A 72,089-nucleotide genomic window follows, 5' to 3' on the forward strand; every position below is an offset into this window, starting at 1 on the left:
GGATGGATGGGTGGATGGAAGGATGGGAGGATGGATGGATGGATGGATGGAAGGATGGGAGGATGGATGGAAGGATGGGAGGATGGATGGATGGATGATGGAAGGATGGGAGGATGGATGGAAGGATGGGAGGATGGAAGGATGGGAGGATGGATGGATGGATGGATGGAAGGATGGGAGGATGGATGGATGGGTGGATGGAATTCTGGGAGGATGGATGGATGGGAGGATGGATGGATGGATGGATGGATGGAATTCTGGATTCTTCTTGCTAGATTCTGGGTCTCATCCCCTACATTCATCTGTTCAGCCAGTTGGTCAAACTTGATTAAGTTGCTCTTTTCACTTTAATTCAATGTATTGCTTATTGGGACCTACCGCAAGCCAGGCCCTAGCTGGCTCCTGGGGACACAAAGATGGCAGAACCGTGGTCCCTGACCTGAAGGAGACCCAGTCTAGCAGAGGGGAAAGGGCTAACACACATTCCTTCAGCCAACAAACTTTTATGGAGTGCCCCCTCTGACACAGAGTGATGCTAGGGAAACGGAGATGGACCAGAGTGCTTCCTGCCCTTGAAGGGCTCAGACAGTCCAAGAGGGATGTCAGTGATTAACATGTAAATGACAGTGTGATGTAAGTGGCTCAGAGCATGGGCTCTGGGATCAGGTTACCTAGGTTTTAATCCCAGCTCAGCCACTTACTAGGTGAGTGACCCTGAACAATTCACTTTCCCTCTCTGTGCCTCAGTTTCCTTGTCTATAAAATGGGGATAAATATATTACTTGCCTCTGGTTGTTTGGAGGAGTAAACAATGAGATTACACTGTCCTTCAGTAGTCATGAGCTGATCTCAGTGGCTTATCTACTGCCCTGGAGGGTGGCCCATCTCTGGGACAAGGACCAAGATTCATTCATCTTTGACATAGGACTTGGCCCTCAGGAAGAGCCAATAAACAGTTATCAAATGGATGAGTGGTCCCAGCACAAAACTATTAACATTTGTTAAATGAATGAATGAATGAAGGGATAGATAGATGGATGAGGGGCCCAGCTCACTTTAGCAGGAAGGATCTGGAAGATGACACAGGGTGAAGACAGACAAGAGATCAAATTCTGGGAGGTCAGCTAAGACTAGGGAGGGATTCAGAGCTCACTCATGTCAATAGGCTGCTGCCTCATTCTTTGGCCCATTCATTCATTCAGACAGTCAGCCAATGCCAGTTAGCCAAGCTAGGTCCTGTGCTGGTCACTGGGACCTCGGAGCTGATGCAATCCCTCACCTCAGAGATCTGATCTCATTGGACATAGTTGACCTCCCTTTCCCAACCCCTCTCTTTCTTCTTTCCTCCTTCCTTTCCTCCCTTCCCCCCTCTTCCCATCCTCTCTCCCTTCTTCCCTCCCACAAACATCATTTGATTCCTACTCTAATCAGATCTTGCTCTGAGGGACCCAAGGTGAAGAAAGATAAGGTGTCCAGACTTCAAGGGACTCAGGGAAGGAGCCAGACCTGCTGAACATTCTTTTCAACTGTGTGCTGAATCTCCTCTGGGAGATTTGGGCAAAGTGTTCAGGGGACATTTCATGGAGCAGGAGGAAGAAGACCTGAACCTGGGAGGGGTGTGGGACGAGCCCGCCTGTCCGTCGGTCAGTCCATGAGAAGTAGTTCTTCATTTTCTAGGGGCCGGCACCTGGGGGAGCTGTTTAACCCAATAGGTGATCCAGACACAGAGCCCAGGGCTTGGGGAAATGTTTGCAAGCTGAAAAAAACAAAATGTGTCACCTTCAAAATCAGAAAAATGTCAAAATCTTGAAGTTTAAATTAAAGGTCTTCAGACTGTAACATTAAAACAACTTTGTTAATTGTTATATTTAGCAGTCATGAAAATGACAATATGTTTGAAAACAGTTGTTACTTTGATCTTTTCCTATTTGGCAAGAATTCCCGAGGAAGCGATTCAAGTCTGAGAAATGCGAGCCTATTATAAGTTGGATGAATTATTCCTGCCTGACTGATTTCTAGAGCAAAATGACAATTCTTTCAGCTTTCTTTATAGCAACATGAAGAAATTACATTCGGTGGGTGGGACGTGGGTGCCCTTCCATATGTCTGCCATTGTGAGGGAAGTGGTCGGGGAGGGGAGCCCGTGGGCAGAACCTGGGGGCTGAGTGGGAGCGCGGAGACTCAGCCAGCCCTGCCCCTGCCTCTGTGCAACCTCAGCCACACCCACGTCCTCTCTGATCTCAGTAGCCTGGACGACCTCCTAGGACCTTTGTCGACTCGGGGCTGAGCCGTGGTTGGAAAGAGATACCAGCTCGGAGCTTAAGGGCTGAGTCAGTGGGACCAGGAAGCTGCCATGGTAGAGGATTAGCAGTCACGCGGTGAGTAGGATGTCCTAGTCCTGGGAAGGCTAACCCTTAATGCCTCGCTGAAGATTTTCAATAAGAAATTCATCTCACGACCCTCGTGGCTGGGACCTTTGTCCCTGAAAGACAAATACCTTCGGTGCAAGGAGCTGTCATCACTTCTCTTTCCGGGATGACCTGGACCAGCCTGTCTGGACCTCAGATGTCCTCAGAAGGTACCAACCTCCCTACCCACCGCCAGCACGCTTTGCGTGCCCCCCCATACCCAGGCCCTGCAGGGTCTGGAGAGTGTCTGGGCGGGAAGGGGCACTGATGCACCCCGAGTTGTGCCCACCCGACTGTCATCCTCTTGTTGCAAGTCACAGACGGCTGGAGAAGCACTCAGCCTGACATTAGCGCCCAGAGCAGAGGAACAACAGGCTCAGAGGGGCCCACAGCTGAGGGGAGAAGCCCCCGGCCAACAAAGCCCACGCTCTCAGCCACTACACAGACCTGGGGTCACCATAACATGGAGGGGCCTGAGAGAAAGGAGCAATGGGTCGTAATGCAGCAAACGTGCCAAGTGTCTGGGGAGAGGCAGATGTGCAAGCAAAGTACTTGAAAACAGAGCAACCATGGCTCTCCCTCAGGAAGTCACCCATGGGCAAGGCCCCTGATCTGTGTATTATAACAACACAACAACAATGACAAGTCAGGGAACATGTATTCAACAGCTACAATTACAGGACATTGTTATGGCACTGGGGACGCATCGGGGAACAAAACAGACAAAATCCCTGCCTCATGGGGCCCCCATTCCAGTGGAAGAGCAAGAGGAGCACATCTTTAGAGACTGTGTCCAGGTTTATACATGTTAACTTGTGTACCCTTCAGACTGGCTCAGTGAGGTAGGTAGACCCATTGTGCCCACTTTACAGGTGTGTAAGCTGAGTCTCTGAGAGGGAAAGGTCACAAAGCTAGTAAGTGGCAGAGTCAGGATTTGAACCCAGGCCTAGCGTGCTTTTGAGAACTGCGCACACTGCCCCTTGTCACCCTCCTGTTTTCCTGGGCTCCTAAATGCTGTGATAGGTCACCACTCACTACTATTTATTGTAATAATAGTAATGATGATGATCGCAATTATTCATGGAACACCTTCAGCAGCCAGGGCTGGGCTGGGCTCTCTACTGACATTTCCTCATTTAGTTCCCCCAGCAGCTCTTCTAAGGTAGAGGACATTCTCGTTCTCATTTTATGGTTAAAAACCCCAGACCTCAGAGAGGTTAGGGTACTTGGCTGCTGTCACACAGCCAACCAGGGAAAAGTCCGGGAGGCACAGCCAGGGCTGACACTAAGAGCAAACTTATTGCACTGTTATAAATAAAATGCATGAATTTTAAAATGTGTATATTTTAATTAATCAGCAATAAAGAAAAATGCTTCTGCAGACTGTAATAAATATTTATTGAACATCTACTGTGTGTCAGGCCCTGGGGATGATGCCCTGTGGTCCTGGCCCTCATGGCCTCAGAGCAGGGACGATTATCACTGTGCCCTAGGAGCTGGTGGGATTCCTGCTCAGAGCAAGGGTGTGGGGTGCTCCAGCTGGTGGGAGTGTAGCAAGTAGCCCCCAGATGTTCCTGACCACCTCTCAGAGTCCTGAGAGCTCAGCTGTCTAGCAGGGAACCTCTGCTCATTTTGTAGTTAGAGGAAACGGAGACCCTAGGAGGAAATGAGTGTCTTGCTCCAGGTCACAAAGCAGGTTATTAACAGAGAGACTGGAACCCAGATCGGGGTCTCCTCCTCCATACCCCAGCACCAGGCAGGTCCCAGAGTCCCACCCTCCATGAACATGTGGTGTCAATGTGCCCATCACTAGCTGGAGGGACCTTTAGAGATGACCTGGTCCCGCACCGCCAAATGTGCGGTTGCTCCACTCTCCCCTGCTGAACTTGTGGCAGACATTACTAATCAATGATGCCCTCTCAGCCCAGGAGCTGCCTGGGAGGGCTTCTCAGCAGAACGCTCCCTCCAGTCCCTACAATCAATCAGACTTGTAATTGAGAACATAGTCCTTAGAGTTCCCTTACTTGGCCCCGGAAGGGACACGGAGGCTCAGTGAGGAATGACACCTGCCAAGGGCTATACACCGGCACCTAAGGGAGTCAGAATTTCCAGACACTGGTATACTGGAGGCCTGAGACCATTTCAGCTCATCTGGTCTTTACTGAACACAAAAAGAAGAAATGCTGTTGCCGTTGATTAAGCATGAAGCATACCGGATGCTTAATCTTCTCCATAACCCTGTGGGGCGGGGCCACATACACATGGGAGACCTGAGTTGGAGGGGAGTGAAGTGACCAGAAGCCAGCAATAATTATAATCATCATCACCACTGTTGTCACCATGTATCGGGGGCCTACCACACGTTATCCCACCGCATCCTCACAATACGCCTGGGAGGAGAGTCCCATCATTAGTCCCATTTCACAGGTAGGGGAACCTGAGGCTCAGGGTGATGAAGCCCCTTGTCCAGGCAGCACAGCCAGCTACAGGCAACGAGAGAGGATTCGATCCCAGCCTGCCCAACTCCAGAGCCGGGGTCTGACTACCACCCCCTCGGTACCCGTTTAATTTCCATTTTGCAACCTGGATCCAGGCGCGGGGGGTGTTTACCCATTTTACGATGAGACAACTAAGGCCTGGGGTGAACACCGGGTCTGAGTCACTACATCACACTTGGCCCCCTGGGTTGCGTTTCTGAGGCGGGACAAACTCTCTTCACAAGATTTCAGCACAGCCCTCAGCTCTGTGCCCACAACCAGGGCAAGAGGAACCTCATGTGTTTGCAGAACTGGGCACAGACAGCCAGGGAGGGGCGTCTGCTGATCGGCCCAAGGCTCTGCTGGATGGCATCTTCCACGTCCCAGTCCCAGGCTTGGGCACCTGGGCTGCCACCTTCTCCCTGCTCTGTGCTCTGATGGTGGGACCACAGTCAGCGTGAGGAAAACTAGCTCCCGAAGCCTCCAGCCCTACCCCTACTTTCCTCTGGACGCGTTCATGTGGAGGAACAGGCTTACAGGTCCCTACTGAGCTGCAGGTGGGTGACCGGAGGAGATGGACACTGGGTGACCTGGAGCTCCCTGCTGGTGCTCCCAGCCTGATGCCAAGTGGGCACTCATCTGTGCTTCCTGGACCATATTCCAGGTTGACACAGGCCCAATGCACCAGGCATTACAACCAACTCAAACAGCAGAGGCTGAGGAATAAACAGGATATTCTAGCCCAAGGACTCTCCCGCTCCACCAGCTGGCCTCAAGTGACATGGTAGAAAGGTCCTTCCCTGGGGACCCAAATTCCTGTCCTTGTGAGTCCTGGGCGAGCCACCTCCCTTCCCTGAACCTGTTTCCTCAACTGGAAAATGGCGCTTTCCAAACCTCCTCACGGGGTTGTCGTGGGCACCAATGGTGAAAGTGGACCTGCAGTAAGAAGCACAGGGCCAGGCACTGACCCGCACCTACTGGGTGCTGGGCACTGGGGCCAAAGAATGCGACTCGCTGCTGCCCCCAGAGGCTGCGAGCTGGAACAGCTGATCTCAATGGGAGAGGATGCAGAACTGCGTGCACTCTCCAGCCTTGCCCTTTCCCATCTGTGTGGCCTTGAGCAAGTCATCCTCCGCTTCTGAGCCTCACACTCCTTAGCTGGGAAATGGGGGCAGTAACACCCCCTGCGTGGTTGCTGAGGGGATGAAACAAGATGAAGCAGGATAAGCACCTAGGGTTGTGAGGGTCATGTCTGGGCTGAGCTGGGGCTCCAGAGGATGGGGTGGAGGTCACAGCTCATAGAATTCAGGTAGAAAGTACCTTTCAGCCATCTAGTCCAGTTGTTTCCATTTCTAGCCAGCCATCCCCAGGCAGCTCCATCCCGGAGCCCCTGACCCTAAGTATCTAGGGAGGGCATCAGGCATCTATGGTTTAAACAAACTTATTAGGTGATTTTGTTTAATCTTTTTTTAAAAGGCTATTGCCCAGAGTAGAAAATTTCAACAAACCTAAAAGACATGAAATGAAAGAGGAAAATAAGTGGGGTTCAAGTCACTGGGTAGCCTTGGATGAGTCCTTCTCCTTCTCTGGGGCACAGCCTCCACAGACTTCCCAGAAAGGAGGTTAAATTGATGAACTCTAAGCTCTCCTGTGGCTTTGATGTCTGTTATGTTTCCAATGTGGTCATGTGACCCTTGAGTAGTCATCAGAAGGGAGGAAGCAGATGTGTATCTACAAATGTGTTAAGTCAGGATTTACTGTGGGTTTGAATGGCATGATCCAACTCACACTGGCTTCAACAAATATAAAAGAGGAAGGGAGACATGTGTTTGAACTGGAAAGTCCCGGGCATAGAGGACTTCAGGCACAGCTGAATCCAGGCACTAAAAGGATACATTTTCTCATTCCCTTAATATGGCTTCATTCTCTAGTGAGACTTGTCAGATAATTGTATCTAAATTTTTTAAGGACAAAAACAGACCCAGGCAATCTGTGCAGACCCAAAGCCCCCTTTGCTGGTAGTGAGCTCTTTTATCCAGAACAGTAGTTACATGGTCTCCGTGATACTGTAAATGTACCCCTTGTGTAGGGACGGAAATGTATGTGTTTTCTTCATATGAGTCTAGCTTATGCTGTCTTGTTCTTGCATGTGTGCATACATGCATGTGGGAATGTGCACATGTTCACATGTGTAAGTATGTATGTGCTTGTTCAAGAGTCCCACACACACTGTTGGGATTAGGATCCAGAGGACCTCAGAAAAAAGGGGGGGCATGGTTTCTCTCCACTTTGGTAGATTTAGTCTAGTGTACATCAGACTTGGTATACACTAAGCCTTTAGCAGAAGGGGGCCCTTGAGGGTGTGGTGAAGTCCTATCCTCATGTGGGTTGGAGCCAGTGAACCTGCAGAGGAGTGAGCGACCCTGAGAATATGGCTCTGAGAAAGCAGAACCTTTGAGGTGCATGCATGCCCACCTCCAGGCCCGCCCCCAGGGGACAAGAGTGTCTAGTTAATTTCACCTCAAAGCTCAGCCATGAGAGGCGGCTGACATCTGTGGGAGAAGCTGGCTTTGTCCTGGGTGTGGTCCATGATGAGAAACAGCACCCACAGCAGCCACTGTGACCCCAGGAGGCCACGGTCAGGTGGAGGTGGGGTCTTGGGAGGAGGGAAGGTGAGAAAAGGAAAGAGGCAGGAAGCCTGAGGGAACCATATCCCCATGAGGCAGCCAGACTCAGGTAGAAAGAAAATCTGGGGGAAGACTCATACAAACGTGCAACAATGGTCTTTGAACAACAGACTGAGGAAATTTAGAATGACGCACACTCACAGTCACATGAAGTCACACAGGACCTTAGCAGTCATCTGATCAAATTCTTGAGCATCTCTGGTGATGGGGCCTTCGCCACCTTCCCACGTAGTAGGTGGCCTTATAGGATGCCCCAGAGAGAGGCTTGGAGCATTCTACAGACAGGTCAGGGTCTAGGGGACCCATGTGAGAGGAAAGCCCCAGAGTGAGTGTGGTAACAACTGGCTGAGGGCAGAGAACAAAGGAAAAAAGTCAAATTATGATGATTTGCCATAAAAGAAGCCAGCAAGGAGCTGAGATCGGGGAAGGAGGGGAGGGACCACCTCAGGCAGGCAGTCACGGAAGTTCTGGGGTGATGTCGAGAGCCAGAGACAGCTGGGGAGGAAAGTTCTGGGAAGAGGAAATGGTCTGTGCAAAGGCCCAAGGCAGCAAAGAGGCTGTCATCTTTCTGGAACAGAAGGAAGACAGTAGGGGCCAGGGAGGGAGGGGTAGATGAGTTTGGAGAGGCAGTGAGCAGATGACGCAGGCTCTTGTGGGCCGTGGTGAGCACTTTGGGTTTAAGATGAGAGACCCCTCTGGCTGCTGCATTGAAGGTAGAGGGGTTGGGGGCAAGTGTGCAGAGGGAGACCGAATATTGGGGGTTAATATGGAGGCAGATTTTGTTCACTTCCAGGAGGAACGCTACTGAATAAATGGAGTAGGCAGGCTTGGGGGGATCGTAGTGAGCAACCCGTCATTGCAAACACTTGCCCGGAGGCTGGCTCCACCGTGAGGGATGTTGTGGAGAGCACTCAGACACCAGAGGAAGGCTGGGAAGAATGACCCCACTGGTCTCTGACCCTGACTCTATGGGTCACAATTCTAGCCCCATCTCTGTCCCTGTCTTACTGGGTGACCTCAAGCTGGTTGCTTTCCCTCTCTGTGCCTGAGTTTCCAAATGAAGACAGAATTAGGCTGGATGATCCCTGTGGGTCCTCCTGCCAGAACAGTCTCCAACTCATCAATTCTATCCATTCTCAGTCTTTACCCCAGCCCCCACCCACAATGGCAACCGTCTTGGCAGCAGGAGGCTCTATGAGAACCTGATCTTAGTCTTGGCACAAAGTCCTCTCCATAACCATCCATTCTAGTTCAAGCATCCTCAGTGACCTTTGGGTTGGAAGTCTCTGTGTTCACTCTGGACAGGGGTTATTTTCTTTGGAGTCTCCTTGGATGGCTCTGAAACCAGGGCTTGCTTCCATGGGCAGGCTCCCATCCCATCACCACCATATAAGGGCCATCACCACCCAGCACAATTCCAGGAGACTGTGCAGGGGAGCAAGGATTTGGTATTTTCCTCCAAACCTGTGAATGGTGGACTTCCCCATTAATGTCTCCCCACATGGAGGCCTTCAGAAGGTGTTGGGGGCAAGAGGCAAAGGGAAGGGCCACTTGAATTAGCTACTATTTTGAAAATAGGAAATTAAGAAATAGATAGATTATATTAGAAGTATCAAACTGATGAGCAATGCAGTGTCATGATGTGGCACCCTTTTATTTGTTCATACTTTTATTTGGCAAACCTTTATTTTGTTGTACTGTACTAGGTGCAGGCTTTTTACTATGGGTTGGGAATTCAACAGTGAAATAAGTCACAATCCCTCCTCTAAGGAGTTCACAGCATGGTGGGAAAGACAGACAAGTCATCACTAATTGGTACCCAGGACTCCAATCAGAGAATGAAGGCAGCAAAATGGTGGAGTGGGGCCCCCTAAACCTAGACTCTGGGGAGGGGCCTAGATTGGGTTTCATAGAGGACATGATGATGTCTTACTGAAGCTAGAGAGTCAGTAGGAAGTGACTCAGGTAAAAAGGCAAAGAAGAGGGAAATGTTCCAAGCAGAGAAGACAGTATGTGCAAAGGACCTCTGTGTAAAGAGCATTGACTTGGAGTCAAGTGTGACTTGTCATATAACATCTCCTCCACTCACTGGCTGTGTATGTCTGGGCAAGTTCCTCTAGCTTTCTGACCTGTGCTGGCCATCTGTAAGAGAGGAGATAACCACATCGATCTTAAAGGACTGTTGAGTGTAAGAGTGATAGGTGCTCATCAAAGATCCCTTTTCTCTACAGGTAATTCTCACTCCTGTTCCTCCCATGACTGTCCAGGTGTCAGGACAGGATGTTTCAGCCTTGGAAACTTATTCTCTTGTGTGGTCTGCTCACTGGGACCTCAGCGTCTCTTCTTGAGGATCTCGGCAATGATGTTGTGAGCAAGCTGAAACCTGTTCTCGATAAAGGACTTGAGACCGTTGACAGTACACTTGGACGTGAATCAGCAAGAGGGATGATCAGTGGCAACTAGGAGCTTGCCTCCTAAACACTATGCCTGTATTACCAAAGGCTGGCACCAGGGGCTGCTCTTTTTTAAAAGTGTACAATCTATTCATTTAAAAGAAGTCATTTAAGTGGTAAAAAATGTTACCCCTTCTCACAATTTTGTATATCTAGGGTAAATTATTATTATTTTTTTTTCTGGGTCAAAGGGTACGAACACTTTAATGACTCTCAATACATACTACCATGCTCCTGCTTTGTATCCACTGTCAAAGGTATTCATCAATTTCACTTTAAACAATGGTACTAATATTATTACATCTTCTATGCCAAGTTAATTGATATAAAAACATACTTTGTTGTTCAATTTGAAGTTTGCTGTAGCCTGAACATTCTCCCCTGTTTGCTTACTTACATTTTGTTGTTTATTTCATTTGCCATAAAGGGGGCATTTATAATATTTTTATACATTAGGATAAACTTTTTATATATTATACATAATAATCCATTGCTCTAACATTTGAGACAAATACTTTTCCTGCTGTTTTCATTTTCACTGTGATTTGTTGGTTCTTTTTTCTTTTTTTTTTTTTTTAACATCTCCATTGGAGCACAATTGCCCCACAACGGCATGCCAGCCTCTGCTCCACAACAAAGTGAATCAGCCACACATATACACATGTCCCCGCATCTCCCCCCTCCCGCATCTCCCCCTCTCCCACCCCCCATCCCACCCCTATAGGCTGCCACAAAGCACCGAGCCGATCCCCCTGCGCCACACGGCTGTCCCCCACCAGCCATCCACTCCACGCCCGGCAGTGCATATATGTCCACGCCACTGTCCCACCTCGTCCCAGCCTACCCCCCCACCCCGCATCCCCACGCCCACCCTCTAGCAGGTCCGCATCCCCACTCCCGTCCTGCCCCCAGGCTCTTCTGATCACTCCTTTTTTTCTTCCTTAGGCACTGCTCTTTATGGGTGGTTTCCTGAGAGAGGTGGTGATTTGGTTCCTGGTTCATTCATTTTTAATTTTTCTAGAAACAAGCAATGCTTAAATAAATAAAACTTCACATATTATATCATGGTAAATTTTCTAATACATGCATAGGATAAATTCCTAAAAGTGACAGTTCAAAAGGTATGCACATTTTAAATTATATTGGATATTGACAAATAATCCCCTATGTTAACATTTTCTCCAATAGTCTTTTTTTCTACTCCCTTGACATCACTGGTATGGAAAACTTAAAGATTTTGCCAGTCTCACAGATGAAAGGTTATAATTCATTTCACTTACCATTTCTCTAATTACGAAAGAATCTACATATTTTAACTCAAATATTTTATTTATATTTTTAGCATATTCTTCTGTTGGGTCATTCAATTAGCTTAGTAATTTGTATTAACTGATTGGAAATTGAGCCCTACTTAGCTTAGGTAGCTTTAAAACTACCTACCTTTCTACTTAAATATATCTCCTTATAATTATGATTTCTTAAAAGAACTTGGTCTGCTTTTCATTTTCTGGAAACATTAGCAGCACACTGACAAACATTCTTTATAGGAGAAACTAACTTCTGTACATGACTACCTTTCAAACCTTGCCAGGGCTTAGGCAACTTTCAAAGATACAGAAGGGATCCACTCTCCAATTTCATTGCCGATAAAACTGAGCTCAGAAACAGAAGTGTCTGGATCAAGGTCACCTAGTTAGTTACAGGACCAGATGTAGTTTCCATCTCTGTTTGCGTCATTATAACTAGGTAGATAGATACCGTCCACTGCAGAGCCATGTTGCTGTACTATGATTACATATCTTGTCTTGTAGCCTTTTTTTCCTCCTTGAGTGAGTTGTTGCCTTGTTGGTTCTTATTTGAATTATTTTCTGCACATATATTCTTAATTCTTTTCAAATGTGCTATCCTACTTCTGCCATGCCATTTGCTCTATCAAATCTCTCTTTTCTCTGAAGATCCCCCTTTAGGACACTCTGTCCTCCTGCTCCTGTATGAATTATTGCTTTCTAGGCCTGCTGCGAAGCTGTCATCCAGGGACTCCTATTTGCCACTTTCATGAGTTGGAGCCATATTTTTTCCTTGATTCTAGATTTTCCATTTCTTAGTTTATTCTAAGTTTATTTTGTTTGTGTGAGCATCTCATTAGAGCTTCACTACTAGAAGCTGATGTGCAATCAATATCTATTGCCTGGTCACTGGATCGATTGCTTTGTTGACGAATGATGAGTATATCTTAGTGTGAAGGCAGCATGGAAGGAACAAGGTCTCCTTAGCTGTGTGACTTTAGGCCCATTTCTTAACCTTTTGATCCTTTATTTCCTCATCTGAAAGTGCAGACAATAATAATATCTACTTTATGGGGTTGTTATAAAGATGAAATGAAATAACATAGGCACATGGTCTCATTTAGTATCTGGTGCATAGTAGCTGCTTCGTAAGTTGTGTATCACACTAAATGGAGATTGTTTCTACAGCTATCCTTCAGAAATTGAAGGCTGCCTTGGAGGCGCTCCGGGAATCCACATCTTGGCAGGAGGTCCAGCAGAAGATCCAGGAAGCTGAGAACTTGTTGGACAAAGTCCTTTCTAAAATTTTTCAAGTAGTGGAAAAGGTTATGGGGTGAGTCACTGCTTCATGGTAGAAATCTTTGTTCCAGGAAAAGAGAATACATATCTTTAGGGGACGTAAGATTAAGGTCAAAGACAGAAAGGTGAATAAACCGTGTGTGTCCCTGCAGAGCGGAAGCCGTCTGAGGCCAGCTCTACCAGAGTTTGGGTAAATTACAGGCAGGGCTGCAGGGCCTATCTGGGCATCTCATGGGTTTGGGCTTTCTCATTCTGTGATTTCAGGGTCAGGATGAAGGTTCTCTTTACCCTTACCTCTACCTGTTTGCTGGTGCCTAAAGCCACTTTTCCAAGGAAGAAGACTTGTCTTCTCTGAAAATAGCTGAGTATATATAGTCTGAATGCCGTCAGGAGAGAGGAAACCAGAATTCACAATACGTAGGTGGCTCCACACATGAAGTTCTGGAGTCCACCAGTTCTGGGTTCAAATTCTGACTGTACATAAAAGAGAATGAAATAATGCCACTTATAGCGACGTGGATGGACCTAGAGATGAACATACTAAGTGAAGTAAGTCAGAGAAAGGCAAATGCCATATGATATCACTTATATGTGGAATCTAAAATATGACAGAAATGAACTTATTTACAAAACAGAAACAGACTCACCGACCTCGAAAACAAACTTATGGTTACCAAAGGGGAAAGCGCTGTGGGGGGATAAATTAGGAGTTTGGGATTAACATATACACACTACTATATATAAAATAGATAACCCACAAGGACCTCCTGCATAGCATAGGGAACTCCACTCAATATTTTGTAATTACCTATAAGAGGAAAGAATCTGAAATAAAATATATATCTCTATCTACCTCTATCTATCTCTGTATCTATATCTGAATCACTTTGCGGTACACCTGAAACCAAGACAACATTGTAAAGCAACTATACTTCAATTAAAAAAAAAATTCTGGCTGTGGCATGTATTTACCCTTGGAGTCTTGGGGGAAACCACATTTGTCTGAATCTCAGTATGCCACGCCATCCAATGGAGAGATTCAAACCTCTGAACAGGGCTCTCATGAAGACCAAAGCAGGCAAAGTCAGCGAGGCTCGTATGCGCATCACGATACTGGCATCGTGAGAAGCGCCCAGCAATGGCTGTCATGAGGAGTGACAAGGGTGAACTGTGGTTTTTGCACAGGTTGAAAATCAGTAATGTCCACATCCTGGATATCAAATCTGAAGTGACTCCTGATGGCAAAGGCGCTAGCCTGAGTATCCCCATCACCACGAACGTCACCCTGACCCTATGAGTAGGCATTAGAATCTGAGGTTTGGGAGAGGCAGTGCGGCATGGCCGATGGATCTCCAATCTGGAATCAGAGACAGAGACAGGAAGATGATGATGTGTAGAAGAGTCTTTATAAATGAACTGCACTATGATTTCATCATTCATTACCTGTGAGGTCTTGGGATAGTTACTTAACTTCCCTATACCAGGTACCAGTACCAATAATAATACGTTTCCCTCATGGTATTGGTGTAATGATTCAAAGGATCAATCCATGTAAAATAGTTTTTTGGAAACACCTAACACAGAATTTGTGCTCAATAAATGTTAACTATTATTTTTATTTTAATTATCAGTGTGATACTGTATAGAAATATCACATGAACCAAATCCATGTGGCCAGGTGAATAAACTCCTAACGTAAAAAAGTAGATTCCATAAAGAAAATAGACCATATTGACATTATCCATAGACATCCCATATAATGTCCACACAGATGGATGAACTCAAGTGGGCAGTGTGAATGGACTTCTAGACCTCTGTTCACTGTGAATCTTATTTCCTGCAGGCCTCTGTTGGGTGAGCTTGTCGACCTGGGCCTCCAGACTAGTGTCAGCATTGAAACTGATGCCAAGACTGGTGTCTCCACAGTGATCGTGGAAAAATGCACCAACGACCCAGCCAACATCTCACTCACCTTCCCGGACAGGTCAGGCCCACCCATCTCAGCAGAGCAGGGCTCCCAGAGGAGTTGGGACCCCTAATTTAAACCTTATTCCTGTACCTGGGAGGGAGCATCGTATGGTGAAAAGGAGTTCAGACTCTTGTGTCAAGTTTGCTTTGCCACTAACTTGTGGCTTTGTAACCAATTTAGCCTCTCTAAGCTTCAGTTTTCACATCTGTAAACTGAGGATGATAATAATACCTAATTCATAGGTACTGTGCTGACCAAATGAGAAAATGCAAGTGTTTAGCATTCAGCCTGGCACATACTAAACTCTCAGTAATAATAATATCCATGCTGACTTTCTGTCTCTTTGTTCTTCCCATTACTGAGACACGAGTGTTGACCTCTCCAAACATAACTGTGAATTTGCCTATTTCACCTTTCAGCTTTATCCGTTTTTGCTTTATACTTTTTGAAGCTCTGTTGTTAGGTGCATGCACATTTAGCATTGCTATATCTTCTTGAAAAACTGACCCTTTTGTTATTATATAATGTCCCTTAATAATAATAAAACAATAATAATAATAAACTGTGTTTACCTTCTCGCCTCCAGTTAGGAGGGAGAAAGAGGAGTAAATGCCTAACATGGACTCTAATCTCAGATTTCCCCAAATCATCCTCAACCCACTGGAAAATTCCCAAAATGAGATCTGGAAAACATAATCCTCTCCATTTAAATCACTGATCTCTGGTAACCCACAAAATCTACATCTTAAACTGTGTGCTTGAAAGAGCATGTGTAGTCCAGGGAAGAGGGTGGAGGGAGAAAGGCTGACTCTGGTCATGGCTGAGACAGGAAAAGTGGTCTGGAACTGAAGGTTGCCTTCAGGGGGAGGGGGGAAGGTTGCCTCTGGCAGGAAACAAGGCTGAGCCATGAGCGGAAGTCAATCCATCCTACCCCAGCAAGGAATCTGATCACACATTGCCTAAAGACCCCCCAAAACCAAAGAAAGGCTCCACGGCCTATTATTGCTTGGAAAGACTGAGGTGTAAGTCCGAATGCCTGAGCCCTGGTGGATACACCCTTGCCCATAGTCCCAGGGAATTCATCCTGCCCTCTGGGTCCCAGTGTCCATATCTGTAAAATGGCATTCCACTCCGCTGCTCCAAATTCTCTCAGGGCTTTTCTCTCCACTTTGGGTGGAATCCCAAGCCCTCCTCAGGGCCATCTAGGCACTGCTTGGTCTGGATCGACCCTCATGTCCCTGTGCTCTCCCCTTTGCCCACTCTGCCCTGGACATGCTAGCTTTTGCTCTGTGCCTCAGACAAACTTCTTCCCACCTCAAAACCTGTGCATGGGCTGCTCTGGCGACATAGAACTCCTTTTCCCCCAAGCCATCTCAATGTACGTCTCATTCTTCAGGGTCTAAAACAAAGTTTCTCTTATTCTCTCTTATAAGAATCTACTCTTGCCCTTCTGAGTTCTTGTCACAAGTTTTCATTATATATTTAATTGTATGTTTCCTTCATTTATTCCTTTAGCCAAAAATGTATTACACATCTGCTATGTGCCAGGCAGCCACCATTCTGAGCTCTGGAGAATGTACTGGTGACAGCAGACAAGGAACTTTTCTCATGGAGCTTATTCTCTGGAGGGAAAGGCAGACAGATGAGCATTCAGTACACTAATAAAGAGCCCACAAGGAAAGTGTCACATTGCAATGATCCCTGCGCAGAGCAGCACACTTAACAGGGCACTATGATACAAAGCCCTCCCTTAGACAAGCAGTCATGGAGGGCTGCTCTGAGGAGGTGACAGTTATGCTGAGAGCTGCAGGTGGGAAGGAGCCAGACTTAGCCAAACTTGTTTAATATACTATTTAGGTACCCGTTTAGGAGGTGCTTGTGCTTTGCTCATCCCTGTGTCCCCAGTCTCGCTTGGTTTCTGGCACATAGTTGGTGCGCTATAAATATGTGTTGAATGAATGAATGAATGGATAGATGGATAGATGGATGGATGGATAGATGAATGGATGGATGGATGGATGGATAAGGTCTCAGGGTTGTGATGAGACTCATGGGGTATTGGGGTGAGCTGCTGGTCAGACATGGGGTTCTAAGTGATGATACCCCTGGATAGAGGCTCAAGTCACCTGACTTCAAGGTGCTCCACCATCTTCCACCCTCTTCCCACTTCTCCTGCTTGGCTGCTCTGCCAACTTCACTGAGTTTTATCAGTTTCCTCCCTTTTCCAGCCCCGTTGGACTGGTCAATGAAGCCGTGAACACTGTGGTCAAACTCATGAGAAAGACAGTGTCCCTTGTGGTGCAGTAAGTGGTGAGTCCCCAACTCCTGCGGGCCCAGAGCCAGGCCTGCTGGGGGACAGGTGTGACATTCCCTGGCCTGGCAGCGGGAGGAGGGGAGCAGGGGCCTGACATTAGCTGAAATCACTGGGTCCCACATTTGAACCATTTGCCATACCCATGTACTGCCAGTAGGCCTTCTAGCTAATATTTTCTTTAATCAACACAATTTTACTTAAATTTATTGAAATACATTTATTTTTAAAAGGAAACTTTATATCACTATCATAAATAGAAATTAATATCACATCATATAATTAAAAAATAAGCACAGAAGAAGTAAAACTGTCACTGTTTGCAGATGACATGATGCTATACATAGAGAATCTTAAAGATGCTACCAGGAAACTACTAGAGCTAATCAATGAATTTGGTAGAGTAGCAGGATACAAAATTAATGCACAGAAATCTCTTGTATCCCTATAAACTAATGATGAAAAATCTGAAAGAGAAATTAAGGAAACACTCCCATTTACCATTGCAACAAAAAGAATAAAATACCTAGGAATAAACCTACCTAAGGAGACAAAAGACCTGTATGCAGAAAACTATAAGACACTGATGAAAGAAATTAAAGATGATACAAACAGATGGCGAGATATACCATGTTCTTGGATTAGAAGAATCAACATTGTGAAAATGACTATACTACCCAAAGCAATATACAGGTTCATTGCAGTCCCTATCAAACTACCAATGGCATTTTTCACAGAACTAGAACAAAAAATTGCACAATTTGTATGGAAACACAAAAGACCCCAAATAGCCAAAGCAATCTTGAGAAAGGAAAACAGAGCTGGAGGAATCAGACTCCTGGACTTCAGACTATACTACAAAGCTACAGTAATTAAGACAGTATGGTACTGGTACAAAAACAGAAATATAGATCAATGGAACAGGATAGAAAGCCCATGCACATATGGTCACCTTACCTTTGATAAAGGACGCAAGAGTATACAATGGAGAAAAGACAGCCTCTTCAATAAGTGGTGCTGGGAAAACTGGACAGATACAGGTAAAACAATGAAATTAGAACACTTCCTAACACCATACACAAAAATAAACTCAAATGGATTAAAGACCTAAATGTAAAGCCAGACACTATAAAACTCTTAGAGGAAAACATAGGCAGAACGCTCTATGACATAAATCACAGCAAGATCCTTTTTGACCCACCTCCTAGAGAAATGGAAAGCAGAAACTAACACACCATTGTAAAGCAATTATACCCCAATAAAGATGTTAAAAAATAAATAAATAAAAATTTTTAAAAATAAATAAATAAACAAATGGGACCTAATGAAACTTAAAAGCTTTTGCACAGCAAAGGAAACCATAAACAAGACAAAAAGACAACCCTCAGCATGGGAGAAAATATTTACAAATGAAGCAATTGACAAAGGATTAATCTCCAAAATATACAAGCAGCTCATGCAGCTCAATATCAAAAAAACAAACAACCCAATCCAAAAATGGGCAGAAGACCTAAATAGACATTTCTCCAAAGAAGATACACAGATGGCCAACAAACACATGCAAGGATGCTTGACATCACTAATCATTAGAGAAATGCAAATCAAAACTACAATGAGGTATCACTTCACACCAGTCAGAATGGCCATCATCAAAAAATCTACAAACAATAAATGCTGGAGAGGGTGTGGAGAAAAGGGAACCCTCTTGCACTGTTGGTGGGAATGTAAATTAATACAGCCACTATGGAGAACAGTATGGAGGTTCCTTAAAAAACTAAAAATAGGGCTTCCCTGGTGGCGCAGTGGTTGAGGGTCCGCCTGCCAATGCAGGGGACGCAGGCTCGTGTCCCGGTCCAGGAGGATCCCGCATGCCGCGGAGCGGCTGGGCCCATGGGCCATGGCCGCTGGGCCTGCGCGTCCAGAGCCTGTGCTCCGCAGCGGGAGGGGCCACAACAGTGAGAGGCCGGCATACTGCCAAAAAAAAAAAAAAAAACCTAACTAAAAATAGAACTACCATATGACCCAGCAATCCCACTACTGGGCATAAACCCTGAGAAAACCGTAACAGTGTGGTACTCAAAAAGAGTCATGTACCACAGTGTTCACTGCAGCACTATTTCCAATAGCCAGGACATGGAAGCAACCTAAGTGTCCATCAACAGATGAATGGATAAAGATGTGGCACATATATACAATGGAGTATTACCCAGCCATAAAAAGAAACGAAATTGAGTTATTTGTAGTGAGGTGGATGGGCCTAGAGTCTGTCATACAGAGTGAAGTAAGTCAGAAAGAGAAAAATCAATGCTGTACGCTAACACATATATATGGAATCTAAAAAAAAAAAAGGTTCTAATGAACCTAGGGTTAGGACAGGAATAAAGACACAGATGTGGAGAATGGACTTGAGGACACAGGGAGGGGGAAGGGTAAGCTGGGACGAAGTGAGAGAGTAACATTGACATACATACACTACCAAATGTAAAAGAGATAGCTAGTGGGATGCAGCTGCATAGCACAGGGAGATCAGCTCGGTGCTTTGCGATCACCTAGAGGGGTGGGATAAGGAGGGTGGGAGGGAGACACAAGAGGGAGGGGATATGGGGATATACGTATGCATATAGCTGATTCACTTTGTTATACAGCAGAAACTAACACAGCACTGTAAAGCAATTATATTCCAATAAAGATGCTAAAAAAAAAGATTCATACCCTTTGTATATGTCTCAGTCCATTCGGGCCACTATAACAAGATACCATAGACTGGGTGGCATGTAAATAACAGAAATTTATTTCTCACAGTTCTGCAGACTGGGAAGCCCGAGATCAAGGAAACGGCAGATTCAGGGTCTGCTGAGGGTTCGCTTCCTGGTTCATAGGTGGCCATCTTTTGCTCTGGGGTCTCCTTTATAAGGGCTCTCATCCTGCAAACTTCATGATCTAATCAACTCCCAAAGGCCCCACGTCCAAATGCCATCACAGTGAGGGTTAGGTTTCAACATATGAATTTCAGGGAGACACAAAAATTCCATTTATAGCAGTATTCACTCACATTGTCCATGCACGTGCCTTTTCCCCAGACCCATCCAATATCCCTGATCATCCAATATTGTTCCTTCCAGTCCTTTTGACCAAGGAGCCCTTCATCACTGCCCACAAGCCCATGTCTAACCTCACCTCAGGCCACTTCTCTCTCTGCACAGAGTAGATGACAGACGCGCTGCCCAAAGCTCTGCCCAGAGAGATGATTTGGTCCCCCTTTTGGGCCCCTCACGAGTGGAGCTGTAGTGCTGCAGCAGACCATTTTCCTCTTATACCAGCATACCAAGCTGACCCATCCAGGAATCAAATTCCAGATGTTTTCTCCTCTGTCGGCTGGTCAGAGGAAACCTCCATGAGGCCATAGATGTTAGTTGAGGAAGAGGTGCCAGTGCAACAGTGAAGGATGACATGGCGTCTGGGCCACCTGCTCGTGCACCTTATTTGTGCCCTCTGAACTGCTCAGGCCTAATCCTGGATATGACATTTCCAATGTATGCTGGGTTGCTCCTGGGCCCACCTGACTTTTGGGCTTATTTTCTGGGTCTGGCTGTACCCAACTCATGAGAAGTAGTTCTGGCCTCATGGTTATTTGATAGCCATGGTCAGACACAAGTGTCTACCTACCAGGTGCTGGTATCAAGCTAGGTGCTATTTTCCAAATGATGTATAGTTCTCTGCAGCAGATGGCATGGCTTTGTTCTAGAACTCCAAGAGGTATGTGCTGTGATTTTTCTACTGGGGCTTGACAAAGGCTCCACGTGTTATTATTTCCTATCACAAATGCTTCTCGTACCACGGAATTTACAACTTTGCTTTGGTTTTGCTTCGTTTTGTTTCACAGTTATTTTAGCTATTCTAAGTCCTTAACATTTCCATGCGAATTTTAAGAATCACCTTATCAATTTCTACAAAATCTTGCAGGGATTTTTATGGGTATTTCATTGAGTCTATAGATCAGTTTGGAGGAGAAAAGACTTCTTAACAATATTGAGTCTTCCAAAAGAATATATCTCTCCATTTATTTAGACCTTTAAAAATTCCTCTCAGCAGTATTTTGTAGTTTTCAGTATACAGATCTTATACATCCTTTGTCATATTATTCCAAAGTATTTAATATTTTTTATGTTATCAATATGGCATTGTTTTAATTTGAATTTCCAATTGTTCATGGCTAGTATATAGAAATATAATTGACTTTGTTTCTCGATCTTGTATCCTGTAATTTTGCTAAACTCACATGTTAGTTCTAGTAACTTTTTTGTAGAGTTCATCAAACTTTCTATGTAGATGGTCACATCATCTGTGAATAAATATAGTTTATGTCTGTCTTTCCAATCCAGGTTTTAATTTCCTTTTCTCATCTAGGTAGAACCTCCAGAACAATGTTGAATAGAAGTGAGAGCAGACATCCTTGTCTTGTTCCTGAAACTAGAGGGCAAACATTCAGTCTTTTACTATTAATTATGATGTTAGTTGTAGGTTTTGTGTAGATGCCCTTTATCAGGTTGAGGAAGCTCCCTTCTATTCCCAGCTTGATGAAAGTTTTTAATCAAAGTTAGATGTTGGAGATCTATCAAATGCTTTTTCTGCATCTATTGAGATGATCAAGCAATTTTTTTTAGTTTGTTAATATGATAATTTTCAAATGCTAAACCAACTTTTCATTCTTGAGATAAACCCCCATATAGTCATGATGTATTATCCTTTTTATACATTGCCATATTTAAATCACTGAAATTTTGAGGGTGTTTGTCACTGTGTTCGTAATGAATATTGGTCTGTATTGGTCTTAGTTTTGTTTTGGTAGTAGGGTAAGGCTGGCCTCACAGAAGAACTTGATAAGTATTCCCTTCTCTTCAACTTTCTGGAATAGCTTTGGTATAATGTGGTGTTTGGTGATGACACCATATCGGCCTAGATCTTTCTGTGTGATAAGGATTTTTCTACAAATCCAATTTCTGTAACAGAGACAGAGCTTTTCAGATCATCTATTTCTTCTTAAGAAGCTTTGGTAGTTTGTGTCTTTCAAGGAATTTGTTCCTTTTTTCTAAGTTATAGAACTTATTGCCATAAAGCTACTCATAATATTTCCTTATTATCCTTTTAATACCTGTAAAGTCTGTAATGCTGTCACCCCTCTCATTCCTGATATTGGTCATTTGTGTCTTCTCTCTCTCTTTCCTAATCTCCCTACCTAGAGTTTTTTCAATTTTATTTATCTTCTAAGAGAAACAGGTTTTGATTTTGTTGGTTTTCTCTATTGGTTTTCCATGTTTATTTCATTAGTTTCTACTTTGATCTTTATTACTTCCTTGCTTCTAATTGCTTTGAGTTTAGTTGACTTTTTCTAATTTCTTACAAGGATGCCAAGTCTGATGTGTGTGGTAAGGACCCAAGCGAATTCCCTCCTTTCCACTGGCTGACATTTAAGGCTGACATTGTGGCCCTGAATGGCTGGTCCTTGTGGATGACCCGCCTTCCCCCTTTCCTCCTGAGAACACCTCTGCTAGGCAGGACCCTGAGCTGGATGGAGCCAGCTTCTGCCCCCTTGTGGTCCAGAGTGTTCACGGTTGTGGTGAGACCTGCACTCTTCACTCCCCTGGAGCATCAATTCCAGCTCATTGAAAATCTTTGATATTTGCCATGCGTGTCCTATGGGGTCTTTAGCGGCCTCTGTAGAATTACAAGAGGAAATGCCACTGGACAAGGCAGGCTCACAGGGCCTGGGACGAAGGGCGAGGACTGTGAGTGAATTTATCCAGAGACAAGATAGAGCCTACTAGAGCCAGACACCTTCACACTTACAGGTGTGGGTCCTTGGGCAAGTGACCCCATCTCTCTGTGTCTCAGGCTTTGCGTCTGTGAAATGGGACAGTAACAATGCAAGCCTCGAGGGTTATTGGGAGGATTGATTAATTACTTTAATGAACCTACAAAGAATGCTTAGAGCAGAGGCCGGCCCACAGTCAGGCTCGATGAGTCTGCTCTTGTTACTCTTCCTGCCTCTCCTTGCAATGCCTGTGGGAGCTGTGGGCTGGTGTTGGGGGGCAGAGTGGGGTGTGGGATGGGGAGGTTGATGGGGAATGAGTCACAGCTCCTCTGATGTTCCTCCTGCGGGCCTGGCTGCCTGGCTCCTGCCCCAGCCCCACCTCACCCAGCTGGGTGACTTTAGGGATTTTACTCAACCTCTCTGTGCCTCTGCAAAGGGAGGCCAATAATAACGATACCTAGCTCAGAGGGCTGTGTGGAGGATTAAATAAGCAACTACATGCAAAGCGCTTAGACTGCCCCTCAAGCACAGTTAGTGCTCATCAAATGTTTACTAGTATCATCACTCTTATTTCAGCTAAGGGGGCCTCGTGCTCTATGTACAGCGGGATTGCCCAGAAGCTTATCCCCAGGTCCCACTTCCAGGAAGACTCTGACTTCATTGCTCAGGGGTGGCCTGGGAATCTGCATTTTTACAAGCTTCACCCATTCCCCCCAAAAGTACTACAATGCTCCCAGAAACCCAAGCTCTTCCACTTTCCTGTCCCCCTCTCCAGGCCACCCCAGAACCCAGAAGAGTCACCATCATCATCTTTTGTCAAACCTAATATTCCACTCAGAAAGGGCCCTACCCCCACTTTTAGGGAAATTTGACTTTGGGTTAAAGTTCCAGTATCTAGTCTTCCATGACTGTAAAATGTGTCCATTTCTACAAAGAATGGGATACATGAATAATAGATCCTGTTCCTTAGACGAGTGATTCTCCGGGCTATTCCAGACCCTACTGATTCAGGTGCAGGAATCTGCATGTTACCCACTCTACTGCCCCCTGGAGTGTGAGGACCTCTGCTTTGGGGAACTACAACTGCCTTAGAGCCCAAGGAGAGGAGGAAGTGGCCACTCCCAATGGCCATGGGAGGACGCTTATGAACAAAAGCCTGCACAGCCCTCATTCTGCCAGGGGAGGTGGCTGTCTCCTTACACCCCTGGGGGTCCCTCCCTGGAGCCATGGACGTGAGCCAGGGCCTCTTCGGGGCACATGACCGCTGACTTCTCACCCCCGGTCCCATCCACACCTAGTTCCTTTGTTCCTCCAACCTGCTGAGCCTTTGCCCACGCCAGGGACTTTCCCTGCGGTTCCACCTGCCAGGTGTGCCCCCCTACGCCTGCACCCAAGGCCAGCTCCATCTCCTCCTGGGCCCAGCTCAGATGTCACCTCTCTGGAGACCTCCCCTAACCCTTTTCTAAAGTGGCCTCCCTGCAATTCCCAATTTCACCTCACTTTTCCCCCCCTCAATACAATTTGTAATTATTTCACGTATTGTTCTCGTTCTCTCACCAGACCATAAGCTGCTGCAGAAGCAGGGATTCTGTTGTTGCCCAGAGCCAAGCACAGTGCCTGGCACATAGTGGGCCCACAGGGGATATTGGTTGACTGGACAAGTGAATGCTCCTCCAAGTCAAACTCCTGGAAAGCCAATTACCCAGAGGAGCAGGGGTTTTAGCCAGTGTGAGTGGGCACACCTTAAGAGGACCACAGAAATCCTGCTACTGTGAGCACCATTTTTAAACCAGGTACGTATATGTTTATCATCACAAACCCAAGTTTTCATCACATTTTCAAAATGCCTCCCAAAAATGTAAAGAAGCTTGTTCTAAGGTAAGTTCTTTGAAATAGTACAGGAGATTGTTAATGGGTGAGGTTTGGGGTGTCTAGCATCTCCCTCTCCCAAAGGAAATAGCATCTCACCACTCTGGGGTGGCAGCCCCTCAGGCTCATGTCCCCTCATGTGTGGCTGGAGGGCGCAATGAGATCCCACACGGAGCAGGCTTAGCACAGTGAATGAGGCCACCAGGTAAATATCGGCATCACCAACCTGAGAAGCAGCTGCTTACACAGGAGCAGAGCATCCCTCCAGGGCGCTCCTCTCTGGGAGCACCAGTGGCGGACAGGGCCGGGAAAACACCCAGCTAACTTATAGCCTTTCTTTTAAATAGCTGCTCAAGCTCTACCTCCTCAGGGACGTCTTTTCTCTGCCTACCCCGATCCCCAACTATCAGGTCTCCCCTCACTGCGCCCTTGCTTAGCTCCCCCCGCCCCCCACCTCTGCTCCGCAGCAGAGCCATGCTTCATAACCACATGCTCCTGGCAGGGAGAGATGCAGACGCGTGTGAGCTCCAGGAGGACGAGGAACCTGCCTGGCTGCTCAGAGCCCTTGGTGCCTGACACTTAGCACTCACTGTCTTTAGCTGCTTTATTTGTTTTTTTCGTTTTATTTTGTTTTGGGCTGCGTAGGGTCTTCGTTGCGGTGCACAGGCTTCTCACTGCAGTGGTTTCTCTTGTTGTGGAGCATGGGCTCTAGGCTCACGGGCTTCAGTAGTTGTGGCACGTGGGCTCGGTAGTTGTGGTTCGTGGACTCTAGACCGCAGCCTCAGTAGTTATGGCGCACGGGCTTAGCTGCTCCGCGACACGTAGGATCTTCCCAGACCAGGGCTCGAACCCGTGTCCCCTGCCTTGGCAGGCGGATTCTTCACCACTGGGCCACCAGGGAAGTCCCACTTTATTTGTTTGTTGAATGAACAAGAGCAAAGCCCACCATCTGATTGGACGTCTGCAAGCTCCCTCCAGGCACTAAAGCCATCACAGCACCCCCAGTTGTAATTCCTGCTAGAATTGCCAAAACAGCCGTACATTCATTTGCGGATGTGCTCAGGAGAGGTGACTCCTTGACAGGTTGTGCACTTTCAGTGTCCTGGGCACCATCTGTAGGCTAATCATACTTGGTGTCGTTCACTCCACCAGCTTCCCTGGTTTACAGGTAACGAAGCTGAGGCTCAGAGAGGTGAGAGTGACAATGACAGCAATCATAGCAACGTTTTTGAGCATTGCTATGTATGATTCTCTTTAAGTCTCACTACAGCCCCACACTATTATCCAGACTCAGGGTGCAAATCCTGGCTTTCCCTCCTGAGTCTGCCAGGAGGGAAAGCCAGGATTTGCACCCTGGTCTGTGTGACTCAGAATCCCACGCTCTTAACCGCGTGTGTTTCTACATTAAGCTGTCTTCAAATCCGGGGCTCACCCATGAGCCGTGCTTCCTGCTCCCTTGTCATGCACCAGAACCATAAATCTACGCCCTACACGTCATCGTTTCTTTACATTCAGTGGCCCTGAGAACCACAGCCTGTGATGAGGTGGGGCTGACACCCCCCCCACCCCCAGTTCAGCTCTCCAAAGAGCCAAGGACAACAGTGACCACTCTTCTCCAATTTTCTTGACAAAAAAAATAACAAAATCCCCACTGGTTACACAAGACCAGGAAGACTAGAAAAGTACATTTAAAGTAACTGATATTCTACAAACATTCCCAAGGGGGGCATGAACACTGAGAGAGGACCTCAGATCGGGAAAGCCATCACCCTGAACTAATGCTTTTGATTTACAAGGCCAGAAGTGAAGTGTCCAAGGATGGCCCGGGGTTTCTGGGAAATTTGCACAGGACCCTGCATGTCCCCCGCATCTTGCGGGGAGAGGACAAGAAGGGGAAAGAGCCTTTGTCTCAGAGCTCACGGCAGCTGAATTGTCGGGCCCAGACTTCCAAGGTCTGTGCAGCTGCAGGAGAGCAGAGGAGGGACAGAGTGGTAGGAGGTGAGATCAGAGAGGACACCAGAGACCCTGCAGGCTCTGAGAGGCATTGCACAGATTTCAGCTTTCGCTCTGTGTGTGATGGGAAATTTTGGAGGGTTTTGAGCAGAGGAGTGCCATGGTCTGATTTATGTCTTAAAATGATTTCTCAGGCAGCCATATGCAAAAGAGATTGTAGTTGGGCCAGGGAAGAGGCTGGGACACCAGGTAGGACACCTCTGCGATAACTCAGGCCAAGATGATGGCAGCTGAGGAGGAGTGGTTAGATGTGGGCAGATCCTGGAAGTGTTGACAGGACTTCCTGACAGATGGGTCATGGGAGATGAGGAAAGAGGAGTGAGTCGAGGGGGACTCCAAGGGCTGTGGCCGGAGCAACTGGGTGGATTGGGATGCCACGTCTTGAGATGATGAGGAGAGGGGATTTGAACTGAATTCTTAATGACCCTGCAACCCAGAGCAACAAGATAAGCCTGATGCTTTGGCTTCAAGGCTCTCTGTCCCCTCCCTGTAAACCTTATCCACAAACCATCCATCCGTTCAATTATTCATTCATTCATTTGTATCACTTAATAAACATCACTGGTAACTACCATGTGGTAAACATGGGAGGCACTGGACACAGGAGGATTAATTAAATTCACACCCTGCGCTCCAGAAACATATAATTTAGTGGGGGATTCAGAGACCAGCCATCCTGTTTTATGTATTCAGTCATCTGGTCCCTCAACAATCATCCGCACTTAATTTCTCACAAGCAAGCGTTGTGATAGGCATTGCAGATGATCCTGCCTTTAAGAAAGTCCTAGTCCAATTGGAAAGCCTGAGATTAACCATCCTTGCCCATTCATTCATTCATTCATTCACTGAAGAGTCACCGACATCCACCTTGTGCTGGTCTGGGAGAGGTTTCCCACTGGATGACCCAACAGTGGGGTCTACCGGGTGTCTCTAAGCAACAAGGCTTCCGTCTGGATCCCTGGCCTCCCCACAGGGTTCCACCTGCTGCCCTCACCATGTGAGCAAGCCCGGGTGGCAGCTGCCAGAGCCCATCACGACACCTCCCCACAGCATGCTGGGGGCTAACTTCGGTCCATCCATCCAGGTGGCCACCCTTGCAGCCATCCACGTGGGTAGCATCTGACCTTTCTTAATACCCACAGGTCCAAGAACCCAAGATGCATTCACTCTGGAGGCTCCTGGTCCTCCTCAGCTCACTGGCCTTGCCCTTGGCACTCCATAAGCAGCACTGGCCTGGCCTGGCCAAGACCCACAGAGACAGCAAATCGGGTCTGGCGAGAAGTAAGCTAAGCCCATGTTCTGCCCACTGTCACAGGGAGGGTAGGGAAAGCATTAACTTGACCCCACCACTGACTTGCTAGATGACCTGGAATTGGTCACTTACCCTCTTCTCTTCCTTTTTTCTTAGACCTGAAGGACACAAAATTGAGTTTGAGTTGATCATACGCCTATTCCTAGCACATCGTCATTATCATGAACCATGGCAAGACCCCTCTTGTGTTTTATTTTATGTTATTTTCCTCTCCACCTCTTACTCTCACGCCCATTCCCCTCTTCCTTGGCAGGCATTGCAGCTTGTTTAATATAGGTGTTGGCTTTTTTGGGGTGGTGCTGCGCAGCGTGTGGGATCTTAGTTCCCTGACCAAGAATTGAAGTCGGGCCCCCGCAGTGAAAGCACAGAGTCCTAACCACTGGAAAGCCAGGAAATTCCCTAATATATGTGTTTTTAAATGCCCATATCCTTGTAAAACATACAGTGTTTTGATTTACATAAATGGTAAAGCTATATAGATTTCTTTTTTTTTTTTTTTTTTTTTTTTTTTTTACTGTTTTCACTGGACACCATGCTGTTGACATCTGTTGCTTCAGACTTGTACAGAAAAGTCCATGAAATACATCCACTTCATCATCACTTGGCCATTTCCCTAGGGATGAACACTTGAGTTGTCTCTAACTTCCCACTATTATAAACTACACAGCAATGAACATTCTCACGTGTCCTTCTTAGAACCTACGGGAGAATTTCCCTGGGATATACCCTGAAGGGAGATGGCTGGGCTCTAAGGCAGGTGCAAACTGAATTTAACTAAAGACTGCCAGATTGCTTTCTAGGATGGCTGTGCAGGTCTACGCCCACTCCAATAACAAACAAGCGTACCTGTATCCCTTGTTTCCCAACACTGGAGAGAATCCACTGGTATCAGCCTCCTTGGGCTGCCACAGCAAGATACCACAGACCAGGTGGCTTGAACAACAGACATTTATTTTCTCACAGCTCTGGAGGCTGGAAGTTCAAGATCAAGTTGCCCACAGGGTTGGTTTCTGGTGAAACCTCTCTTCCTGGCTTGTAGATGGCCACATTCTCACTGTGTCCTCACAGGGTCTTTCCTCTGTGTGTGTACAGAGGGTGAGCGAGCACGTTCTGGTGTCTCTTCCTCTTCTTATAAGGACGCCAGTCCCATCGGATTAAGGCCCCACCCTTATGACCTGATTCAACGTTAACTCCTCCCTCAAGGCCCCATCTCCAAATACAGTCACATTGGAGATTAAGGCTTCACTATATTGATTTGGGGTGGGGGGAGCACAATTCAGTACATAACAGCATCTTTCTAATTGTTTGCCAGTCTGATGTGTGTTTGAGTGATATCTAATTGTTTTAGCTTGATTAGTGAGATTAGTTTGATTAGTGAGAAGTTTGAGCAACACGTCTTAATTCTGTTAGCCATTTTGACTTCTTTGAATTCCCTGTTCTTATCTTTTGCCCATTTTTCTATTTGCTTTCCAATTTTTTTAATCCTCTTTGATTTGAGAAGATGTTAATTTATTCTTGACATTAGTCCCTTGTCAGGTCTAAGCATTGGTAACATCTCTCCCAAACTGTCACCTATTAACTTTGCTTGTAGACACTTCATTGAACAGGAATATTTTCAAACTCATCAACATTTCATCTTATGGTTTATATTTGATGAGTCTTAAGCCCTTGTCTCCAGCCTGTTTTTTCTAACAGCTTTACAGTTTCACTTTTCACATATAGGATTTTAATCCATTTGGAGGCTATCTTTATGTATGTTTACATCTGTAAATTAGAGATTCAGCTTCACTTCTCTCCTTATGAGTCCATTCAACCCACCTACTAAATGGTCAGCTTTCCAAACACATGGATTCCCTTTTGAGTTCTGTGTTCTGTGTCTGTGTAACTGTTTCTGTATCCAAAACATAATATTTTAAATACTACATCTTTGTAAAATGCCATTTTATCTGATAGAACTTTCTTCTTCCAAATGAATCTTAGACTGTGTTGAGTTCCTTAAAAAAGAGAAAAAATCTTCTGGAAATTTAATTAGGGTTTCACTGAATTTGTTTATTAATTTAATGACAATTGACATTTTTGCAGTATTATGTTAGGCAATTACAAAAGTAATATATCTTTCAATTTATTCAGATTATATTTTAGATCCCTTAATAGAATTTTAAATTTATATAAATGTCTTAAGTATGTTTTGTTAAATTGATTCCTAGAGAATTTATGGGTTTTGTTGCCACAGTAAATATTGCCTAATTTTCTATTATATTTTCTAGTTGGTATTGCTGGTACAGATGAGAGGAAAGCTGTTGATTTTTAAAAATTAATCTGCTATCCAAAAGTCTTACTGACCGCTTATTAGTTCTAATAATTTGTCTTATTTATTCTGTTCAATTTTCTATCTAGAGGATTGTATCATCTGCAAATAGTGACAGTCTTATCTTTTCTCTTCTAAACCTTATACTTCTTGTGCCTTTTTCTTATCTTGCACTATAGCCAAGGCCTCCTATAGGAATGGGAATATATCTAGAATTCTCCACTTAGTATATTTCTGTAGGTTTTTGGGATATAGTTTTTATCATGTTAAGAAAGTCCCCTTATATTTCTAGTTTCCTAAATTTTTCTTAATCATAAATCAGTATTGGTCCTTAACAAATGTTTTTCTGCATCTAAAAATTAATCCATCTTTTCTTCTACTCTGTTAATGTGATAAACTGTATTAATAGATTTTCTTATGTTGAACCCATCCTAGCATTTCTGGAATAAATATGATATTTTTATAACATACTATAATTATCTATTTATAATCTGCTATTATTATATTATTTTTATAATGTACTTTATTATTTTTATCATGTATTATTTTTATAATATACATTAACGTATTTATAATGTATCAAACTGAAATTTATATTTTATAATGTAATATGATATTTTTATAATGTACTATTAGCTATTAGATTTGTTAGCTAGTAATTTATTTAGGATCTTAGCAAATTTTTCATACATAAAATTGATGTGTAATATCTTTTCCTTGTACTATTCTTGAAGCAAGTTGTACTAGCCTCATAAAATGAATTTTGCATCTTCTTTTTCTATTTTCTTTCACAATTACCTTTTCATAAAGTTGGGTAAAAGTCTTCCATAAAACCATCTAGATCAAAACTTTTGGGGAATGAGATCACCGGTTTCTTTCTTTTTTTTTTTTTTTTTTTGCGGTACGCGTGCCTCTCCCGTTGCGGAGCACAGGCTCCGGACGCGCAGGCTCAGCGGCCATGGCTCACGGGCCTAGCCGCTCCGCAGTATGTGGGATCCTCCCTGACCGGGGCACGAACCCGTGTCCCCTGCATCGGCAGGCGGACTCTCAACCACTGCGCCACCAGGGAAGCCCTGTTTCTATTTCTTAATGGTTTTAAGTTATCGATGTTTCCCATTTCCCCTCATCATGACTTGGCATTTTATGGTTTGCCATAAATGTATGCATTGCATTTAGGTTATCAAATATATTCACATGTGGTTGTGGCTCCAGGTATCCTCATCTGTACAATAGGTGCAGTTAGAATGCTGTTTCATTGGGCTGCTTTTGAGACTTAAATGAAGGCAAGTATGTGCAAAGTGTTTTTCAACTGTGAAAACGTTTATCTCTACAACCACTTCTCACGTATCTGTTAGGGTGTTACAGAAAACTCAAGTCAATCTGGTTTAAACAATAAAAAAAAAAGTATTTCACACAACTGAAAGTCATAGGTAGGGCAAGCTCCAGGTTTGGTTCAATCAGCAGCTCAAAGCTGCCAACCAGATCTGCATTTCATCCTTTTTTAGCTCTGTTATCGTCATGGTTTCATCCGCAGGCTGTTGGTTCACAGTGTGATAGGAAAATGGTGGCCAGTGGCCATTGGAGCTATAGGCTGTCTTGTTCCTTTCCAGTAGGAGAAAGAGAAAGAAACCTTCCCCTCAAACATGAAGCATAGGGTCTGTTTAGTCTGATAGAACCAACTTGGATCATATGCGAACTTTGTACCTGTAAGAGTCACCATGCAATGATAATCAACAGCCTCATCTGGACCAGGAATTGAAAAGAGTGTCTGAATCAAAAGAGGGGTCAGGGCTTCCCTGGTGGCGCAGTGGTTGAGAGTCCGCCTGCCGATGCAGGGGACGTGGGTTCGGGCCCCGGTCCGGGAGGATCCCACATGCCGCGGAGCGGCTGCGCCCGTGAGCCATGGCCGCTGAACCTGTGTGTCTGGAGCCTGTGCTCCGCAACGGGAGAGGCCACAACAGTGAGAGGCCCGCGTACCGCAAAAAAAAAAAAAAAAAAAAAAAGAGGGGTCAGATGGGAAGAATAGGACGAATGGGTGGATGGGAGAGTGGATGGATAAGAGGATGGATGGGAGGATGTATGGATGAGTGGATGGATGGGTAGATGGATGGATAGATGGATGGATATTGGATAGATAGATGGAGAATAGATGGGAGGATGGATGGATGGATGGATGGATACTGGACTGACAACTACTAGTGTCTGCTGCTCACAAATTCCCAAGTGCTACTATCATCATTAACCAAGAACTACTAAGAGTTCTAGGCATACCTATAGTTTCACTCCATCCTTGAAACTATTTCTTTACTGTATGTTCTCCTACTAGATAGAAAAATGGTTTGTGTGTTTAGTGCCCAGTACTGAGCCTGATACCCAGTAGATGCACAGTAAATATCCTTTGGCTAAATGTCTCAATATTCCTAGTAAGTATCCTATGAGATGGGTATTATTACTGCCCTATTACACAGATGAGGAAATCAAGACTCAGGGAGGTAACAGAGCTAGGATTTGAACCCAGATCTATGACTCCAGAGATATTTTCTTTTTTTTTTTAATTTTATTTATTTATTTTTGGCTGCATTGGGTCTTTGTTGCTGTGTGCAGGCTTTCTCTAGTTGTGGCGAGCCGGGGCTACTCTTTGTCCCAGTGCGCGAGCTTCTCATTGCGGCAGCTTCCCCTGTTGCGGAGCACGGGCTCTGGGTGCACGGGCTTCAGTACTTGTGGCACACAGGCCTAGCTGCTCGGAGGCATGTGGGATCTTCCTGGACCGGGACTCGAACCCGTGTCCCCTGCATTGGTGGGCGGACTCCCAACCACTGCGCCACCAGGGAAGCCCCAGAGACACTTTCTGCAGCAGAAACATGGGGTGCTGAAAGGGGGTCTGGGGGCTGGCCCTGGAGGATACTGGTGAGGTGTGACAATGGCTTCTGTGGCTCTGCAGTAATACATAGTTCTCAGTGTGGGGCCTGAACACCTAGAGGGTTGAGTCAGTGCAATAAATGTGTCTTGAGGTGAGCTCTGAGGTTTGTCAGAACTGGGCCCCCAACCTGGGCAGCTGGGGTCTAGGGTCCAGAGAGCTAGGACTTCACGCAAGTCAATAGCTTTTCAAATTTCCCTCCTTTTTGGAATTCATTCTTTTCCACTGGTAGCTCCACCCAGCCTTGCAGTTTATTCCGAGCATGGTGGGGGAGGATATCCATTTATTCTCTCCTTATTTGCCCACCTCTTTTTCTCTTCAACCAACATTTACTGTGATCTAGATCCCGTACGTTAGGCTCTGTGTTCCACGTTCAGAGATGCGGCACTGGGCAAATTTCAACCATAATATCTCTCTTTAGCAGCTGTTGCCTGCCAGACCCTCTGCAGGTGTGTCACACCGGCACTGCAAAGCATCATTTCACGGATGAAGAATGTGGATCTCAGTGTTGGGGGCAGGGGGATGACACACCAATCACTCAGCAAGAAGCCGGTGTGCCAGCCTGCAACCTGGGCCTCCTGGCTCCAAACCCCCCACCTTTGCCAGGACATTGTGCAATGTCACTGGTCCCATATCCATTTCCAGTTATTGTGCAGGGCCTCACGAAGCGCAATACAGAGTGCCGAATCCAGAACATCCGCTTCCTGGACAGTCTGAATGCCTCCAGGCAGACGGCCTCGGGGATGGTGGGCTGGCTAATTGGCAGCATGAACCTTCAGCAGCATCAAGAAGGCAGGTGAGATCTTGAACCCCGTCACTGGCCCTGGGACTCCTGATAAAGCTCTAAGAGGGCAGAGCTTGAGGGCATGGCAGTACGAGGCCTGTGAAGAGGAAAGGAGGGAAGATTGGAAGGAGATGTCACACCCAACACAAGGATGAGTAGGGGGCCCAGCACAAGGGGTCACTGGGAGAGGCAGCACAGCAGAATAATTAAAGGTGAAGGTTTGGGAGCAAAAGTTTCTGCATTTAAATCCTGACTCTGGGGCTTCCCTGGTGGCGCAGTGGTTGAGAGTCCACCTACCGATGCAGGGGACACGGGTTTGTGCCCCAGTCCGGGAGGATCCCACATGCCGCGGAGCGGCTGGGCCCGTGAGCCATGGCCGCTGAGCCTGCGCGTCTGGAGCCTGTGCTCCGCAACGGGAGAGGCCACAGCAGTGAGAGGCCTGCGTACCACAAAAAAAATAAAATAAATAATAAATAAATCCTGACTCTGCCACCAAATTTGGGGAACTTGCTGGGCCACTCTGGTCTCATCTATAAAATGGGTACCCAGAGCACAGCCTGGATAAACATCTGGGGTGCCAAAGGAACCCAGGACTAGAGTCTGACATTTGAACCCCACTCTTGCTTGAAAGCTGTGTGAGTCTGGGCAAGGCATTTGAGCTCCCTGAGCTCCAGCCTTGAGTCCTCCTCAATGAAATGGGCGTAATTATCCCTGCGTCCTGGAGTTGTTCGGAGCTTTCCCTGTGGCACATAATGGATGCGTAGCCATTGGTATAATTAGCCTCGCAGAACTGGGCCTGTCCTCCACCTCCATCTTCCCCCCTTCCTCTCAGTGGATGCAGGCCTCCCCAGCTGCCTGGTCTCAAAGCTGCTCAAATGTAACACCATGATCCCAGCCTGCTGTGCCCTTGACCTACCTTCTCTCCGATTTGAATCCCTCATTCCCTCCATTTTAATGAGCGCCAGTACTCACCAGCAGGGTTTCCCTTGCTGTGTGCAGTCACAATCACTTCCCTTCATTCATTCCTTTAACAATTGTTACAGTTATTCATTGAGCGCCTACTGTGTACCAGCACCTGGGCTGGGTACTGGGAATACAGCTCTATACAGACCTACAGTCCCTGCCCTTTTGGATCTTACATCCTAGTTAGTGAGATAGGACACAAAAGTAAATAACTAACTTCAGATGGAGGGATATAACATGAAGACAAATTTAGCCAGGTCAGGGGTGAGAGTGAGAGGACTGATCGGGGGACCTTCCTAACCCTTAAGTAGAAATATGAATGAAGAGAAGGAGGTGAGTGACATGAGGTCATGGGGGCACAGTGAGTGCAAAGGCCCTGAGGTAGGAAGGAGATTGATGCATTTGAGGAGGAGGAAAAGTCCTGTGTGGCTGGGTGAGCAAGGGGAGGGTGGTAGGAGATGGGGCTGCAGAGGCAGGTGAGGCCAGACCCTGCAGATCTGAGGGGCTGTGATGCGGAGTTCAGATTTTATTGCAAGAGCAGTGAGAAACCAGTGGAGAACACTGAGTGATAGGGGAGTGTTAAGGCCCCTCTGGCTGCCACATGGAGATGGTTTGTGGAGAGGCCAAGATCGTAGCCTGGAGCCCAGAGAGAAACTAGAGCATCTCCAGGCAAGAAGTGATGGTGACCTGGACCAGACGAAAGCAACAGAGTAACAGGAAGTGGCCCATTTCAGGATATATTTTGCAAGCAGAGCCAACATGATTTACTAATGAGTAGAATGTGGCGGTGAGGGATGGAGAGAAGTTGAAGACAGCTCCCACGGTTTGGGTCTGGGCCCCTGGGAAGGTGGTGGGGCTATCCACTGAGAGCGGGAGGCTGTCTCTGAGAACGGGCCCAGGGGCTGGGTCTGCAGTTGGCTATGGGTTTCACAAATCAGTTGTGTGGAGCTGTTCGGGGGCGCTCAGGGACAGCTTGTAACCCCAGGGCTCCTGCAGGGAGCTCTTGCCCTCAGAGCATCTGTAAAAGGATCTGACTCCAAATCCGACTGCTAGGAGACAGGCCAGCCTTGTCTGTAACGCCCAAGGCCTTGAGGTCTGAGACCCTTCACCCTTGCAGGGGTCTTTGCTCTTTCCTTGTGCAGCGCCAACGTCACCAACATTCAGCTGGACTATGGTGGGATCCGGATGTCTTTCCATAAGGAGTGGTTCTTGGCAAACATCTCACTTGAATTTGACATTGACTCAAGGCTGTAAGTCATACAGAAGTGGGGCCTGAAGGGCACTGTTCCTCTTCACTGGGAACCTGGGAGTGGGGGGAGGGGGGCGGATTTTGGCAATTTGGGGAACCCAGATCTTTCTGCTGCAAACTGGTTTCAATTCCTGGTTTCCGAACTCACTTGCTGTGTGACCTTGGGCAAGTCACTTCACATCTCTGAGCCTTGGTTTCTTCAGCTGAAATATGGATGGTAATCACTGGTCAGTGGAGGCAGGTCATATGCTCATTTAAACCTATGTGAGTTCCCTACAACGATTTTTAAAAAGAGAAACAGGGGGCTTCCCTGGTGGCGCAGTGGTTGAGGGTCCGCCTGCCGATGCAGGGGACACGGGTTCATGCCCCGGTCTGGGAAGATCCCATATGCCGCGGAGCGGCTGGGCCCGTGAGCCATGGCCACTGAGCCTGCACGTCCGGAGCCTGTGCTCCGCAATGGGAGAGGTCACGGCAGTGAGAGGCCCGCATACCAAAAAAAAAAAAAGAGAGAGAGATAGAGTTTAATGATCACATCGCCCTTCCCTCCTCTGGTTCAGACTACCCTTTAACATCTACTGCCTCTGGGAGGGCTCCACTAAATTGTAAAGATTTTTAGAATAAGATTAACTCTCAATTTTTGAATTTCTGAAGGCCCCCTAATCTGGTCTATTTAAAGGATTTTCAGAAGGCACTCTGGCTAGTAATGTTTTTCTCCTTAATCGCTGACCACAGAATTTAACATCCAGGCAAGGTGGAGCCCCACTGTGCTGATGTCTTGAAAGAGACACTCTCCGTGTTGGCTGCTTCCTCCTCCTCTATTCTTTCTCTGTCTCCTGCCCCTCCCCCCTCCTCCTCTCTCTCCTCCCCAGGCCCTTCAATAACCAGATCATAAAGACACACGCACGCATGAACCTCGCTGTGGAGTTCTGGCTGGAGAAGGATGAGTTTGGCCGGAGGGATCTGGTGATAGGCAACTGCCGCGTGGAGCCCAGCAGCATCCGCATGACTGTCATCGATGAGTAAGATCCCAGCCGCCCCTCCCCAGGGCTGGGCCCCTTCCTGACTGGCCCTGGCTGCAGCCACAGGTCTCCACCACCTCCTGGGTGAGCCCCAAAGAGATCTCACCCAGGATCTTCCCCAGGATCTGTTCCTCTTCCTGCATCCCCATCCCAGAGGTGGCCCTGCCACCCTCCCAGAAGCCAGACTCCTCCTCCACCTCACTCCCCACAGCCCATCTTCCACAGGTCCCATCAATGACCTCCTGGCAACCCTCACCTGCTCCCTTTCTCTCCATCCCCACAGCCACTGACTGGGCTCGTAGTCCACTTCCTGGACCACTGTGGGAGCCTCCTCCAACTTTCCCTGACTCAGACCTCACTGCTTTCACTCTGTTCTCCCCCTGCAGCAGAAATCACTTTCTAGCCCAGAAATCTAGCCATGTCAGCCAGCCCCTGCTCCAGACACTCCAATGGTTCTCCAGTGCCCTCTGGATGAAGAGCAAACTCCTGGATGTCACTCAAGGCCCTACTTGTCCTGTCCCCTACCCCACTCTGCAGCCCTTTGCCCTCAAGTCTCTCTGAAGAACCCCCCTCCATCAGTATGCCATGCATTTTCATACCACCGTGCGTTTGCACACGCTGATCCTTATGCTTGGATGCCCCTCCTTCCTTCTTTAAAGCTCTTCCTCGTCACTCATTCATTCAACAAATATTTGCTGAGAACCTACTATGTGCTAGGCACAACATGCTTGATGCTAGGGATACAGTAGTGAACAAGATAGAAAAAAATAGACTTAAATAAAGATCTGTAGACTAGCTGACCAAGTGTGTCAACCCCAACAGACTGAGTCCCTCAAGGGCAAGATTTGTGTCTGATCTTTCTCTGTAATTCCAGAATGCTGAAAGCAACTAGGTCATCAGTGGATATCCATTCATTTATTCATCAGACATTCACTGAATGCCTAGATCATGCCAGACATCCACGAAGAAAGCTGTGGACTGTAGTTACTGACCTGGTTCTAATCTAATCAGCACTTAACTAGCTGTGTGACCTTGGGCAAGGCACATCACCTCTCTGAGCTGCGCCTTTGACTATTGCTTACAATGATGCCTCTCACGTAGGGCTCTCTGAGGATTAAATGGCTGTGTGAGATGTTCTCCACACACAGCACCTGGCATTAGTATTGTCTGTATTTATCTGTTCTGTTCTATATATCTATCTCTCTTTCTAGAGATATCCCACCAAAGATGAAACATTTTTTCCACAACCTCAGAGACAACCTGGAAAAAGTTATCCCACACCTGATAGAAAGTCAGGTAAGTTTCAGAAAAGTAGCTTCACCTTGGGCATCCTTGAGTCCGAGGGTCAGGGCATATATATTGGCATTTCAGCAAAGAATTGGGCTTTAGAACCTGAGAAATCTCAAATTAAGATGTTAAATTTTGCCATCTACTGCCTGTGTGTCCTTGGACAAGTGACTTAGCCTCCCTGAGCCTCAATTTCCCCATCTGTAACATGGGAACCATCACAGTCCCCATTTCACAGAGAGCCACAAAGATTCAGGGGGGCAAAGCACGGAAGTACTGTGCATAGCACCTGGTGGGTAGTTGGCGTTCAGTACAAGGGAGCCACACTTGCCATGATTCCTTGTGGAAATCCCGTGGCTTCCAGCCACAGCCCCTCCAGTTTTCTTATCCCACTCCCTGGTCTGACCCTTCTCTCTGTGTTGGTGGTCCAGGAATGTCCTCTGATCGATGAAATCCTCAGGCAGCTGGATGTGAAACTGTTGAAAAGCCTCATGGGTGAGTGAGCACCCGTGTCCCTCCGGGGCGAGGACTCAGGACAGGCAAATGGCCAGAAGAGGTGTCCCCGCTGCAGCTCTTATTGAGGCCTGCTGAGGGGTGTCTGCATGTGCTCTGAGGACACTCAGAGGTGACCATATGACCATGACCTTCACTATCCCCCGAGAGAGCTGGGACAGCAGAGGGCACCCCTACCAAGCTGGCTGTGCCCCGCCAATTCACCCAAACCTCCAGGTTACCAGAGCTTCTCCCAAGATCTCCACTCAATCCTTTAGGGAGCACTGCCCTCCCACACACCCAAGCCCTCCCCCATCCCAGTTGCAGATAAACAGATATAGTCCCTGCCTTCAGGGAGCTCACAGTGAGTGGAAGACACAAGAACTGAATAATTAGATATCATTTGAAGAGTTTTAATGTGAATGTTCCCGGCACCAGGCCTTGGTCAGCATGGATGGATGAGAGACCCCTTCGGTGTGGACCTGGGTGTCAGAGGGCAGACACCTGATGACTGATTCTGCCTCTTCTCCTTACAGAACAGGCCATTGCTCATGAACTCAACCAACTTTGAGTCCAGCCAGCCTTCCACGAGCCAGACTTGAGCGCCCCCTAGCTGCCCACTGATAATCAGAAGGAGATTCCAGATTTGGAGGCTCCAAGTCGCCCTCAGAGTGGGGCTTCTGATGTCCCACTTTCACCACAGGCCCTTTGGACATCCTGTCCTCTTCCACAATAAATTCTAGCTCTGAAGGGTACAGAGGTCCTTCTGCCTGGGCCCTGAGGTTTGAGTTCCAAAAGTCAGACCTGACGAAGGTCCATCCTGAGACTTGGCTGATGGCTGATAAGGTCCATCCCAAACCCAGGATATGCCTGAGTTCGCTCGTCAGCCCAGAAATGTCAGAGAAAACACTCTTTCTTTTCCTGTAATTTGCAGCCAATAGCGCATCCATGGATGTGCTCATCAGTGTGGGGAGGGCCCTGTTGAGAGTTCCCATCCCCTTGTTCATTCAACCCATGTTTATTGTGCACCTAATATGTGCCCAGAACCTTGCTGGGCTCCAAGGGGGTGAAGAAGAACAGTGACAGAGTGGTAAAGTATAAACACTGGCACTAAACAGATCTGAGTTCAAATTTGATTCAGCCCAACGAGAAGTTCCAGGAGGGTATAAACATGAGCATCAGGGTGACCAATGACCCTCCAGCCCCCAGCACAGGCCTGACACCAAATGTGTGCTCAGCAAATACCCATGGTTAAATAATGGGTGAGTCCTCGTCTTATGACTCCCTAGCTGTATCGGGGACAAGGCATTTTACCTTTTGGTCTCCCTCCCCTGCAAAGTGGGAATAGAAATCTTACACGATGTGGAGCAGCGGGGGCCTCACACTGCTGGAGGGAGATGAGTCGCATCTCCACTTTGTAAAACTCGTGGCAACATCCCCTGAAGGGCAACATATTCCTCCCTCTGACCCACAGTCCCGATCCTAGGTACAGAATACATGCACATGGGCACCGCAAGACATGTCCAACATTGCTCATAGCATCCGTAGTCATAATAGCCCCAGAGTGAAAACTCCCTAAATGCCCATCAAAAGAATGGGTGAATAGAATTGGTAAATACCTTGTGGGATCGTCACCAGCGGAATGCTCTACAGTAATGAAAATAACCTACACCCACACAACCACGTGGATGGATCTCACACACCTAACAAAGCCAGGCCCCGAAACACACGTCTCCCATCTATATGAGGCTCAAACACAGCAAACCTAACCCGTGCTGTCAGAGGTCAGGATGGTGGCTACCGTCAGGGAGAGTGTTAGTGACTGGACGTAGTAGGAGGGCCTTCTGGAGGGCTGGTAACACTCTGTTTCTTGATCTGGGTGCTGGTTATGGGGAGGGTGTTCAGTTTGTGAAAATTCATTGAGCGGTTCACTTACGTGCATTTTTCTTATGTATGTTATACTTTAACAAAAAAAATTTTTTTGAAAATGAAAACTATTTACCATGCAGGATGTTTGTAGGAGTACATGAAAAGACATTTGCAATATGTTTAGCATCTGCTAGGTCCATGGGCAATACTTATTAAAAGTCATTTAATTCATTGTTAATTATTTGATTAATGACTACTCACTTCTTAAATATAGATTCCTGCCCTCCTCCACCCAAGGAAAGGGACAGCATACTGAGAAATCAAGGGGAAATACACACACACACACACACACACAATAATAGTAGCACATACATCTAAGCACTCTGCATGTGCCAATATTGGTGTTAGGAGTTTGCATCCAGCATCACATCAAATCCTCACAGAAACCCCATGAAGTCCAAAACTGCTATCCTATTCATGCATGAGGACACTGAGGCTCAGAGAGGGCAAGCCACTTGCCCAAGGTCACAGAGCCAGGAAATGACCAAGTCGACTGCACTCAAGCAGTCAGACTCCAGAGCCCACAGCCTTGACCACTCTGAATCCCCACTTCAGTCTTCCATCCCTTCCTTCTAACACCCCTATCCCACCCACAACCCCACACTGGGAGAAAAATGTTGAAATCTGCGTTCTGCTAGATTGACAAGCTCAAACAAGGAAGTGTCAACAGCTCAAAGATGAGAATGGGGCAAGAGATACTCATGTCTCCATCTTTCAATTCAGGCTCCCTAATCCGAAATGCTTCACTGGGGATCTGCAACCCGAAACACCCATGTTCACACGAATGATTCCCCCTGACAGCCTTGAGTTTACAGGGGTTTTCCGGCTCATGATTCAAAGAGCAAACATGGGAGGGCTGGGCCCCATCCTCCAGCGAGGTTGCCTGGTTCCTTGTGAAGGCAGCTTTTGTCTGTCTTCTTCCTGACCCTTCCAGGGGCGCCTTTCTCAAGGGGCCTCCTTGGGTTTCTCGCATTCTGTTTTCTTTTCATTTTGAGGTTCACAGAGCTGTGGACTCATTATGTTTTCTCCTGGAGGAGCTTGTTTCACAATGGACCTCTATTATGATACTGGGGTCTGGGGCTGGGGGCGGTCATTGAAGCAGAAATTCAGCCCCAAATACTCAGAAGTTTGCTCCAGGCCCTGCTCACCTGTGCTTGTAACTTCCAAGCCCTTCCGTACAGAGTTCTGACTCCCAGGGAAGAGAACCAGCATCCCACCCCCAAGTTCTGGAAAAATGACCTTGCATAGTTCAGAGTCCCTTGAAAAATAAAATGAACTCTGCCCTTTGAAATGGGTCTCATGGTTTTTTTGACCGGACTGTACAGATATTTATTAAAATAAAAAGGGAAGTGGCAGGACTCTAGATGTTAATTTTTCCTTTTAGTTCATCTGTATTTTCTCGATTTTTTACCAGTGAACACATGTTCATTAGCAATAATATAAAATGGATATACAGAGAACCACAAACACTGGATATACAGAGAAGAGGTAGCTTCCTTATTCGATCTGTAACTAACCCATTCTTCTTTACAGTAACCACTTATTAGAGGGGAAACATTACATTTTCAGTCTATTTTAAACCATAGTTCAATTCAGTACATAAAAATGGATCCCTTGATTCGCAAAATGACACCAGTAAAGGCTCCCAAACACAGTCACAATCTGATACGTAGGAAGAAAAGGGCATGACCTCCAGTTTCTGACAAACACGTTGGGGAGGCATTGACATCGCCAATGCGGAAAACACTGTCTTGAAATGTTAGCTGGGTGTCCGTCCATGCTTCCTGATGCCCCATGACCCTTGCCCTGCTCAGGGCACTGGAACAAACAGTACCTGTGTTTCAAGGAAGGGCAACTTCAGCAGAAGCAGAGAGAAGGCTTTTGAGTCTACAAAGCCTGGGTCTCTGACAAAACAGCAGTGACAGAGAACAGATCAGTGGTTGCCAGGTGCAGGGGAAGAGGGAGGGGGTAACTATGAAAGGGCAGCATGAGCGTATTTTGGGGGTGATGGAACTGTTCTGTATTATTGTGGCTACATAAAACTATTCATGTAGGCTTCTCTGGTGGCGCAGTGGTTGAGAGTCCGCCTGCCGATGCAGGGGACATGGGTTCGTGCCCTGATCCGGGAGGATCCCACATGCCGCAGAGCGGCTGGGCCCGTGAGCCATGGCCGCTGAGCCTGCACATCCGGAGCCTGTGCTCCGCAACGGGAGAGGCCACAACAGTGAGAGGCCCACGTACCGCAAAAAAAAAAAACAACTATTCATGTGTTAAACTCATTGAATTATACACCCAAAAAAGGTCAATTTTACTGTAGGTTAAATTTTTTTAAAGACTGAGTTGTTTTGTTTGTTTGTTTGTTTTAGTTATAAGATACTATTTCTCTTTTCACTCTCTCTCCCTTTTTTATCGGCCGTACCCTGCGGCTTACAGTATCTTAGTTCCCCCACCAGGGATTGAACCCAGGCCACGGCAGTGAAAGTGCTGAATCCTAACCACTGAACTGTCAGGGAATTCCTAAAGCCTGGGTTTTTCAATTTCAAAATTTGGGGCATAGGAGACATTAAGAATAGCATATACATGATGAATTGAAGCAAGGTTTCCTGACCCCAAGACTAGAAAATTTCCCATGTTGGGTTGGTGGAGTGTGAGGGTCAAAGAGAAATTGAAGAGAAAATAGTTCTAGTGGGTTCTGAGAAGTGTCTCATGGCCTTGCTTCTCCCCAGGCAAACCTTGACGTGGGAGGAGGACAACAGAAACCCCAAGTCAACGTGCGGGATTCCAGAACAGAGGGGTTCTGTGTCCACATTCCCTTCCAGAACCAGGAGAGGTGGCAGGACCCCAGGGAGAGAAAGTTAACTGGAAGGTCTCAGTAGTTCCAGGCAGATGGGCTGCGGCAGTCCCCCGGAATCCTGCCTGAGACCCAAGGAATCGAGACACAGAACAATTTTGGGTGTCCAGCAAGGGTGTCCAGTAAAAAGTAAAGGCTAGGGCTTCCCTGGTGGCGCAGGGGTTGAGAGTCCGCCTGCCAATGCCGGGGACACGGGTTCATGCCCCGGTCCGGGAAGATCCCACATGCCGCGGAGCAGCTGGGCCCATGAGCCATGGCCACTGAGCCTGCGCGTCCGGAGCCTGTGCTCCGCAACGGGAGAGGCCACAGCAGTGAGAGGCCCGCGTACCGCAAAAAAAAAAAAGTAAAGACTAAATTCGAAGAGGCCTTTTGGACGGGAGGGAAGCACAGCATCTTGGCATCAAGGGGTCAGATGGCATATGGCTGCTTCTATATTTCCAGTCAAAACAGAGACAGGACAGCCTTCTTCAGATGCCTTGGCACAAATAAAGCTCCTGGAACAGAAATAAAATCCCAGGGGGAAATGGGGAAGTTTTTGTTACTCAGCAAAATGGCATGTGAAATGCTAAACTATACATACATTAGAAAAAAAATATGTAGGGGAGTTCGCTGGTGGCCTAGCGGTTAGGATTCAGAGCTTTCACTGCGGAGGCCCAGGTTAGATCCCTGGTCAGGGAACCATCCCACATGCTGCATGGCATGGCGCAGCCAATAAGCAAATAAATAAATAAATGAAGGGATTATGTATTAAAAAAAAAAAATGTAGGGACCTCCCTGGCAGTCCAATGGTTAAGACTTTGCCTTTCAATGAAGGGGGTGCGGGTTCGATCCCTGGTTGGGGAGCTAAGATCCCAGAGGCCCTCCGGCCAAAAAAACAAAACATAAAATATAAGCAATATTGTAACAAATTCAATAAAGACTTTAGAAAATGGTCCACATCAAAAAAAATCTTCAAAAAAAAAATGTAGACACAGGAGTTTATGAACTGAAGTTCATACCCCATCCCCAGACATTATCCCCCACAGCCCTGTGAGGTAGATATTATCCTCCCATTTTACAGATGAGGAAACTGAAGTTCAAAGGTTTGGAGGGACTTGCCCAGGGTCACAGGATTTGAACCAGGGCAATATGCGCCCACATCCATCCCCTTTCTGCCGTAACACAAATGCAGCCTCCTAGCTTCAAACCAGCAGCTGTTAGCTGTCCAGTAACAAACTTGAATCCATTCTTTGGCTTATCTGCTTCCATTTCCCCCCAAAATAGTGGCAAGCTGACCCAAACCACAAGAGTTGTACCAAGGTAACGTAAAAGGGGACCCCTTTGAGGATGACTGACAACATACAAGCTGTGGGAAGAGTCTGGTGAGTGCTTGAATGGGTGATTGAGTTCAAGGCCATGGCCCAGCCCCTTGGAGGCATCGGCCAGACTCTCACAGGAAGTGGGAGCAGCTCCAGTGAAGGTCTGACATGAGGGGAAGGCGGCGTGGCTCACTGATGACAGGGGCATCAGACACAGGGGAGAATTCTGACACCACTCACTCGCTGTGTATCCCTGGGAAGTAATCACCTTCTCTGAACCTTAGTCTCCTTATCTGACATTTGGCGTTCAACAATATCAAGCACTCATGACAAAGATGAAGTTCAAGTATGGAAAGCACCTGGCACAGAGCAGGTAGCCCATAAATGTGCATTTCGCCCTTCTCTCTCCGCTTTTGCTTATAATATGCTCTCACCGGACTAGCGCCTGGACCTCCCTGTGCCTCTTTTTTTCACCTGTAAAATAGACTCCAAAGGCCCAAGTGGTGGTAACAAATGCCTCATTACTTCATTTGGGGAAGGGAAGAAGAAAGGGTAAGGGTAGAGACCAGGATGTCACACAATCCCTCAGGCCTGGGAAACTGGAAAGCATTTTCCAGGTTATAAAAGTGGGAGGCATGACATTCACAGACATGGGGATGCAAAACGGTCAGAGCGTGCCCAAGGCATCCTCATCTCTCAGCCCAGTGATTAAGAGAAAGGACTAGAGCGTGAATGCCTAGGCTGCATGCCCACTGTGAGACTCTGGACGCGTCACCTCACACTACGAGCCTCAGTTTCCCCCTTGTAGAATGGACGTACTCATTCCCATCCCACACAGGGTTGTGAGGGGCTGGAGGTGAAAAACGATGCCACATCTGGCATTCAGCAAGAGCTTGGCAAGTATTAGCTGTTGACACTGTTTTTATTGTTATTATTATCCAATGGGTTGAGTCCTAATGATACTGACCAGGGTTTTTGGCCTTCCTTAATCAACAGAAATTGACTAGAGGCCAGAAAAGAAATTCAGGCAAGCCTTTATGGGGGTCCCTGCTGCAGCAGGGGGGGAGTGAAAACTAGTAACAGGTTCCCTTGCTCACCCCCCCGGAGGCAGGGCAAGCTGGTTCCTTCTATGGGGTGAGGGTAGGGGTGCGTCCAGGGATCAGGCTAGAGGGGTTTCTTACGTAGTTTGCCCACCCTTCTGGTGGTGTTGAGTTCAGGGGACATGCGCAGTACTCTGTTTCTGCTCCTGGCTCTTCAGAAGTGGCAGATGGGTTTTAGATCCTTTTGTATCTTGTTGTCCATAATTTGCCCCAACTGCCCATGCACGTGGTTATGTTTAGTCCCTTGTAGTTTGTTTGTATTTTGTTGCTTGAGGAGACATTTGTCCAGGTGCAAGCACTGCAGCAAAGAGTCCCAGGTCCCAGGCCCCAGCCTGTCTCACTAACTCTGCCCCATCCTCTCTGTGTCCTTGGGCACCTGTCCCCACTGGGTCTCAGTTTTCTCCTCTGCAAAGGAGGAACAGCAACCCCTCCCTCCAGGGTTCTGTGAGGATGTGTAGCCCCCAGCATGTGACTGTCACGCAATTAGGATTCAGAAACCAGGACACCCCTGCCCTGGAACTGAGGGGTGCCCCAGATGTAGGGAAATCAGAGAGAGTTTGACTCTTTTTTGACATTTTGGGAGCAAGAGGCCTCCAACTGGAGAAGAATAATTGGACCAGGAATGGAAAAGGCCTGGATATGAGATTGAGGTCCCTTCCTGGGCTCCACCGGCTGCCTCTCCCAGTGTTTCCAAATGTGATCTTCAGGCCACCTCAGAGCGTGGGTCCCCAGCCTCAGTCCCACACGTGAAACCATGAAGTCTTGAGTAACATCCCCATCTCAAGTTTTCCTCTGTTTAACTTGTCAATCAAACGGCTTAACTGTCCCACCTACTAATGTGATCGGCAATTATTTACTTTGGAGAGCAATTATTACTTTGGTGTCTTACTTTGAAAGACACCACCAGATTGCAGAATTCTGAGTTATCTCGAAACCCATCATTCAACTGCTCGTTTCCGGATTCCCACACTATAAAAGAGGCTGCCTCCTCAGCAGTAGCCAGCAGGGAAGAGGAGACCAAGACATCTGCTGGGACATCTGAGAAGCCAGGTGAGATCTGCCCATTCCGTCCCCGCCCCTCCACTGCCTGAGTGTGGAGGACTCAACCCAAAGCCTGGCTCAGAGGAAACGCGTTAGTTATTGCTATTCACTCCCTGGTGTGCAGGGACGGGGCAGGTGGTGGATGGGTTCCTCTCTTGTATTCGTGCCACAGTGGACCTGTCATTCTTTCCACAGATACTGAATGAGAAGATGTTTCAAACTGGGCGCCTTGTTGTCTTCTGTGGGCTGTTGGCCCAGACCATGGTCCTGCTGGAAGCCCTGATCTTGTCCCCGGACCAGACACTGCCCTTGCCTATGACTCCATCCCTGGCCTTGAGTCCCACAGATCTTACTGGAAGCTTCACAAGTGGTAAGTGAGAGTCTGTGATAACCTCCTTCAGGGGTGTGTGTGTATGTCTGTGTTTGTGTGTGTGTGTGTGGTTGGTTGGGAAGAGAGATAAAAGGGGGCAAGGACTGAGGACCCATAATTGTCAGATCTGACCCCCAAGGGCCCCATACCCATTTCCAGCTCTCAGCAATGGCCTGCTCGCCGAGGATCTATTGGACATTCTCGAAAACCTTCCGCTCTTGGACGTCCTGAAGACTGGAGGGAACTCTCCCAGTCGCCAGCGGGGGGGCCTGCTTGGGAAACTGCCCTTACTGACTCCTCTCCTGAACAACATCATTGAGTGAGTAGCCCTAAAATAGGGCCTTGGACCCCACCGGAGAACCCCCGTTGGAGATCTAACAGCCCCAGGCAGTGGCCCTGAAGGGGGTGGGGGGGTGATCTGAACATGAGGCCAGGACTCAGGCTGAGACCTTCCTCACAGTCTGGCAGGGAACACCAGCCCTCTTGAACTAGCAATTGCCCCCAGTCCTAAATCGCGTCCTTAGTCCCCAGCATCACCTATAATCCTCACCATAGTCCTCTGAGGTCAATTTAATAATCCCTAGTTTACAGATGGAAAAACCGAGGCACAGGAAGGTGCCTGTGATCACACCACAGGAGTGACACAGAGTGAGGGTTCCAACTCTAACTGACTTAAGTCCAAAGCCAAGGTCTTTTCCACTATATGATAGTAATTTTGTTCTCCTCACCTGTGAAATCCCTTAGAACACTGTGGCCTTTGATGTAAGCAAGAAAGTGTAAGCTACTCTCCTCAGTGACATCATTATGTGATGTCCGTGGAGCAATCCAAGATGAACAATCCAGGAGCCACCTCAGAGCTCTCTAAGCAAGGAGCAATAGTAGAAAGTTTGATGCCAGTGAGCTGGCAAAGCCTAGATCCTCCATAGGACTGGGTCAGGGATATTCCCATGATTCCTACCCACCCAGGTGCTTGCCCCTGACTAGAAGACAGATAGATAGGCTTGAGTTTGATTTTTATATTCACCGTGTACTTGCTGGGTGACCTGGGGCAAGGCACTCAGTCTCTCTGGGCTTGGTTTCTTCATCTGTAAAACGAAGATTATGGTACCCACAGAGAAAAACTGTTGGGGGGACTGAAAATATGTAGATCACCTGGCTCAGTGGCTGGCTCAGAGAAGAGACTTACTTCCACCCTCTCTCCATTCTCCCCGACTTCCTGCTTCTCCATCTCCATGATAAACATTGTTGATTGACCTGCCATGGAAGAACTTGGCAGGATGAGTGATTCCTACCATAAATGTTTGTGAAGGACTTACTCCAATTGCCCAGACTCCAATAGCCACTTATCCATCCATCCATCTATTTGTCCTTCCTCCCTCCATCTAACCACTTACACTTCCATGCATCCACCCACATATCCATCTACCGCCCTGCTCATCAGTCTACAAAGTCAACCAATATAGAGTGGGCCCTTTCTTTGTAAGGCTCTGAGCTGGCATACAGGATGAAAATATAACCCAGACACAGTCTCTATCCTGGAATACCTTATAGACTTGAGATGAGGAGAGGGCCATGTGTGTGTCTGGATCTGACCCAGGGCAGAGTTTGGGAAAAATTGATGTGAGACTCGAAACCCATGTGGCTTTTGCTGCAAGACTCCCCTCCTATCTCCTCCATCCCACCTCATGGGTAGCTCCCACTCTGGGATGAGTAAGGTGGAGTTAGGTGTGGTTTCTAGATTTAGAACTAGAGGAGTTAATGTTTCTCCCCGCAATGTTGCTCCCTGGGCAGTTTGAAGACCACTGATCCCCAGCTGTTGGAACTTGTCCTCCTGAAGAGCCCTGATGGCCATCGTCTCTATGTCACCATCCCTCTGGCCATGGTCCTCAGTGTGAAAATGTGAGTGGGTCCCAAGGGGGAATGGGAGGATGGCTCACCAGAGGAGACCCTGATGATCTTGGGTAGTCAAAAAGAAAAAAGGTGTTGGAGTCTGTCTAACAGACCTGAGCCTCCAACTTCAGCTCATTTGCTGCCATGCTGAGTGACCTTGAGTCACTTGGGAAACTCATTTAACCTCTGTGAGCCTTGGTTTCCTCTGCTGGGAAATGAGATGAGTACAGCTGTGGGCAAGATGGCTGGCATTTCTGTCAAGGAGAAAATCCTCCTCTGCCTTGGGATGTGGTGAGACCAGCTGCAACAGAGTGTCTTTTCTGCAGGCCCTTGGTTGGAAGTCCATTGAAGCTGGCTGTGAAGCTAAACATCACTTCAGAACTCTTAGCTGTGAAAGATGAACAGGAGAAGTTCTACATCGTCCATTGCAACTGCACTTTCTCCCCTGGCAGCCTGCAAATCTCCCTGCTTGACGGGTGAGGCCAGAGGAGTGGCTACTCCTGTCCAGAAACAATAGGATGGGATGATGGATGGATGGTTGGGAAGATAGAACAATGGGAGAATGGATGAGTGGGAGGGTGGAAGGGTGAGAAGATGGATAGGCGGATGGATGGATGGAAGCACGGATGAATAGGTAAATGGTCACTTATCCCTTCTTAGGCCAGGCTCACCAATTCTGTGCTATATTAGGCAACAAGAAATCTGAGTTCAAGCCCCATCTACCTGAGGGGGTGTGGCAAGGGATGGAGGGCTTCCTGTGTGAACTTGAACAGTGCTTCCCCAACCTGGGTCTCAGCTTTCTCAGATAACTGCAATACGGAGCTACTCTGGCATTATCGACAGAATCCTCTAAAATAATAGATGTGACGTGCTTTGTGCCAGTAAAGGGTAAAATAGCTATGGAGCCTACCTGGGTTACTATTTCAGTTACTGCTGCAAGGGAGATGGGGGCAGGTATAATATACAGGAGTCGTCCCCATCATGGCTCACGTTTACTGAACACATGTGCTGTGCATCACACGTATCATCTCATTGAGTCCTCATGACAACTACATACTAAGCACTGTTCATGCATTTATGGATTCCACAAAGCCTTATTGAACACCTACTGCGTCCTGGAACTGTGGGTTTATTCTACACGTACCTGGTATGTGCGCTGCTGCGCCGTGTATCACTCCCTTTGGATGTGCCCCTTGTTGTGGATCGTGTGGGTGTGGAGGCACGAGGCCAGGTTCCATTCCTCGGTGCTGAGTCTGCAGTGGGCACATCCAAGTGCTTCTCCATACGAGCCTCAGGCCCCTGCACTGCCCGCGGCTTTTCTCTTTCAGGTTGGGCGCCCTCCCCAGTGCAAGCCTTATTGACAACATCACTGGGATGTTGGATAATGTCCTTCCTGGGCTGGTGCAGGGCCAGGTAAGTGAGTACAAGAGGGGGCTCCTGACCTTTCGCTCTTAGAGCTTCTCAGGCTAAAAGAAGCCCCTGGGGTGAGCTTTTCTGAGCCTCTCAGTTTAATAAGTAAATTCCATGCATCAGTCTATCTGTCCATTGATCCATCTGTCCACGTTTCTTCCTTTCATCCTTCAAAATGTATTGATTGGTTTCTGCTCTGGGCCAGGCCCTGTGTGTGTCCACACTGCAGCTGAAACAGCCGGGCTCCTGCCCCAAGAAGCTCCCAGGCCACCCCCACTATGGCTGCAGACCAGGCCCACCCAGCCTATGCTTCGATGCCTCCTATAACCAGAAATTCACCCCTGCCAGGGTAGTCCACCCTATTCAGAAACAGGTGCCAGATCACACAGCGAACAACAGTTCACTGCGTGACTGGGCACCTCACCCATGCCTTCAGTTCCTCCTTCCACCCAGTGTGGATGTGTGAACATTCATCTGTGGGACTGCTTCGAATCAGACACTCTCAGATACAGAAAAATGATGGATGATGTCCCCAGAGAATGCATACTGGGGATGCTGTTGCTGCCAGGCTCTCCCTAAGGTGCCACTTTGCCTAACTCTCCTCTCTGCCCCTGGGTCAGGTGTGCCCTCTGGTCATTGAGGCTCTCGATCACTTGGACGCCACTCTAGTACATTCCACTGTCGGTAAGTACCTGCTTCCAAGCCCTCCCTCCCCACTGCAGGAGTAGAGATTTCCCCCAGGGAGCTCTGTCCCTGCACACGTGGGACGGCTAGGTCCCTCCAGCCTCAACTCTCCCCATTTCAGATTTCTTCTTTGCCTTGAATTATCCAGATCCTGTTGAGGCATAGACTATATCTCCCCACATCAGCCCTGACACTGAGAACAGCTGGGCTGGTTGGTGGAGGCGGAACGGTCCCCTCCAAGCCCTGCCTGAGCGTGGTTGGATCTCAGAGTTCCCATTCCCTAGTCCCAGGCCTCCAGAGGACTGTGGAGGTCCCTGGGCTCCTTCACTCTGGTCTGTGGTTATTGTTTCTTCATTTTCCAGACGCACTGATGTATGGGCTGGAATCAAATTCTCAGCCTTCCGGGAAGGGACCTGGCCTGTGCTGAGCTGAGTGAGTATTGCAACCCACTCTGCAGGATTTGGGAGCTGGCTGTTCTTCTCCTGGTGGGGGCAGCAGGGGGCTTGGGACAGTGACATCCAAAGAGAGAGACAAACAGCCACATAGACATACACCAAGATGCACAGAGAAGTCCACAGAAATGCTGACAGAGGTGGAGAGACACAGGCGGCACCGCAACACAGCTACAAAGAGAAACACACATGGTAGTGGATACGTGCACACACACACACACACACACAAATGCCCGGACACACACATGGTCACTCAGACAGACACACAGAGGCACACACTCTCATGTCAGCACACGCACACATGTACACACACATGCAAACGCGCCACGCACAAATGGACACACAGACACACACTCACTCAAGCACATGCACAAGGAGCCCCCTGACCCCGGGCCTCAGGGTCAAGATCACCCCAGCCTTAGGGTCTCAGCCTCCTCCCCACCCTCTGGAGGTGAGGGGGGGGTGATGATGGGCCAATACCAGCAAGATTCAGGGACTTCGAGTCTCCATTCCGGCTGGGGTCTTGTCCCAACAGAACCATTTCCTGCTGCTCGATCCACGCCCTGCCCAGCACCTGAGGGCTCACAGAAGGCTGGCCCGTGTCCTGGACCATGACACGGGCATGTTTGGAAACCAGAGCAGCCTCCTCTCCAAGGAAACTGCTTCCCCTTCTTTCCCACCAGGCATGTGTCACATTCCATGTTCGTCACCAAATAAAACTGTCCTTTCTCTGCACAAGATGCCTTGTCATTCTTCACCATCGCTGGAGGGCTCATAGTTGGGAAAGTGCCCTGGCCTGAGTGGTTGGAGCTGTAGAACAGAGTTTGGACCTTACATTGGAAATCTTAATGGTCTTAGCCAGGACGGGAAGATGTTCAGCTGGGTGTGGATTTCAGAGAGACTGCTCTGGGGTTCCTAGGATGGGTGGACAGGGTGTTGGGTAGATGTAACACTCCAGGCAAAAGTGATGACACACAAGATACCGTGCAAGAAGTGAAAATGGCAGATTAGAGAGATGTTCAGGAGGTGGACCTGGAAGGGTGGAGGTGAGGGAGCAGGTGAGGCTCCCGTCCGTGTCTCAGGTGGGGAATCCCAAAGGTAACTGGAAATATGGGAGGACGAGTTGATTTCAGCAGGAATATTATGCCTTTAGCTGTGGCCCTGCTATGTGAAAGTGCTTGTGGGACCTCGAGGGAGGCATCCAGGAGGCTGATAGACACACGTCCTCTGCCACCTCTCTTTTGTCTCCTTGTACCCAATCATACTGGCCTCTGCTCTGCTCTCTCAGCAAGAGGATGATGAAGATGACAAGGCGGAAGTATAGGAGGAAGGACAAACCGGGCCAGAATGTTCATTGCTGAAAGGCTTGGGAAAGATAAGCACAGAGAAGGGTCATGGGAGTTGCATACGAAAAGATTATTGATGCCCTGGGTGAGAGTCATATTTGTAGAGGAAGAACCCTGATTTTAAGGAACTGAGAATAGAAAGGGATGTAAGGAACTTGAGACTGTGAATACAGGTTAGATTTATGAAAAATTGGCTGCAAGAAGGAAGAAGAAGGGCTACCCGGGCTGGGGGACGCTGTCCCCTCAAATAAAAAATAAATATGCTTTCACTGTTTGAGGTCCTTAGAGGATCAGCCCCACCCTTTCACTCCACAGCTGAGGCCTTGAATTGTACGTGAATGACTTGCACAAGGTCACAGAGTGACAAAGAGGCAAATCAAGGAGGGAAACATCATAGACATCGAGAGACCCCACTGACCTTGTGAAAATGAACAGATTCAGGCTGGTGTTTCTCAGCTCCTCCAAACACCTGCCATCGTGCCCGGACCCACCACTATCTCCACTTGCCATTGCCACCAACCAACAGGGCGTCAGGGGACGACAGTCCCGTGGTTCAGAACTGCAAGAAGGTTTATTGTAGGAAACCAGCATGCGTCTTCTGGTGAGGATTTAAGAGGGGAAACATCTTCCACACTCACAGAAGGAGAAGATCTTTGAGCTCAGGATGAGTAGTTAAATTCTGTAAGCAGCTGAATGATTGTTATGACTGTGAAAGACCTGAAATACAGAAAGGACCTTCCAGACTGGAAACCAGCAATTAGGACCTGACTTGCAGAGAACCCAGGCATTAACTACCTTCATTTCCTCTCTGGGCAAGCATTAGGTCAGGACTGAGAGTTCCCCAGGGCTGAGGCCCCAAGAATCAAGGTGGATAAAGACGGGCACATACACACACCTGGGACTCTCAACACGGGTCCTGCTGCCCTCTGACCACGGCTCCAAACTGCATTCCTGCCTGGACACACACCCACCGTCCATCTCTGGATACTATTTTCTTCCTACTGCTCCCTGGGCTTCTTCCTATAACCCACTGATGGGTCCTTCCCTCCCCTAACAATTTCAATTCCTAATTAACTGGTCTAAGATTCCCCTGGATACAAGTGACCTGGTTAATCAGAACACATTTATGACTTATAATAAGACATTTTCAAAGCTCGTCAGAAGGATGTCAGTGGCAACGGCAGATTAAAGACCTCCAAAAATTCTCTCCTACATAAAAGCAATCAGAAAACCAGCAAAAGTTGTCCGAACCAATTTTTTCAGAACTCTGGAAATTAACCAAAGGCTTGCAGCAATCCGGGGCCGGGGTTGGGGGGGGGTGTTTATTCAATAAAAAATGGCTGAATCTTGGTCAGAACAGCCAGCTTTGTGACACTTTAGCTTATGCATCTCCCACTTTCCAGCTCCACAGTAGACTTGAAAACCAAAAGCCCATAATCTTGGTGAAAACCATTAGCCTGGCAGCCACAGAAGGTCGGCAGAAGGGGATTGATTGGAACAACTTCAAAGCCTCATTCCCGGAGAAGTGTCGTTGTTTGAGCGGTCTGTTAGTTCCCTGGAGGACCCCATTCTCAAGGCTGTCTTTACTTGACGTGAGTCAGAGTTCTGCCAGTCAGTATGAATCATCTTTTCCCCAAGGACATTTGTCAAAATGGTAGACAGGCCTTAAGACTTGGTCCCCAGGAGTCTTTAACTCTCAAGCTAGTCCACATTCAAATCTTCAGGAACTTGTCATAATTACCTTTTAAATGTTCCTTCCAGTCACCGGCTCCAGCAACCTCTGCTTCAGGTAAGATGACCTTGACTATAATTCTATGTGTTTCTCTCTCTCCAGATTTCAGGATGGCTGTTTGCCCTATGACGTCAATTCTCTGATGGATCTAAGCATTGAGCCCTTTTCTTGTTGTGAGGATGGGAGTGACAAGTTCCAAGCTCTGTACGTGTGAGAGCTGAAGACTGAGTTTGCCATAGTTTTCACCAGTTAGTTTCGTTTCGCTAGAGGATGGGCCCCCAGTGTCCCCCATACTGCCATCCTGAAAGCGAGACTTCTTTGGAAGTTGTTAGCCATTATTTCTTCAAATTTATTTTCTGCAACCACTCCTTTTCTCCTCTCGTTCTGGGACTCTGATGGCATGAACGAAGCCTTTTTGTTATGGTCCCTCTGGTCACTGAGGCTCTCTTCATTTCTTTCGCCCTCTTTTTCTTCCTCTTATTCAGATTGGATAACGTCTATTGATTTACCTTCAAGTTAATTGACTATTTCCTCTTTCATCTCCACTGTGTTGCTGAGCCTGTCCGCTGAATTTTTTATTTCAGTTACTTTTATTTTTACACTCTAAGATTTCCACTTGGTTCTTTTTTGTAGATTCCATTTCTCTTTTGAGACCTTTATCTTTCCATTCGTTTCAAAAGTGTTCGTCCTTAATCCTTGGAGCATTTTTATAATATCTGCTTTAATGCCATTGCTTGTTCATTTTAATGTCTGGATCATCTCAGAGTTGAAGTCTATGAGTTGTCTGTTCACTTGACAATTTGGCAGACTTTCCTAGTTAATTGTATTTCAAATAATTTGGGGTTGCATACTTTTCAATACTATGTTATGAGACTCTGGGTCCTATTTAAATCCTATGGAGAATATTGGGGGGGGGCATTTTAGCATGCAATTGACCCAATTAGAATCTAACCCAGTTAAATTCAGTTTCAATCCTACCCTCTGTGGGCTGTGTTTTTGTTTTTGTTTTTTTTACATCTTTATTGGAGTATAATTGCTTTAAAATGGTGTGTTATTTTCTGCTTTATAACAAAGTGAATCAGTCATACATATACATATGTTCCCATATCTCTTCCCTCTTGCGTCTCCCTCCCTCCCACCCCCCATCCCACCCCTCCAGGCAGTCACAAAGCACCGGGCTGATCTCCCTGTGCTATGCGGCTGCTTCCCACTAGCTATCTACCTTACGTTTGGTAGTGTATATATGTCCATGCCTCTCTCCAGCTTTGTCATAACTTACCCTTCCCCCTCCCCATATCCTCAAGTCCATTCTCTAGTAGGTCTGTGTCTTTATTCCTGTCTTACCCCTAGGTTTTTCATGACATTTTTTTCCCCTTAAATTCCATATATATGTGTTAGCATAGGGTATTTGTCTTTCTCTTTCTGACTTACTTCACTCTGTATGACTGGGCTGTGTTTTTAAACAAGGGATTTCCTCCATTGTCTTTCTCGCATAAGGGCCCCTCTTCCTAGTCCTTGGATCAGAAAGAGAGGACTTCCCTTGGAGCTCTTTCTGCTCACACCCGTACATAGTTCCATGATTCAGACTGTCTTTGGGTCCAGGCTGAAAGATACGAGTGGGATAAAAACCCAGGAAACTCAACTATGGATCATTCATTCTTTTAAGTTATGACTTCCTTCCCCAATCCACCATTTATGTTTCAGAATTCTCAGAGAGCCATTTCATTCACTATGTCCAAGGGGTTCATTTCATTCAATAGGAAGGACAGTGTGGAGTATGCTTACCCCATCTATTTCAACTCTCCAATCTGCAAAACCAAATGGCTTATGACACATGATGGTGGACTACCAGAAATTTAACCAGGTGCTCTCATGGTTGCAGTATCTTTATTAGAACAGTTGAATGCAGCCTCTGGTATTTGGTATGTAGCTATTTATCTGGAAAATGTATTCTTTTCGATACTCGTCAGATAATGAGTCCAGAAGCAGTTTGCATTCACTTGGGATGGACAATGGCACACATTCAGCCTTGCCCCTGCTCTGAGTCACAAAATAGTCAGAGGGGTCCTCTCATGTTCATGTTCTAGTTACTGTTGCTGTATAACATTTCACCCCCAAATTCAGGAGCTTAAACAACAATACCCATTTAGTGATGTTCCCTGGTTTCTGTGGGTCAGAAATTCAAGAAGGCTAAGGGGGAAGTTCTGGTTCATAGCCTCTCATGTGATTGCAGCTTTGCTTGTAATCGCTTATTTAATCCTCCACACAGCCCTCTGAGCTAGGTATCGTTATTATTGGCCTCCCTTTGCAGAGGCACAGAGAGGTTGAGTAAAATCCCTAAAGTCACCCAGCTGGGTGAGGTGGGGCTGGGGCAGGAGCCAGGCAGCCAGGCCCGCAGGAGGAACATCAGAGGAGCTGTGACTCATTCCCCATCAACCTCCCCATCCCACACCCCACTCTGCCCCCCAACACCAGCCCACAGCTCCCACAGGCATTGCAAGGAGAGGCAGGAAGAGTAACAAGAGCAGACTCATCGAGCCTGACTGTGGGCCGGCCTCTGCTCTAAGCATTCTTTGTAGGTTCATTAAAGTAATTAATCAATCCTCCCAATAACCCTCGAGGCTTGCATTGTTACTGCCCCATTTCACAGACGCAAAGCCTGAGACACAGAGAGATGGGGTCACTTGCCCAAGGACGCACACCTGTAAGTGTGGGGGTGTCTGGCTCTAGTAGGCTCTATCTTGTCTCTGGATAAATTCACTCACAGTCCTCGCCCTTCGTCCCAGGCCCTGTGAGCCTGCCTTGTCCAGTGGCATTTCCTCTTGTAATTCTACAGAGGCCGCTAAAGACCCCATAGGACACGCATGGCAAATATCAAAGATTTTCAATGAGCTGGAGTTGATGCTCCAGGGGAGTGAAGAGTGCAGGTCTCACCACAACCGTGAACACTCTGGACCACAAGGGGGCAGAAGCTGGCTCCATCCAGCTCAGGGTCCTGCCTAGCAGAGGTGTTCTCAGGAGGAAAGGGGGAAGGCGGGTCATCCACAAGGACCAGCCATTCAGGGCCACAATGTCAGCCTTAAATGTCAGCCAGTGGAAAGGAGGGAATGTGCTTGAGTTCTTGCCCTTGCACCATGCATCATGTCTCTGTTTGATCATTAATTTCCAGCTTCGACAACTTGACTTGTTTTATCTCTCCCCATCCTCCCCCACTGCCTAACTCACAAGGGCCTGGGTCTACTGTCTCTCAGACTCTTTCTTCTCTCTCAAATCTTCATCATAAAACTTCAGCAGTTTCTCTGCCACCTGCTTGTATTCTCTTTTCTATTCCTAACTCTCCATTTCATTCTTTTACTAATTACACTCAATGGTAACGTCTCAGAATTTGCTCACTTTTTAAAAATTGGAATCTCAATTTTTATGGTATTAGTTAGGACAGAGCAACGCTGTGCTACAGTAACAAAGGAGCCCTGAAACCTCAGTGGAGTAACACTATAAAGTTTGATTTTTCACTCACACATTCACTCCACACGCCATTTTGGAGTGATACTGTCTGGAGTGCACAACCTCCTCTGTCACCAAGACAGGGCAATGAGGGCTGGCAGATGGGCAGGACATTATCAAAAGCTGGGCCAAAAAGCGGCATGCTTCACTTCTTTCACATTCCACTGGCTAGCCGTTCTCTTCCCCTGAGCCCCAGCCTCCTCATCTGAAAAGGGGGGATAATCACAGAACCCGTCTGAGAGGGGTTTTGTGGGGATTAAGTCAGGTGATACATATAAAACACAAGAGTCAGGCTCAAGAAACAAGCTATTATTATCATTCATGCCAACTCTTTCCTGGAATAGCATTTCAAGCACATTATTTGAGCCTCATTTTATCATTGAAAAAAAAAAGGGAGGAGGCGTAATAGTACTACATTCAGCATTATTGGAAACACAAAATAATGTGTACAAGACCTGGCACGTAGTAAGTGCTTAAGAAATGCTGCTGCCCTGAGTTAGCTTCAAAATCTTTCTAGAAGGAATCATTGGTTCCAGGGCAGAGCAACCAGGATCTAGGAATTGGACACACAAGAGAGAATCAGCATCAAGTTCAGTCAGGGTTCAATCAGCATAGAACCACTAGGAGTAATGTGTATAATAAGGGATATATTGTAGGGCTCCCTTATCCCTGCAACTCATGGAACTGTAGGAGCAAGTTGAATGGGCTCTGTTAAGTTGTTGTCTTTGCATCTGATGCTGGAGCCTGAAGTCAGCAGGGCAGGCAGAAAGGAAGGGAAGATGGATGTGGAGTGGGGGAAGATCAAAGACAAACTGGAACCTGCTTCTGTGTCTCCCCACCTCCAAGGCTCCAAGTTCAAAGATGCAGGGATGCTGGGGAGAGTCCCTGCTCCTCTGGTGGATGATTTTGAGAGCCCAAGCACTTGATAAGGCAGTGAGCAGAGCCAGAGACTGAGTGCTGGTCCAGACCCTGCCCCTACTTGCATGTGACACTTAATGCAAAGTAACCAAGACCAGTCACAATCCCACAGCCCTCTTGAGCATTAACTGTGATGCAGCAGAGCAGAACTCACTGCATGGCATCCTCCTCTTTGGGACTTAGTCTTCTAAGCTGTGAAATGGGAGACTTTCAGCATTTGAGTCCTTGTTTCAGAAGAAAATTCTCTGCCCTGGAAGGGCACCATTTTATTTATGCTGCAGCTAAATACTTCTCCCCTTGTATTAGTTATCTACTGCTGTGTAACAAGTTACCCCACAACTTTGTGGCTCAAAACCATAAACATTTATTCTACCTATCACAGTTTCTATAGGTCACAAATATAGAAAGAGCTGGGCGATTCTGGCTCAGGGTCTCCCATGTGGTTTCAGTTAAAATGTTTTCCAGGGCTGCATCTTCCAAAGGCTTGACCAGGGCTGGAGAATCTATTTCCAAGATGATTCATGCAAGTGGCTTTTGGCTGGAGGCCTCAGTTCCTTGCCACCCAGACCTCTCCATTGGGCTGCTTGAATGTCCTCTCAACATGGCAGCTGGCCTCCCCCAAAGCAAGTGATCCAAGAGAAGGAAAGAGGGAAGCTGCAGAACCTTTTATCACCTTGTCTTAAAAGTCACACATCATCACTTTCTGCCATATTCTCTTCATTAGAAGTGAGTCACTAAATCCACTCCACACCCAAGTGGAGAAGAATTAGTCCTGTCTCTTGAAGGGAGCATCAAAGAATTTGGACGTGTTTTAAAACCACTATTCCCCTCTCCATTCCAGATATCCCCATGGACATTACCCTCAATGACCAAAGGCTCAGGAGCATATTTTCCTAAGCAAACAAGGCTTTTCTCCTTAGATAAAATCTTTAGCCTCCCTAGAAGGTGGAAGTCGCTGCAATCCAGTGTTTGGATTTTATATTATTGTTGTTTCAACTGTTTGTTTAATAGCAGTTTTTCCTTCCCACCACATTCAAATCAGACAAAAGTAGAAATACTCTGATTGAAGTGGAGATAAAGGGCACAGTTTCAACATTTCTGCCCTTTGTCAGTGTCTTTGCCAGCGGTGATGGTACTTCCCCTGGTATGTGAGATGACTTGAGACAGAGCATGAAATCCCAAAGGAGAAACATTTTTGTTCTCTTATTTATTCTTTTTCCCTTCCTCTGACCACAGGAAGAAGAAAGTCTCAGTTGGGAACTAGTCTGTCTTTACTACTTTGGGTGATGCTGCTACAATCCCTCTTGAGAGAGAGAGATCCTCCAGTTGTTCTCACCACATTATCCCATAAAACATAACATTTTTCTTTTTCGCTTGTATCTACTTTGTGGTTATTTCTGAAAGTTGATGCTGGGGCTTCTAACTGAAAATTGTGACGTTTCCTATGACAATAGATTTTCTTTAAAAATAGGGAGACAATTGAAAGGAGAATATTAAGTAAGTAAAAGTAATGGTGGCTGGTTTGGGGCAGAAATCGTGGAGGTGATATGTGAATGACTGGAATCTGGAGACCCTGGGGGCCTGTCCTCTAATGGGGGACCCGTCCTCTGATGCCTAGCCAGCCTGGCCGCTGGATACCGTGAAGCCACGTAAGCCTCCAGGGCCCTAGCCTTGCACCAGCACTCTCACATAGCCTTGTGACCACTACAGAGAGCTGCTGCATGGCAACACAGCAGTCATCTTGAAGATTAATATTTATTTGGCAGCCTAACACCTTGCTAAACCCTTTAAATGCAGGATCTTATTTAATCCTCACAGAGATAAGGACTCTAAGACTCAAGGTCATACACCTGTGAACAGCGGATTCAGGATGCAAATCCCAGAAGTCCAGCTCTAGAGCCCAAGCTCTTTGCCAGGGGCTGCAAACTCACCCTCCTCCAGCCAAATCTGGCACACTGTTTTTCCTTTATACTTTAAATTACTTTAAGTGCTGATTATTCTCCAATTGTGGACTGATTGTAAATGCATTCACCTATTCCCACACCTCCAACATACCAAATTGTCTTATGCTATTAAATGCTTAGCCCCAAAAGTAGGGTTGCCTGATCTACCAATAAAAATACAGGACACCTAGCTGAGGTTGAATTTCAGATAAACAATGAATATTTTTTGTGTAAGTATGTCCCAAATATTGCATGAAACAAACTTAAAATTATTCATCTTTTATCTGAAATCCAAATTTAACTGGGCTTCCTATATTTTTTTCTGGCAACTTTACCCTACTGGCATTTGTATTTATAACTCCTGCCCTGTACTCCATTCCCCCAGAGAGGGGAAAATGTATTGAGCACTTACTCTGTGCTAGTTTTGAGTGGAGCCGAGAGCAATCAAGGGCTCTGCAGCAGCTCCAGGCAGCAGTTCAAGCAACACTGTTGCTTGAGCCACATGGTCAGGCAGACCCCATGGTACTAGAAGTATCTATGATGCCATGTAGAATGTTTAACAAACCCCAATAAGGGAGTCACAGAGAAGACCCCTAGAGCTCTGGAGCAAGGTCATACCATCTTCAGCAGAGAACTGTACACCGCTAGAAAAAACAGCTCCTGACCTGTTACTGGGCCATCACGTGACCATGAGGCCAGAACTTCTCATCATGCCCTAGGCACTGTTATCCACCAAGTTGTAAGGTCAGGCAGGACCAAGAGCATATCCATCATCAGGTAGAAGTAGTACATCTAGCTTGGCTCAAGGTCCAGCATAAGTAAGCTGCATGAATAGGTGGCCCAGACACCCACCTCCCTTGTCACCTATGTCACCTACTAGTGTTCCCCTACACTTCTCCCTTGGGTCACACCTATGGTCATGTGACCAGCTGATGGAGGAGAAAAAAACCTGAGCTTGGTCCATGAAGGGGTTGGTGTTAGCTGAAAACGGATGCTGTTCAGGGGTGACACTGAAAGACGGGAATGAGAGGGAATCCTCCCAGCAGGCAATGCTTCAGGCAGCACACCTGGTCATCCACTTTGAGAAAAGAAAGAAATGGCCAGATATTTATAGTCTCGTGGGCTGAGGCAAATGGCTTAATAGTTTAAGCAGGGACCTGGAAGAAATACGAATTTTTTAAATATTTATTTATTTTCTTTATTATTATTATTTTAACTGCATCGGGTCTTGGTTGCGGCACGCAGGACATTCGTTGAGGCACGCAGGATCTTTCGTTGTGGCATGCAGGACCTTCGTTGAGGCATGCGGGATCTTCGTCGTGGCATGCAGGACCTTCGTTGCGGCACGCAGGATCTTCGTTGTGGCACAGGCACTTCATTGTGGCCTGCAGGTTTTCCTTCTCTAGTTGTGGCACATGGACTCCAGAGCACATGGGCTCTGTAGTGTGCAGCTCGCAGGCTCTCTGCGTAGGCTCAGTAGTTGTGGTGCGCAGGCTTAGTTGCTCCGCGGCATGTGGGATCTTAGTTCCCCGACCAGGGATCAAACCCTCGTCCCCTGCATTTGAAGGCAGATTCTTTACCACTGGACCACCAGGGAAGTCCCAAGAAACAAGATTTAGAGATTGGGTATGCCAAAGCAGATTTAGTAACTGCCACTGAAAGTATGTATGACCTGCCACCAATGGGGACTACCACTGACTGCCTGATACGGTACCATCCATTCAGGTGATCAACCAGCCTCTTGGACCAGCAGAAGGGCTGAGGATTAGTGAAATTGAAATGGACAGTGTTCTGAGTATCGGTTAAGGCCTCATGATCAACTGTAACACCAGGGACTCTAGTTAGTTTTGGAAATTTCCCATGAATTATGACTGCATCAGTTTGCTAGGGCAGCCATAACAAAATACTATAGACTGGGTGGCTTAAACGACAGATATTTATTTTTTCACAGTTCTGGAGGCTGGACGTCCAAGATCAACGTGCCAGCAGGACTGGTTTTCTCTGAGGCTCTCTCCTTGGCTTGCAGGTGGCCACCCTCTTGCTGCCTCTTCACATGGTGGCCCCTCCATGCACCCTCGTTCCTGGTACAATCTCCTCTTCTTTTAAGGATACCAGCCAGTTGGATTAAGGCCCATCCTAATTGCCTCTTTAACTTGATCACCTTTTTGAAGGCCCTGTCTCCAAATACAGCTATATTCTGAGGTATTAGGGGTTAGAGCTTCAACATATGAATTTGGGGGGACACAATTCAAGTCCATAACAATGATCACCCAGCATTCCAGAGTAGCTGAGCCTGTATAGGGTGAACTTAATATGAAAAGCAAGTTGACCCAAGCAGTGTAAGCGGTGAACTACAGATACTGGCACTGCCCTGCCCAGACCCCCATAACTGGGCACTAAGCCTCACAGCTCCCCCTTCTCTAGAGAACTGCTTTCAGCTGACAGGAGCCACCCCACCTCCATGGGGGACAGCCACCACAGATGATGGACTAATACAAGCAGGGACAAGCCCAGTCCCTGTGCCTGAAAGTGGAACAATGCTGAGGTGTGCTCTTCTGCTCCCTTTCATAGCAGATGATCAGAGCTGCAGGAGGAATAGCTCGAGGTACCATCCAGCACTGAGAAGGGCATGAATTCATGTGCACAAGATGTTCATTATTGGAGACAAGGGGGGAAGTTATGGTACGATACAGCCTGTGAAATCTAACACTAAAATTATATGTGCTGATGTGGGAAAAATCTCCAAGACACATTAATGAAGGATGGAGGAACAAGGTGCAAAATACAATGCAGTTTGATCCTTCTGTGACTGTTGTAAAGGATAAGTGCTTTCTGGAAGGACAGTCAGGAAGTGTTTACAGTGATTAAAACTCCAGGGAGTAGAGTGGGCTGGGACGAGGAAGTTGTACATCTGTGCGTCACTCAATATCCTTTTGTACTTGTGAAATTTTTATCCTATACGTGTATGACTTCCCCCAACATTTTACTATAAACGTATTCATACATACAGGAAATTTGAAGTAATTACATAGTAAGCACCCATATACCTACACCGAGATTCTACAATGAACAGTTTGCTATGCTTACCCTATCTCATATCTGCCAATCTATCCATCCTTCCTTCCATCCATCCACCTTATATTTTTATGCATTTCAAAATACATTGCAGATAGCAGTTCATTTTATCTTTAAACACTGCGAGATACCGTTCATTAACTAATGTTCAGTAGTTGTTTATGCTTTTTAAGTTTAAGGTAAAATTTATATAGAATGAAATGCACAAATCTTTAAGGGTATCTATGTGTCATTTTTATACCCGATTTTCTTAACCTTTTTCTTCTTTTTTTTGCCGTACGCGGGCCTCTCACTGTTGTGGCCTCTCCCGTTGAGGAGCACAGGCTCCGGACGTGCAGGCTCAGCGGCCATGGCTCACGGGCCCAGCCGCTCCGCAGCATGTGGGATCTTCCCGGACCGGGGCACGAACCCTTGTCCCCTGCATCGGCAGGCAGACTCTCAACCACTGCGCCACCAGGGAAGCCCTCTTAACCTTTTTTAAGAGTGCCGGCACTGGCATCCATTGTTCCACTTTCAGCCAGCACTGACTGAGCCCCTACTGTGTGCCATGAAGTGTGGCGATGTGCTGGGGCAACACAGTGGACAGGACCAAGTTGCAGTTTTCATAAGCTCCCACTCCGGTGGTGGGGGGAGGGGAGCAGACAATACGCACGTAAATGAATAAGTAAATTAAATCATTGCGTGCTGAGTGAAAGAAGCCAGAGGCAGCAGGGTACCTATTGCATATTCCATTTACATGAAGACCAAGAACAGACAAAACCAATTTATGGTGGAAAAAAAATCAGAAACCACCCCCAATGGGGGCACAGGGCTAGGAATTGGCTGGAAAGGGGCATAAGGGAAATTTTTGAGGGGTTTGGGTTACACAGGTGTATGTATTTGTCCAATCTCAGCAAATGGACACTTAAGATCTGTGCTTTTCATTGTATATTGAAAGTTTTTCCATTGCAGCCCACAGACTGGGCAGCCCCCAGGATCACTTTAATGGTTCTAGAGAGTTCTCTGGCTAAAAACCAGTGCCACATCTGTCAGACAATGTTGACAGCCTTATCAAAAGTGATATTCCCATGGTGCTTAATGTTTTTCTGCTTCTTTCTGTCTCTGCATGGTTCCTTGAGGGCTGTGATGTTCAGGCCTGTGTGTTCTGAATGGTCAGTTCCGCTGTCATCCTCAGACCCTTCCGGTCCCCAGTTGCCTTGCAAAGGTCATCACCAACCTTTTATTGGAGGGAGACCCAGGGAGCCGATCTTGGGAGCCAGGGCAGACGTGGCACCCACTTCCTCATGGCACATGGCTTTGATCTCGTTGGGTTGAACTTGGGTGTCATGGAGGAGGCAGCTGGTGTTGGAAGAACCCAGATGCCAGCTGACAAGAGACGGATGCACCTTGGCCTCCTCCAAGCCGGAAGCCCAACTGCAAGCAAGTGCTGAACTCTAGGTCACCACACATGTGCTGAGGACTTAGTGGGAAGGGTACTGACGTCTGCAACTTAGTTTGAAATGCATCAAACAAATATGATGGATGGGCAGAATTTAGGTGGTAAAATGTAGTGTTATCTGTGAAACTAACTGCTCTGTGTTTGAAAACTTTCTTAAGAAAATATGAGGTTTCCGGCTATATTGCAGAGAGGAAATGTGAGGGGGCCAGACAAGACTCAAGAAGGCCAGTGAGAAGGCTGCTTCAATTGCCCCAGGGAAGAAATGATGAGGCCTGAGGTGAGGCTATGCAGTGGGGGTGGAGAGGAAGGAGGCCAGAGACACAGTATGGGGGAGGCTCCGGAGGCGAGGGGGGAGGGGAGACTCTGGAGGTGAGGGGAGGAGGCGAGAAATGAGTGGAAACAGCAAGAAGTCAGACCCCCTGTGAAAGTCTGGAATGGCCTCTCTCAGGAGCAGCAGACACTGAAAGTGCAGAGATGGGGGTGGGAGGGCATCTTGAACGTCCCTTCCCAACACAGAGGGGAACATTGAAAAGAGTTCCTGCGATGCGCCCACCTCCAGATGTGTCTCCTGGTTTGTCCACAGGTTGCCTCTTTCTCCTCTCCTGGAGGACGGGGTGACTAAGTGAGCACAGGAACCTCCGTGGGGTGACTTCGAAGGAGGTGCCAGATGGGTCCCTGTGCTACCCTCCTCACCTCCAGGAAGTCGAGATAAGCACAGAGCAAGACATTCCCAGTCCAGGGAAGTCTCCAGTCCAGGAAAGGTGCAAAGAAGTTTGAGAGCTTGCCCGGTTTGGGTTTCGGAGCCTCCGCTGGTGCCAGTGGACACAGCCGCCCACACGGTAAGAGATTTGTGATCCAGCTCGCACACATTCAGCAAGAGCTCCAAGCCTTTCTGGGTGCATGATAGATAGCTTGGTGCAGCACTTTCCAGAAGCAGAGCTGCCTCCCACACCATCGCTGGGAGTGAGAAAGTGATTCCCCTCCTACTCTCTCTCAGTCCTCAGAGGAATTTGGGTACGTCTGCAACCCCTTTCCAACCACTGCCAGTTCTCCCCCGGGTGCCTTGAACAGGCGACATCCCCAACCAGAGCTCCACAATATGTTGTTTGTTTTCACCGTGACTTTAGGAAAAGTATGTCACCTCTCTGAAGGGGACTCACCTAGACCTCATCTGCAAAACACAGACCTACTAGAGAATGGACTTGAAGATATGGGGAGGGGGAAGGGTAAGCTGTGACAAAGTGAGAGAGTGGCATGGACATATATACACTACCAAATGTAAAATACATAGCTAGTGGGAAGCAGCCGCATAGCACAGGGAGATCAGTTCGGTGCTTTGTGACCACCTAGAGGGGTGGGATAGGGCAGGTGGGAGGGAGACGCAAGAGGGAGGAGATATGGGGATATATGTATATGTATAACTGATTCACTTTGTTATCAAGCAGAAACTAACACACCATTGTAAAGCAATTATACTCCAATAAAGATGTTAAAAAAAAACAAAAAAAAAACAAAAGAACTGTGCCCAGCTCCAGGCATAGGCGTGGGGTTAAATGGGTTAATACCAACAAGGGTGCATAAGAACTCGGTAAGCTTAATTATAGCCATTATCTTCATCACTATAATCCCGTTGTCACCTCCTATTTCTGGGAAGCGATGTTGCTCTTTCATTTTGCTGGTGTTATACAATTTCCTGTTAGAAGTAGAAAATCAAAATGTATTTACGTTTCAAACATGATCCATTTACCAAAATGCGTGTTGAGTAAACAGTAATCTTAGGAGTTGGCACATATTGCAAAATGTAACTGCAGACGTGGCAGGTCAGGGAAGGCGGTACACAGACAACAGGCGTTTGGGAGATGATGGCTGAAAGATTAAGAGCACAAGCTTTGGAGTCAGATGGACCAGAGTTCAAATCCTGACATCTTGTCCCGGTAGCTGTGTGACCTGGAGCCAGTCTCCCCACCTTTGTGTACCTCATTTCCTCATGTGTACAATGAGGGAAGGGGGAGAATGGCAGCGAACTTGCAGGCTGGAGGCTCAGTCTGGCGGGTAGTGAGCCCTCAGAGATGGTAGGGCTGTTCCTGTCCTGTACTTCAGGCAACCTCTCCTTTCTTACATAATTAGCCCCCAGGATTGTGTTCCGAAGTCAAACTTGGGAAATGTGAAAGTCGAACGAGGGAGATTTACACAAGGCAGGTGTGTGTCTGTTTGCGGGGGGGGGGTGGGGGGTGGGGGGTGCGGGGGGTTGGGGGGGTGTTGACGGAGGCTATCCAGTTCCCAGAGGGCTAAAACCACTTAAACCCTCATGGTGCTCTGATGGTACAGTTCCAGCATCCCATATTTGTCCTGTATTTTTGGTCTCTGTCCTCACGACTGAGACAATTGAGCACTGTGTTTTTATATTTCTTTGTCCATTTCTGGTTCTCTCTCTATCTCCCCAGGAGAATGTAAGACCCAGAAGGGCAGGGGGCAATCTGTTTGCTCCCTGCTATGTCCAAAGCACCCAGAACTGTGTCCACACTCAGGCAGTGTATAATACAATTAGCTGACTGACCCACTGGCCTGCTGGCTGACTGGGTCTGTCTGTCCCACAGTCCTGAGTTACTAAATAGAATGAGGGAGATGGGGAGAAATACTGAGCACAGATCTAAAACTGCACAAGCCCCCACATGCAGCCAGGTGTAGGCATCTTCCTAGCCCTGCCCTGGGCTGCTAGGGAGGCTTTCCTCACCCTCATGACCAAGAGGGAATGGGATGGGGGCTGCCCCTAAGAGTCTGTCTCTGAGGATGGCCATTTGAGGGGATATAAGGCTGAAACTCTGAGTCCCCCAAACTAAGACTCCCCATTTGTGATCTCAGAAGCTCCCAGGGGCCTAATACAGGGACTTCCACCTCCCAGGGGATCCCCCCAATTTTCCACCCCACCTGCCTGCCACAGCCAGACCCCATTTCTAAGGGCAGGCAGAACTCCTAAAGGACGGTTCTCCTAACGTCCCCCAACTCGTAAAACCACTCAGTTTCTCCTTTATCCAGTTATAGCCACACAATATCAGTAATAACAACTGCAACAATCTTAATAGAAATCTCAATACTAAGAGCTCCCTTACTGGGTTCCAGGCTCTGCCCTAAGGAAGCACTTTTCTTCGAGCCTCTCAGCTCATCTTTCCAGCAGCACTACTGTTTTTGTTGCAGGAAGGGGGACCCCTTCCAGGGTCTGAGAGTGGGCTCTTGTCTAACACTCAGAAATACATTGTCTGAGGAGACAAGTGCTGACAAAGCAAGAGACTTTATTGGGAAAGGAGCCTGGGCAGAGAGCAGCAGGGCAAGGGAACCCAGGAGGACTGCTCTGCCACATGGCTCCCAGTCTCAGGCTTTATGGTAATGGGCTTAGTTTCCAGGTTTTCTCTGCCAATCACTCTGACTCAGGGCCCTTCCTGGTGGCACGCACATCACTCAGCCAAGACGGATTCCAGCGAGAAGGACTCTGGGAGGTTGGTAGGACATATGGACTGGCATCTCCTCTCTCCTTTTGACCTTCCCCGAATTATTCCGGTTGGTGGTTACTTGTTAGTTCTGCTTTCCTTACCAGGACCTCCTGTTGTAAGATAACTCATGCAAGTGGTTACTATGGTGCCTGGCCAGGGCAGGAGGTTTCGGTCAGTGGTTCCCCTAACAACTGCCCCCTGAGAGACTTCATACTCAAGATACTTCTTGGGAATTGGGGCAGAGGTCTCTTTCTTCTGTAACTACTTCCTGCTGAGAGTGGGCGTATTCCTGCCTAGTAGAGTAGAAGTTTCTCTCCACCTGATCTAAATCGAGGTATTCGGTGCCCAAAACCAGCATTCACCATCATAGTAACAACAATTTAGCCTGAAACTGTCAGACCCTGTCAGAGATGAACCTTGTAAGCAGTTGAAACAGACAGGGGCCAAATAGGAAGCTTAACAGGATGGTCATCGCCAGGCCCAGAAAAGGAAGGCAACATTTGGGGTGAGGGCTGCAGGCTGTGTGACTTTCTTCTGATTGGTTGGTGGTGAGGTAACAGGGTGGTGCTCCAGGAATCTTGCACTCAGCCTGAAATTACCATCCTCCACCTGGGTGGGGGCCCCAGTTCTGCAGAAGAACTCAAAGATGTTGTTATGCTTACTCCTTGAGGAGAAACCAGGACGCTGCCCCAAGGCTGCACTACCATTTGACTGTTCCTCCCCTATTTCTGCATCCCGTCCCTTCCCTGATTAGCAACTGTTTGAATCTGCCCTTTGGAACTCAGGGAAAGTCAAGGAGGTTGAATAAAGCCTAATCCTACAAACAAGAAACAGGGGACACAGAAAGGATTTGTATTCCAGAGCCCCAGAGAGTCCTGCTCAGTTTCAATTCAGGCAATGGAGCAATGACAGCTCTGGCCACTTCCTGCTATAACAGGCATAGTCCTGCCTCAATTTGGGGAATAGACACTGAATTGGAAATATTTCTGAGTTCAAAGTCCTGTATCTATGTCTTGTATGATTAAAATCTCAATCCCTTGGTCCTCCATTTTGGTGTAACAGACCCAGTTAGAAGTAGCTGGAGGAGTGACAACAGGAATTTTAATAGACAAAATAAATCTCATCCCCTGAGGAATTCAGAAGAGTAAGCCTGAAACCCAGTCTGGACCTCGCACCCTGGGGAGACTTGTAGCCAAAAGTTGTTTACTTTTATCTGTCGGTTTTTACTCCCAATGTGGTATCAATATATACATAACAGGAGCTATTGGCCACTATACATATTTTTCTACTAATATCTGATCTAAAGCAATTTCATTTTCTAAAAATTTAATAGTTACAAGAGGATACCTTGAAACTATAAGGTTGCAGCTAACAGCTGCCAGCAGCAGACATTGTTTCGAGAATGGCTGGTGGCCTCCTAAGTCTGACACAGCACAGAAAACTCAAGTTCTTAGCAATACAAGGACTTGTCTGAAATCATGTCCATAATGCCACCTAGTATTACTTTGGATGTCTGAACCACAGATACTCCATTTTGACTTTCAATTGCATTTCTCTCCTTAATGGGCAAAACAGATGTCACCATTAATGATTTTAGTGCTTTTCTAGATATGAGAAGATGCAAGATTTTGGGCTCATAAAATCTTTTCCTGAAAGTGTCTAACTATCTGAAGGCCTGTTCTGCTAGTTTTTCCAGAGCACAGAGCACCTCATTCCTGATCTCCACCCTGAACTCCTTTCAGAGTGTGTTGAAGGTCAGTGGCTGCAATGGCCATTGACCTAATCCTTGCAGAGGCAAGGAAAATATTCCCTCTTGTTGCTTCTTCTCATATCTAGTGTTACACTATTACAATCATTGATCTCATAGGGGACTATATCATCATTTTATCAGAGACTCTGTCATACATTTGGTAATGAAACAAACAACAATTCTGTAAAACAGGCAATATAAAAATAATATAGGGTTTCCCTGGTGGCGCAGTGGTTGAGAGTCCGCCTGCTGATGCAGGGGACACGGATTCGTGCCCTGGTCCGGGAAGATCCCACATGCCGCGGAGCAGCCGGGCTCATGAGCCATGGCCGCTGAGCCTGTGCATCCAGAGCCTGTGCTCCGCAACGGGAGAGGCCACAACAATGAGAGGCCCGCGTACCACAAAAAAAATAAAATAAAATAATATAGCTAGCAGTATTAGTAAGGTCATAAGTAAGCACTCAAGAACTTCCATTAGGTGCAGCCCAGTATATCCCAGGTCATCTGACTTAGCCTGTTCTGTACTAATCCTTATGTTTAAGGGAAATCATATATCGGCACTGTCCATAAGGCACCCAGCCCAGTTTCCTAGTGTTACTAGACTGATTATCCTTAGTAGGATTTAATTGTTCCCAGCACAGAGGAGCCTTTAAACTTCAATGACCATAGCCTGGTGTTAACTACGTAAATCCAACCCATAATTGTGGGAGGTTTTATTCCTTGGCTGAAATGTTGCTTGTTGCTCTGATTGAGCTTGAGTAATAGAGGAAAATGCATATTTATGGCCAGGGTCAGAGCAGGCATTCTTAATTGGCCAGGTGAGGGGATTCCATCAGTAATATCAATATCAGTGGCTTGAACAGGACTAAAAGTTTTTCTTTTAAAATAAATTCCTAAGAGCCAACCAGTTAGACCCTTGGAGTGGAGAAATCCACCAAGGTAACCCAGAAGTGCT

The 72,089-nt window shown here is 47.1% G+C and overlaps 3 protein-coding genes across 3 annotated transcripts; all 3 read left to right on the forward strand.

The window, feature by feature from the left end:
- Positions 1-9,852: 9,852 nt before the first annotated feature.
- Positions 9,853-16,886, forward strand: BPIFA2 (BPI fold containing family A member 2; the record flags this gene model as incomplete). Its single annotated transcript, XM_082856808.1, has 4 exons — positions 9,853-10,000; positions 12,500-12,644; positions 14,454-14,594; positions 16,808-16,886. 4 exons carry the CDS (start codon positions 9,853-9,855, stop codon positions 16,884-16,886), a joined length of 513 nt encoding a protein of 170 aa, XP_082712934.1.
- Positions 16,887-27,741: 10,855 nt separating this feature from the next.
- BPIFA3 (BPI fold containing family A member 3) lies at positions 27,742-39,486 on the forward strand (the record flags this gene model as incomplete). The annotated part of the gene is made up of 7 exons (XM_082856809.1): positions 27,742-27,865; positions 33,767-33,917; positions 36,011-36,118; positions 36,987-37,136; positions 38,348-38,432; positions 38,855-38,918; positions 39,452-39,486. 7 exons carry the CDS (start codon positions 27,742-27,744, stop codon positions 39,484-39,486), a joined length of 717 nt encoding a protein of 238 aa, XP_082712935.1.
- Positions 39,487-47,344: 7,858 nt separating this feature from the next.
- On the forward strand, positions 47,345-51,915 carry BPIFA1 (BPI fold containing family A member 1; the record flags this gene model as incomplete). Its single annotated transcript, XM_082856810.1, has 7 exons — positions 47,345-47,504; positions 47,664-47,823; positions 49,296-49,403; positions 49,721-49,870; positions 50,723-50,807; positions 51,425-51,488; positions 51,851-51,915. 7 exons carry the CDS (start codon positions 47,345-47,347, stop codon positions 51,913-51,915), a joined length of 792 nt encoding a protein of 263 aa, XP_082712936.1.
- Positions 51,916-72,089: the final 20,174 nt, after the last annotated feature.

This window comes from Leucopleurus acutus (assembly GCF_964270905.1).
Source record: "Leucopleurus acutus genome assembly, chromosome: 16".
Taxonomy (NCBI): Eukaryota; Metazoa; Chordata; class Mammalia; order Artiodactyla; family Delphinidae; genus Leucopleurus; species Leucopleurus acutus.